Raw genomic sequence first — 72,089 nt, 5'->3', positions numbered from 1 at the left:
AGGATGAATTCCTCAAGAAAGTGATTGTTGAATTTGAGACAAGTTCGAAAGCAGAGTTTAGTATTGAGAATGAAGTGTTGAGATTTTGGAACAGAATGTGTGTCCCAGACATTCCAGAACTAAAGCAGACAGTTTTAGATGAAGCCCACAGATCTGCATTTGCTATGTATCCGGGTAACAATAAAATGTATCGGGATTTGAAACAAACCTATTGGTGGCCTAAAATGAAGAAAGAGATTGCAGAATATGTGTCCAAATGCCTTTAGTGTTAGCAAGTTAAGGTTGAACATCAGAAACCAGGCGGTCTACTTTAACCTCTCCCTATTCCTGAATGGAAGTAGGAGCATGTGACTATGGATTTCGTTGTTGGCTTACCTCGGACTTTTCGAGGTATGGATTCTGTTTGGGTTGTAGTTGATAGACTGACTAAATCTGCACATTTTCTGCCTGTTAAAACTATATTTACTGCTTATAGATTGGCTACCATTTATGTTGATGAGATTGTCCATTTACACGGAGTTCCAGTATCTATTGTATCGGATAGAGATCCGAAATTTGTATCTAGATTGTGAAAAAGTTTGCAGGAAGCTATGGGAACAGAACTGAGGTTCAGTACTGCATTTCACCCACAGACAAACGGGCAATCAGAACGAACGATACAGATGGGAGGATTATTTGCCACTTGCAGAATTTGCTTATAATAATAGCTTCCATTCTAGCATCGGTATGGCACCATACAAGGCTTTGTATGGTAGGAGGTGTAGATCACCTCTCTGTTGGACAGAGGTCGGGGATAGAGCTTTGCTTGGGCCAGAAATTATGCAAGACACTTCTGAGAAAATCAAGACTATTCGTCAAAGGCTCAAAACAGCTCAGGACTAACAAAAGAATTATGCAGACGTTCGGAGAAGACCTCTTGAGTATGAGGTTGGTGACCATGTGTTCATCCGTGTTTCTCCGATGAAAGGCCAAGTCAGATTTGGGAAAAATGGCAAGTTGTCGCCCCGTTACATTGGGCCGTTTCAGATTTTGGAAAGGCTTGGTCCAGTTGCCTACAGAGTAGCTTTGCCACCGGGATTCGAGCAAATCCATAATGTGTTTCATGTGTCGATGTTGAGGGGTTACCTCCGAGACCCGTTTCATGTGAATGATTATCACCAGGTTGCTATTGATGAAAATATGGAATATGCTGAATGGTTGGAACGAATTGTTGATTGGCAAGTGAAACAATTAAGAAGCAAGTCCATCCCAATCGTGAAAGTGGAATGGAAAGAACACTACGGAACGGATGCTACATGGGAAAAAGAGGAGGAAATGAGAAGGTAAATTAAGTTTGGAGGACCAAACTTCCTAAAGGGGGGAAGACTGTGACACCCCTGTTCTGTATTATGCTAATTGGTCCCAAATATGAATGTGATTATATGTTTTGATATGATTTTGTGTGCCATTATGCGAATATATGTGATTTTGAAGTTTTATCTGCTCACTGTAGGAATATCTGTTTGAATAATCTGCTTTGGAAATTAAATTGAGGGCCTTATCGACCACAGAACCTGGAATCGATTACGCCATTGTGATTGGCATAATTTTTAGAGCCTACGGTGAAATTTAATTAAAAAATTGATTCGAACCAGATTAAGTTGATTAAATTGGCGAATTGGTGCCCAATTATTTATTATTATTATTATGAGTTAGTGGAAATTGTTGGGTAAAGGGCACTACACTTCTCATTCTCTCATATGTATTCATTTTGGCTGATCAAACTTTGAGAAAGGGAGAGAGAGCCGGCTGTTAAAGAGAGAGAGAGGGAGAGAATTGTGTAATTTGTGACTCAAGCTTGGAGATTTGGAGTCTAGTTCAAGAATTAGCCATAGATTGGGCTTATAGGTAAGTATTGATTCTTGAATTCATGAAATTAATGTGTGATCTTGTGTGTTCATGGGTTGTTTGTGACCAAGAGCATGAGTTAAGTTGGTTTTGTTGGAATTAAAGCTTAATATATGCATGCATGTAAGAAATTGTTTTGAAATAGCATGTATAAGCTTGAAATACATGATTCATGTAGAGTTTCGGTTGAAACTCATGTTTTGAACACCATTGTGTTGTCTAAGTTGAGAATGTGGCTAATTCATCACATGCATGTACAATTTTTGAAGATATGAGCTTGAATGTATGAATTTGTTATGTTGGAGTTGAGTTCAGTGCCAATTTGGGACATGCATGTGGTTAATTCATGAAATTGAGCTCCATTGTGATGTGATTTGGTGTTTGTACCATGTTAGTACATAAATATGTGAAGTTTGAGCCAAAATCATGAATTGAGACCTTTGAACATCGAATTTGAACTCCAACAACAGTTCTGGAATTTCCAGAAAGTTTGATTACTGCTCAAGCGGGGAAACTGCCGCTCGAGTGTGAATTTCGTGCTCCCAGCACTTTTTGTAGACATGGTATCTGCTCGAGCGGGGGAGTTCACGCTCGAGCGTGGAGCCATGTAGAGAGGCCTTCCGCTCGAGTGCCATAGTTCGCGATCGAGCATAATTTTGATGCATCCAGTACTTTTGCAGGCCTAAAGGGTATGCTCGAGCGGGAAAGTCTGCGCTCGAGCATGTACCCAGTTTTCTAAAACTTTGAAAATGCATTATGTGTTCTGTTTTCCGTCCCCTTTCACTTCTAAACACTCTTAGGCATGCATTGAGCACCGTAATTGAATTAAAGAGATAAGAATGAAGCCTAAAGAGGAAAATGTGAATTTTGAACGGATTGAATTGTTAGTGACCCTTTTATGTTTATGGCATGTGTAGGGTCGAGCTCCAGGGCGAATCAATCAACCAATCACTGTGAGTAATATCTGACATATGTTATTGTCCAATTGCTACTTCTATGTAAGTTTCGTAAAGTTCATTAATTTGAATGGTGGACATAGTTTGATCTGAAAGTCTGAAAGGCCTATGCGCCAGTTTGATATGAAAGTTTGAAAGGCCTATGAGCCAGTTGATCTGAACGTTTGAAAGGCCTATGTGCTAATTTGATATGAAAGTTTGAAAGGCCTATGAGCCAGTTTGATCTGAAAGTCTGAAGGGCCTAAGAGCCAGTCTGATATAAAGGCCTAAGAGTCAGTCTGATATAAAGGCCTAAGAGCCAGTCTAATATACAGGCCTAAGAGCCAGTTTGATATGAAAGTTTGAAAAGGCCAAAGGCTAGTTGACATGAATAAAATGGGGCCCAAGGCCGTTTGTTGTATAATGTATCAATGCATTTCCTTTGCTTGGTATTATTCATTGGGCTTTCGCTCACGCTCATTCATGTGTTTGTAGGTGAGCCAAGAGAGGCCCAGACCCAGCCCCAGCAAAGCCTGAGCGAGTCAACATAGGTTTTGGAAAGTCAGCCCTCGCGTCTCACGCACGAGACCCATCTTCGCCCCTTTTGTTATGTATTTATATTTTGTCATGTTGGCGAAGTTTTGTATATGTCTGTATATAGTTCCCTGGGTTGACTTAGTTTTGGATGATCCTGTCTGAACAGAATTTTACAGCACTGTATTTCAGTTGTGAGTTGTTAATATATATATGTATGGTTTGTTTTGGTGTGCCATGTAAGCACAGCTCTATGGACAAAGTTTCGAATTGCTTCCGTTTGGCCCCCATTAACTCTATTAAAATACGTTTGGTTTGGTTTGAGGCCGTAGGTAATCTCATGATTACTAGCCGGTTATGTCCTTAACCCACGGCGGCGGGTTCGGGTCATGACATTTGAATACTTAAGTTTTTCTTAGAGAAAGTTTGAAACCATTTCACTCATTAGTCTAATTGTGCTTTTATTTATTCGTTTTGGATTGTAATAGTAATGGAACTGGTTTTGTAAATTTAAAATTTGAGACACTGTAATTATTATTTACTTTGTAATCCTATGCCCATCTCTTCATTGCTTATGGGACCTTGAGTCAATACCTTTTAAGATCTGTTAAAAGGGTAGTGCGCTACCTAAGAAAGCTGGACTTAGAAGGGAGACTAACTTGACTCCTGCGACGATCTGGGATCTTACTCGGTTATTGGCCATAGGACTCATTAGTGCCGTTTCCTAGACTCCTAACCTTAGATAAACCCTGTACTTAATTGATTATATATTCTTTGAAGTTCGTGGTTTTTGGGGCGTCACATTTCCTGTTGTTACGCCGAAGGTGCATTTTTACAAGTTCAACCTTAATCTACACTCTCTAATTCGCTGAAAGAATTTCTCTAAGGCGGTGTAGTGGCCCTCTCGATCTTTGTACTTGACAATCATATCGTTCATATACATTTCAACCTCTTTGTAGATCATGTCGTGAAGAATGGTAGTTGCAGCTCTTTGATAAATGGTCCTAACATTCTTTAACCCAAACGGCATGACTCGGTAGCAATAGATGCCCCACGAAGTAGTGAAAGTGGCCTTCTCCCTATCCTCGGGTGCCATCAGAATCTGGTTATACGCGAAAAATCCATCCATAAATGAGAGCAATGCATGGCCCGCGGTGAAGTCTACAAACTCATCAATATGCGGCAATAGAAAATCATCCTTCGGACTAGCCTTATTCAGATCCCTGAAGTCAACACAGACTCTGATTCTGCCAACCTTCTTTAGGACTGGAACAATATTGGCCAACAACGTCAGATACTCAAATACAAGTAAGAACCCTACCTCGATCTGTTTGGTAACTTCTTCCTTGATCTTCAAAGCCCAATCTGGGCGAACTCTGCGCAGCTTTTGCTTAACTAGCCGGGCCTCAGGGTCAAGAGGGATCTGGTACTGTACAATCTCAGGATCGATTCCAGGCATGTCTTCGTAGGACCATGCAAAAACATCTTTGAAATCTTTTAATAAAGTGATTAAATGCTCACGTTCCTCCGAAGACAGCGTGGACCTGATCTGGACCAAGTGAGGATCTCCCTTAGTACCCACGTTAATTGATACGATTTCATTTGTATAGGACTTAACACACCTCTTCTCCTCATGATCAATCAAATGTTTCAAAACCTGAGGAATTTCTTCCTAGTCGTTTATGTCAAAATTTTGAAAATTAAGATCAGTATAACAAACCAAAGGCACAGAGAAGTAGGCAAAGTTCACATTATTCCCATTCAAAAAGTTTGGATCTTCAGTTACAGTGGAATCAAAAGAAAAGCTAAAAGACGACCTGGATAGGACTTTGGTATCTGGGTTACCACTCCCAGAAGTTGTAGACTCAAAGGAACTCGAATCTGACTCTGACTCCACAGACTCAGTGGAATCAGATTCGGGCTCACTATTCGATTCAGAACTATTAATGACGCCTTGCTCAAACTTTCAGACCAGACGTGGAGCCTCAGATGCATCCACGATAAGATTGGAGAAATCTGCTGCTGGGTTATCCCAGATCATTGAGATAGTAAAACTATCTCCTAAGCTGGTGGTCTCAACTTCAGCAGTAGAACTTGTCAGTAAGTCAGGCAATGCTTTCGATGTCCAGGTTTGCAGTTCTGCCTTGGTCTCTACTAGGGCTTAGGTCTGTTTGTTCATCCTCCTCTTTTGGTAACTGGTGTCCGAAGAAAATCTTGAACCCCGAATACCTTGTTTTTGTTCCCCAATCATACCAGGGCTCTGGGAATCCACAAAAGGGGAAGTCTTCCCCTTGGCGGACAAAACGTCCGTTCCAGGTCCCCTGTATTGGTTTGTGGACTAACTCATACTGCTTCCCAGTCCTCTTTGCTTTCAGCCTTTCTCTCAGCTCCTCCTTTTTTCTTTGCTAATTTGCAGCAATAGGTTTGTATCCCAGCCCAAAAGTGTGGAGGTTATGACTCATCTCCTTAGCAACAACACCTCCCTATCTGCCACTTCGGCCTAGCCCCGATCTGGGCATATGCCCCTGTTTGTTCAGCATGTAAATGGATTGTGCGCTCACGTAGTCTCCATCGCCCGCTACCATGATGGTTTGGACCAACCGGGATTCTACTAGAGAGAAGCCAGAAAGGAACAGGTCTTTTTCCCCATATATGATTCCAATAATGGTGCAGTGGTTCCCTAGGGAAGATGGATCGCAGAATTACCGTACAAAGTGGCAATCCCGCATTTGAAGGGGTACTTTACTAACTGGTGAACTGTTGATGATATAGCCCTCATCTGATGTAGCTAGGGCCTTTCCAATAGTAGGTTGAACATGGCCAGTACATCCATTACATGGAATTCCACTTCATGTTCGGATGGGCCGATTAGGATATGGCTTTTGAACGTTCCCATGACATCCCGACTTGTATTGTCATAAGTCTGGACAGCTTGGGTGGTGTGTGTAAAGTCAATTGGCCTCAAACCGATGGCATAGATAGTCCTCACTGGACACACATTGATCGTCGACCCGGTATCTACTAACACCACCAGAATCTACTTTTTTCGACTTTCCAAGGTTACATATAATAGACGGTTGTGGTTGGCACCCTCAAGTGGTAACTCTTTATCTGTAAAAGATATTACCGGCGTAACGTCCCCAAATGTTACCAACGATACCAATTGGTCGGCAGTGGTATCAATAGGCAGTTTAGTCCGGCTCATTGCCTCTAACAGTGTTTGCCTATGCTCCCAAGATGCCATTATCAGCCCCCAGATTGATATGTCGGCCTGAATCCTTTTGAGCTATTTTAAGACCATGTTTTCCTCAATATCCTTATCTTTCGCTTTCTCAGCCTCCTTGTTAAAGGTCTCCGGATAGTCTAATGGTGTGGATTTGAAGCACCGACCGCTCCGGATCATATGATTGATCTCATCGGTATACCAGGTGTCATCTAGGGTATCAGCTTTCCAACCTTCGTCAGTGTATGCATGACTTAGATTGTTGTCTTCTTACCACTCTCCTACAGTCATGACCAGGCTGGCATCAAGTTCTATTTGGAGCATGTTAACATCAGGCGCCCCATCATTATACTATTCTTCTACCACTACAGCTCGAGTTTCAGCATCCCGATACCTTCTGAGTTTCCTTAACATTCTCTTTCGATCGCTGGGTTCCTAGTCGATTTTCTTCGTGTTTTGGACACTGTTGGTTCTTTCTCTTTTTCCCTTTTTCTGTTCCAGAGCTATCTTCGCCTAGATCTCCTCTATCCTCTCCCTTTCAAATTGTTCTAGTGCCTGTTCTTTTTCAGTAAGAGATGCAGTCTCAGCCTTGCCCCTAACAACAATTTCCTCTTCTATTCTAGTCTCTCCTATCTGCTCCTTCACATCTGACTCTTCCTTACTCAACCATCTGTTTCTTGTTTCTAGCTAGCTTGAGTCCTACCATCTCACCTGGACACGACTTGTATCCTCCTCTTCAAAGAAGTATAAATCCTTCAAATTTTCCTCCAGATCAGCCAAATCTTTTTCTAAATTTGCTAAGTCATTCAGGTCTTGCTCATGCCACTCATTCTGATTCTGCGCCATTTGGTCTTCCCCAATAGCATTAATGCTGAGAAAGTTCAGCAGTATGACTACTGGCTTCGGTTGATCGATGGCCACAATGTATAAACTGGGATCATACTCCTCTGCGAGCAAGACCCCCTTCTCTATGACATAGGTATTAGGCGATCCTGTCTTTAGTGCATTCTTCTCTTTCTCCTTTTCTACTTCCATGGGTCTGGATTGGGTTTGTGGTGTTAGATCTATCATGCAGGTGTCTGTGCCTTCTGGAATGACTGCCTCCGATTTTGGTAGGTGGGATGAGGTAATGTATGTGCTAGGGTTAAAGGTGGGTGGTAGTGTATGTATGTGATTAATGTTTTTGGCCGAGGGGGGGGGGACTTGGTTGTGTGCAGGAAGTGGGTTGGTTGTTATGTTGGGTTTAGCGGGCAGGGCGATGACTTTGTTGTCAATGAGATCCTAGATCTTATAACGTAGACGGTAACACATGTCCGTAGGATGGCTATGTTGTTAGTGAAAGATACAATACTGGGTAGACGAGGATCAAGAGACTTGAGATGCCCCTTTTGCATTAATAGCTTGAGGGCGTGGGTTGGGCTCATATGGAGGAGAGTAAAAATTATTTGATTTTGGAGAGGACCGGTACTTTGTGAAGGTTGTGAGGTTGTGGCAGTAGCAAAAGGATCAGCCATCTTGGCCCTTGAAACAATAGTACTGACATCCACAGACCGTGGAATAGTGCGACTGCTAGCATTGGTATTCCGAGAGAATGGTCTTCTTGTAAGTTCACTTGTTCTGTGGATAATATCCTTTTTTAATGCACTCTCGATTTGGACCCCTAGCTCATGTAAGGAAGCAAATGTGGACAACGGTGCCACTATCATTCTCTGCAACATGTTTGGCTCAAGGTTGTGGACCATTAGTTGGACTTGTTCTCTTTCGGCAGGCCTATTTGCCATTCGGGCTACCTTGGCTCTCCACCGGGTGTAGACACCCCATTTTTGACCACCCTTAAGACTTGGGCGCTACTGATGGTTTACTTGGTGATAAAAAATGTGTAGGGCAAAGGTTCGATTTCTTCGGCAAAAGGAGAGTCAAATCCTAACCTCATACCCCATTTTGGACCAAAGCTATTTTGAATGGTTTTTAGGCCTTAAAACCCTCTTTTTCAAAATATTTTTGAAAACAAGTTTCTACGATGTTCCGAGGCTCGCATTTTGTCAAATGTTGCGCTTTTCGGTAAACCGAGCAAGGACAGAGTGGAAATGAATGAAAGAGAGTTGAAATCTTTGAAAAATCTTTCAAAACACCTTTTTTAGGGGTTTGGAGTTGAAGAAAAGAGGAGAAGAGGGAAGAAACCTAGCTGAGGAAGAAGATGGGCATGAACCGTTAAGAGAGAGACAAGCAGTCCTCGCTGAATCAGGCCTATCCTTTTGAATACTTGGATTTCAGCTATGAGGCCACCACCGTTGGAAATCTTACTTCCGGGGCTTCATTTTTTACTTAAGAATCTCCTAAAGCCGAGTCCGGATGGGGGAGATATGATTGGTTGAAGTTGGGCATCAATCCGATTGGACTGAAACGGAGCAGTCTTCACTAAAAGAGGGATATCTCTTAGCACACATGGAATTTTGATGTGAGGCTGCCATATTTGGAAGAAGACTTTCGGGGCTTCAATTTAGGCACAAGAATGACCTGAAAAGGAGTCAAAATGAAGGAATTAGGCTTGCTTCAAGTCAGGGACTAGGACTGATTTTTTCCATCGGCCTCTATGGGAGTGCATCAGCCACAATTGGAGCTCAGCAGCTATAGGCCGGCCAAAAGTGAACCTTATCGGCCACAAATGTTGGCCGATCGGCCACAAATGTCCAGAAAGCCCAGAATTGGTGGATATTTCTTGTCCAGCTGTTTCTAGCTTGTGCCACCTATCCTAGCTGAAATATTTTCGACCGAGCTTGATATTTTGCTATATAATGAAGCCTTATATCTCATATTCAAGGGTTAGAACATTTGGAGAATATTTTTGGCAAAAGGTTTGAGAGCTTCTCACACTAGAACCTCTCTCTCTACAATCCTCTCTTGAGCATTTGTGTTAGAAAGCTTGCATACAACCATCTTCAACCTATCAACCCTTAAGTATACTTGATCACCATTGGGCTGAGGTCCCTTGGAACTTGGTTTGAGCTCCAAAAGGTGTTTTTTCCTCAAGAAAAGTGGTTGTTTTTGCTGCTGTGCTCCAAAGGTAATTACTCACCCCTTTTACCTTTGCTTTGCATACTTGCTTTACCACCTTTGTAAACTTTTTTTTGGAGTGGTTTTGAACTGAGAAAATCTCTATTTTTCAGTCCTAAAAGTGATGGTTTAGGCCTCTTTGTGTTAAGGGGTTGTCTCTCCCTTTTGTCCCTTAGCTTGTATAGCTTTTGAGCCATCTTCTAAGGTCTTTCAAAACATCTTTTCGTGGCCTTTTAACTACCGAAATCCAGAGAATTTTTAGTGGTAAAAATCATGTTTTGAGGGCCCAAATAGGAGAGGATGGTCCCCTCCCCTCTTGTCTTGTTTGCTAGTGTTGATGGGCAACCAAATGAGCATGTGTTTTTACTTCTTTATGGCTTTGTTTAGGCTCATTTTTGTGACTTATCAGACCTGCCATAACTCTGTTTTTGGCTGTCTTGGTCACCTCTTGCATGCTTATTGCACTTGTAGTGTAAATCCTATTTGCTAGCCTTGTTAGCCTTACAAAGTACCATGCTTTTGTGGTTTGAATTAGCTTAGTTTAAACATGTTTTTGGTGTTATTTTGACATGTTATAACTCTGATTTTGATTGATGGACTCACTATTTGCATGGTTTATACACTTGTAGTGTATTTCTCACAAACTAGTCTTGTATGCTTCATGAAGTAGCATGCCTTTCTAGCATGATTTGATTCTATTTCAGCATGTTTTTGGTGATTTTTTTCCATGTCATACCTCTTTTAAGGTTTGGTTTGGTTGGCCCTTGCATGCTCCATGCACTTGTAGTGCAATCCTCTCATTTGCCTTAACATGCATCACGCATTTGGAGCATCATTCTTGCATATTTTGGCTCAACTCAAAGGATCTTTTAGCCTTGTTTTACCATACTCTAGCTCTGATTTGCATTGTCTTGGTCATGCATGCATTGTTTTTTATAGCCATGGTTCAATCTAGCTTGTTAGCTTTGTGTATCAAGTCCACTAGCATGCATTGCTTAGACTATTCTCATGATTTGGCATCATTTGAAATGATATTTCAGTCCATATAGTGTGATCTTGCACTCACATTTGTCACCTTTTCCATGCTTTGGGAGGTTTGTGTTTTAAGTCTTGAACACGAGCCATTATGGATGCCACCATGCTTAGGCCTTTGGGATGCCATCTAAGTGGGTTTTTGGGTTTATTTTGACATGCCATAACTCTGATTTTTATTGGTTAAGTCATCCCATGTTTGGTTGTAATAGGTGTAGTGTAATACCCCTTGTTAGCCTTGCATGCCTCATGCTTTTTGGTCTTTGGTTCTAGCTTGTTTTGACTAGGTTCAAGCATGCTTTTGGTCTTGTATTGACCTGCCTTGGGACTGATTTGGTTGCCCTTGGCCCTTTGGGGCTTGCTTTGCATGGCCATGGTTTAAGTCTCTTTGCTAGTCTCAAGCTTTGAGCTCTCTTGCATGCCATACTTGCATTGTTTGGTTGATTTGGCATCATTCCGCACATCATTTCAGAGCATGTAGTGTTGTCACACTTGCATGCTTTTCACTCTTTACGTGCTCTTGAGAGTTGTCCTCTTTATGCCTTAATTCTTGGGCCAATTGGCATGCATGCTTGTCTTGCATTTCATGTCATTAATTCATCATTTTGGCCACTGATTTGGGCATGATTGAGGTCTGCCCATTTTAGTTTAAGTCCATTTTTGCATATTTTTGCATGCTTGGTACATTGTTGCATACTTGTTGCATGCCATGTTGTTTACATGTTTAGGTTGTATTGCATCATGTATGCATGCTTGAGTTACATTGCATTTGGCATGCTTATGTTGCATTGCATAACATCTCCATGTCACATGCATTGCATTGTGTTTGGCTTGGGTGTTAAGCCAAACACGAGGAACGAGGGACGTTTCATACTTGAAGTGATGAAATGTGCCTCGATTCTCGATCGCCGACCCTCTTGATCATGCATGATAGAGGTTAAGGCATTTATGTATTTTTGTGCATTTCATTCAAATTGATTTGTGCAACTCGACCTTTTTGGCCATCATACATTGAAATGCGTGATTGATGGCTCGAGGGTCGAGCACTACACTCCTTTGAGTTTCAAACATGATAAGGGGTGTAGTTGCACAACATTTTCTTGCAAATGTATTGCCATGCCTCTGTTTGTACTCTGCTGCAGCAAAAGGAGCAGTCTGCAAGAAGAGGTGGCCGATCGGCTAACAATGTTTGGCCGATAGCCTCATAAGTGGTCGATGACCCTTATCCTTTGGCCGATGACCATACCATTTGGCTGATGGCCTCTAAGAGTGTCCATGAGGTGGTTCAGAAGCATCACAGAGATTTTCACAATTTTCAGAAGTCAAAAACAGTGCAAATAGAGGCAACATGAGGCATGGCAACGGATTTTCGGGAGGACGCGACCAAACATGCATCATTTATTATTTCGAGGCAGGGCTGTGGCGGCCTATTTATTTTCTTCCTCAGTTGGTTTTGTAAATTAATTAATTTGTTTAATTAGTTAAGAGTTTTGTAATAATTAATTAGTTAAGGTAGTTAATTAGTTGGTTTGTATTATTCATTCGGACCCTCCGTCGAGAGGGCGAATTTTGTAATAAGTGTGCGTGAGTGTGTGAATGTCTTCCAACCCCATGTCTTTCTCCATTTTACTTAACCGCTTACAATGGTTAGTTCTAGGTCATGTTTTGATTAGCATCCTTATGCCTTGCATGTTTTCATTCATTCATTTGTCTTGCATGCACCGGGCTCGGCGCATCATACTAACCGCATTGTATTTCAATTCCTACTTGAATAAATGATTATCATGTTGCATCTCATATGCCATCTTAGAATAGCCAAGCCTATTTTTTTTAGTTGCATTTTGCATGTGTTTCTTAGTCATCTTAACATAAACTAGGATCATGCATGATTTCTAACTAGTTGTTGTTTTGGCTCGGAGTACTAGGTAAGTTTTTATGCTTTAGCATCTTGCATGAGTGTGAGTGCTGCCATGTTAGCATGCTTTCCATGAGGCTAACTGCTTAGGTGATTAATTGCATGAATGCTTGTGGATGAAGGTTGGATTGCTTGAATTGAGACAATTCATCGAAATGCGAGTTTTAAACCCACTTGAGAGTGGCAAAACCAAACCCACTCGAGGATGGCAAATCCACGTCTTAGCCTACTTGCGAGTAGCACCTTCAAACCATTTTCAAACAAACAAACATGAGATGTTTTGTTCCAACTTAGGTGATCTAGTCTATACTTGTATGTTGTGCGCATCACATAGTAAGTTAGCTAATAAACCAGAATAAGAACACATGTGTTTTCAAAAACAAAATATCATGCTTAGTAAAGGCCGATCTTTGATCGGGCGGGCGGGGGTGCTCATTGCATGACCTTCCCCTCTCGTACCCAAGTTCCCGAGCCGAGGTAACTTTGGTGATGACGGACACATGGCCTTAGGCACGAGTCAGGGTTTCCTAAATTTTCCAAAATAAAACATTTAGGTGGTGACTCTGTATCTGGCAAAGCAGTCCATGTTTGGCACTTCTTTATTAAAATCAGTTTTCTACAACGATTTGCCGGATTTGGACTCTTTGGTGATTTATCAGTCTTGCATTGCACATTGCGAGATTAGATTCAGAACCATGACATGAGTCCGAACTGTAGTAGCTAATGAACAAAAACGGATTTCGCGCCATTTCGCGCGCGGAGCCCGGACGTTCGGGCACATCTACACGAGCAACAAAATCAATAAATGATTCTTTGGGGTTCTGGGCAGTTGCCTCAAACTCACTGACGGTTACTTCTATTTGGGTGTTGTATGAATACTAATTGACAAATGCCTCAAATAGCTCCTCTCAATTCTGCTTTGTTGAGTCTTCCAATTTAGCGTACTAGATAGACGTCACATCAAACAGGGTTCTCCCAAATAAGGAAAGTTTTTGTTCCCTAGACAAACCCATGGGCCTCAATACATCTAAGAATAACTGGATATGCACAATCGAATCCCTACTCCTATCGAATCTGTCGATGTGGGGCATCTTAAATTTCTCCGGTAATCTGACCGAAGCCTCAATGTACCCATCTTCGATATCTGGAATGGAGTTAAAGCCTTGGGATTTCTTCAATGTTTTCTCTAATATGGCAATCTTGACTAAGGCTGGATCAATTTCATTGATATCAAAAGGAAATATTCCTACGGGGGGTTGAACTGGAGGCCTATAAGCCAGAGCTAGGGGAAACATTTCCTGAAAACTGGAACTGGGAGATTTTCAACCGGTGGAGGTGGATCAGGATTTGGCTGAGCAGCGGAGATCGGGTGCACAGTTGATGCAGATGCCCTAGATGTAGGTCATAAATCAGCAATAATTTCATCTTATGCAGCCATTCTCTAGTTTATAGTGTCCATGGTTCTTTGGAAGGTCGTCATCATGGCAGCAAATTCCTCCGTGTTCTGTGTTGTATTCTGTGCCATTGTTGTTCTAAGTGAACTAGATGCTGGTGAGCTGATTGAGTGAGAACAGATAGGTGTTTGCAGAATGCTTTGTACTAATGCTACTGACTGTCTGTTCTTTTTTCGTCGAGTGACAGGCAGAAGAGAGACTAACACGGGCTGACCACCAACAAGGTCTTGAGCTTTACAAAGCCTACCGAAACGAGTCCACACAACTTGGGAAATATCGGGTCTTTCTGAAGTTATAATGGTAAACAACCTAGTAAAAAGAAAGAAAGAACATAATCAAAATCGGATAGCACTTCGACCTCAATTCATAGCAATCATAACACATAGCTAAACTGTAATCCCCACTGAACTCTGTTCTCAAATTTATACTGATATGAACCATCCTGTACAGTCTCACTGTAAAAGCACATATCAAGTAAAAAAGAACCAAAACACCCCTATGAGGGGGGTAGGGTTACCCTGTCCTAGATTTTTGGCATGATCTAGGCTGCACTATTTCAAACAATGATTCTCACAACATCCTGCAAATGGGTGGCATCATGTCCTAAGTTGGAATAGTCACTATAGCTTTACTATATGCAAGGATACCTCAGCAAGATTACCTAATATACCTCTCACACCTAAAACTAAGAAATGAAAGGTGGATCAAGCGGTACAGTGGTAATCCAGATCCAAGGGTTGTGTTTCCAACATGGTAGAGCCCATGACCGATCAACCTATTGGGCAAGCCTCCGGCAAACCGTCCAGGAATAGCAAATGGAACATCCACATTGTTAATGTAAACATTCACGTTGTCAAATTTATTTAATATAAATGTTCAAATCATGGAACATTTGAATAGTCCAAAATAATGCACATCAAGTAACTAAGGGTTCAAAAAATATTCGTAAAAATAAAATTATCCATAAATTATCTTAAATATAATAATTAGGATTTGGTGACTCAAATACCTAAAATAATAAGACTTATTGGAATATAAAAATGTTTTATACACTAATTGGGATACAAGTACTTGAAAAATATTTTATAATAAATTCTCAAGAAAAAAAAAAAAGTGTTAGGCACTATTTGACATCTCATAGAAAAGTACATTTTTTTTTTTTATCTTTTTATCCTTTTTAGATCATATTACTTTCTTATTTTTTCATATATCTTTTATAAAAATATACTTATTGTTAATGCTGTTCGTCCCAGTGAATGGATCAGACAGGTCCAAGCTCCTCCAGCCCGTGTCCAAATGATCAAGCCCACCAGATAACCTGCAGGCAAGTTCAACGGGGAACGGGGTAGTCCCCCAACGAACTCTCCGACGAGCAAGTTAGGAAGAAAAGCAGAGTATATGGGAGAGGATTAGAGATAGAGAACTTAACCTTTTTCTTGTCTACAACATTTGCTTATATCCTTTTGCCATCATTTCGCTGTCCCTTCCGACCTGCTCTCCTTGCCGAAAGCCTATGCTGTAGCTTACCTTGCTCAGGGTAAGGGGGTCTTGTTCCGACGGAGAGGTGTTGTCGTAATAAATGTTGTGATGGACTGCATTAATGGTGATGTGTAGTGGCAATAACTTTGCAGATCTTTGTCTGCTGATGTGGCTCGTTCTCCACCCGCCGCGTGTCTGAATGCTGTTGGTTCTTGGTGCCATATTGGATTTCAGCTGTTCCGGACTCCATCGGCAGGGTTATGCATTGGGCCCCGAATGATGGGCTCGAGTTATTTATAGTGGTTCATGACCTTTGTGGGCCTGTCCATGTTAGTAGTCCCCCATTCCCGAGTGCAGCTTCAGACCAGCGAAGGGAATATGTATGAGGAAGATGAGTCCGACCGAGATGGGCGGCCGAGTTGGTGAGGCGAGCGTAGGATTGTCTAACCGTGGGGAGGGTTGATCGCGCGAAGGCCGAGCGGGGGACCTACCGGCCGAGCTAAAGGGTCGACCGTGAAGAGGGGCGATCGTGCGAGAAAGCCGACCGTTAAGGGCAGGCCGACCCAAGGGGCCGACCGTGAGGATAGGCTGACCATTGAGGACAGGCTAACCAAAGGGGGCAGACTGTGAGGACAGGCCAATAGCGTGGGAAGGCCGACCGTGAGGGCAGGCCGACCCAAGGGGCCGACCGTGAAGACAGGCCGATCGCGCGAGAAGGCCGACCGTGAGGGCAGGCCGACCCAAGGGGCCGACCGTGAGGACAGGCTGACCGATGAGGATAGGCCGACCCAAGGGGGCCGACTGTGAGGACAGGCCGATCGCGCGAGAAGGCCGACCGTTGAGGGCAAGCCGACCGTGGGGAGGGCTGATCGCACGAAGGGCGAGCGGATTGGCACGGGGCTCAAGGGGCGGCGTGGCAAGTGATGATTGGAAGTAGAAAAGACAGGGTAAGGGGGATGGACAGTGCATCGTGGCCGTACACGTGGCCACATCCCGTAAGGGGGAAGATTAGGCGTTGGATCAGAAACGAAACGTTAGGTCATTGTAGGTGTTGAAGAGACGGTTTTGGCAGATGATTTTGAAAAGTTTTCAAACTGGCGAAAATTAATTGGGACCCTTGGAATACGGGCAAACCGTGGGCTTTTGGCATTATTCGATTCACCTACCTGCGTACGAAAAATCAAAATATTCCAAGTGTGAATTCCTTTGTTGCTCACAATACACCTCTGCAACACTTTTTAAATTTCCTTGTTCCTGCCGTCGAAGCGATTCGCAAACATACCACAGAAATGGCCGAAGAAGGGAGTGCGATTGTCAGGGTGGACCCGCTTAGAGATGATGATGCTGTGGAGCTAGCGGCGCAGTATAGGACAGAGAGGGTGGGGGAGCCGGTGGTACGATTCCACAGTTCCACCATGATAGCAGCTCCAAAGCCAATCAGCCAGGCGGAACCAGATCATTGGCACACGAAGGTTGACAAATCCACGATTACTGAGGTGGAGTTGGAGGCTATCAGCGAAAAATACCAGATCCCGGGGGAAGTGGAGTTGTTGCTACCAACATCAATGGAAAGGCCGCCTGACGCCAGGCCAGGGGGGTTTTCCCTTTATGAGGAAGCTCTGAAGGGTGGATTGAGGTTGCCACTGCCGCAAGTGGTGGTGGATGTGTTTAACCGTCTGGAGGTAGCACCGGGGCAACTAATGCCTAACGCATGGAAGATCCTGCTGGCCTGTGCCAGTGCATGGCCGAAGGCAAATGGAGGGGAGGCCATGACAGTAGACGAATTCTTTGCGTGTTATAAGGCTTCGGGGCAGCAGGAGACGTGGGTCACTCTGCAGGCTGCAGTGGGGAAAGGGTTGGTGGTGGGTCTGCCGTCGTCAATCAAGGGGTGGCGGCCGCGATGGTTCTACGTGTCTGCCAATGGGGGGGCTTGGAGCGCGCACCGTGTAGAAAGTGCCCATCAGGTCTGTGGAGCTGAAACTGGGGGCAGCTGCAGAGGGGAGGGTGAGGAGGGTGAAAGAGTGGAGGGAGCGACAAAAGGCCAAATATGACGAGCTCGTTCAGCCGTCGACATTGTTTGAGGCGGGGTTGGGGCCAAAGCCAGGTATTGGGGACCTCGATCGAGCGGAGTTGGAGGCGAGGAGAAGGGTTCAAGAGGCAGAGGATCAGGCCATTCTTGCCAAAGCCCAACAATTCAAAGAGTCCCAGGCCGACTGGCCACCAAAACCGGTTGCGAGGGAGCGGATTCGACCTCTCCCCCAACAGACCCGTTGAAGGAGAGGTCGTTGAAGGAGATGGAGGCATTGGGCGTGGGAAAGAAGAAGAAAAGAGTGAGTCAAAGTGAGGAAGTGCCTGCCCAGAAGAGGAGGAGGGAGATGAGTGTGAAAGAAACCAGTGCAGCCGTGGGGTCTGAATGGGGAGAAGTGGAGGGGGCCCCAGGAAGGGTAGGTGGCCCAGAAGTGGTGGATGTTGCCTCAGAGGTCATGAAGGTGGTGCCAGTGGTGGCGGCAATCGCCGCAGGGGTCGCAAAGGCCGTCCCCGAAAGGCAAGTAGAGGATGAGGCTGTTGGCCCTAGACCAAGGAGGGAGGGACAGCCCCAGGAGGGTCTTGTACCTCAAGAAGGAGGAGTCAGTGCAACCACGGTGATCTACCATGCTCGTGCGGTGGCGGGGCGGCTGGAGGGAGAAGAAGGCCTAGCCAGGGCAGGGGCAGATCGCCTTGTAGGGATTGTAGAAGAGGCAGCCCTGCGCTCGGCCTCCAGATTCAACGAGGCTGAGCTGCTAAGGGGGTTATACTCCGCTCAAATGGAGGTAACCACCTTAGCAGGGGCCCTGCTGAGGAAGGCGGGCGCTGCCAAACTCAAGGCAGATGAGGCCAAGGCCCAACTTGCAAAGTTAAAGAAGAAGAGTGCAAGTTGGGAGAGTGCCCACATTGAGCTGCAAACGGTTAAGGCGGAGCTGGAGGACACATGCCGCCAAGTTGTGTCGCTCGAGTTCCAACTTGCTGGCGAGCAGAAGAAGTTGGACGAGGCCCAAAGAGCCTGCGCCGTCGCGGTCGAGCGACATGAAGAGGCTATGAGCAATAATGAGGAGATGGTCAGGCAAAAGGACGAGGCGGATAGCAGAGTGGGCGATCTCCAGAGGGAACTGGAGGGCAAGCGCGCCAAGGCAGGGGAGGAGAAAGGGAGGCTCCAGAGGGAGTTGGAAGCAGAGAGAGTGCAGGTGGCGGCGGAGAAGGAGAGCCTGAAGAAGGAGTTGGAGGCAGAAAAGACGAAGGCGGCGTCGGAAAGGGCGGCCCTGCAGAAAGAGCTGGACGAAGAGAGGGCAAAGGCAGCTTCTGAAAGGGCGGCTTATCCCGATCTGTGCGTCGCAGCAGTGGAGCAATTCAAAGGGTCTGCCGAATTTCAGACGGCGGTTGATGCCGCGGTCGCGAGTAGCCTGGCTAGGCAGGAATCTAGGGGGGCGGGCCCATCGAGGACGACTGCTGGAGGCAGAACTGAAGCAGAAGTTATTGAGAGCTTCCAGCAGTCGGACTTTTATAAGCACGAAATGGCTGAGTACTGGGACAGTGGCTGGAAGATGTTCAAACGTAGAGCTGAAGATCTGTTCCCAAACTTAGACCTTAGTAGTGTAACAATTGGCAAAGACGATGTGGCACAAACCCCCCTGGATGAAGGCATTGAAGAAGAAGACCTCCTCTCCAGTGAAGAGGAGTAACTCGGGAGGAAGGAGAAAACGATAGTTTGTTGGTTTGTTGTTTTTGTTTGTTTTTTTTTTGTTTTTGTTTTTGTTTTGAATTGCTGTAATGAACTTTTGTGCAAAGTTGTGAACGAATAAAATGTCAGTTATGTTTGTTATTTGAATATTTCTGCTTGTGGATTTTAGATAAATGAGGCCTGGGCAAAGTGTTTGTAAAACTCCTCGTTAATAAGAGTGAAATTGAAGCTTGTAATAAGGACTCAGTGCAGAGTGGAATTTAAAGTTTAATAAAATGATAGGCCTGAGAAAGTTAAATGTAATAAAATGATAGTGGAATTTAAAAAACTGCGCAATGCAGAGTGGAATTTAAAGTGTAATAAAATGATAAGAACGTCTATGGAATTTGGACTAAGCAAAGAGTGGTGTGAAGACTGGGACCTGGAATTGTGACTAAGTGTGTTAGTGAATTCCACAGGTATGAAGTTTTGCATGGGTGGTTTTGACCGAGCCCTATATGTTAAGTCTAGACGAGTGCTTCACGCTCAGTCTGGATGGAGCATTTAGCGCGCGGTCCGGCAGGGGGTGTGAACGGTTGGACTGCCCGAGGAGGCTCATGCTCAGTCTGGCTGAGGCTTTAAGTGCTCAGTCTAGCTGAGGCTTTAAGTGCTCAGTCTGGCAGAGGCTTTTAGGGCTCAGTCTGGCTGAGGCTTTAAGTGCTCTGTCTGGCAGAGGCTTTTGGTGCTCAGTCTGGCTGAGGCTATAAGTGCTTGGTCTGGCAGAGGCTTTTAGTGCTCAGTCTGGCTGAGGCTTTAAGTGCTCAGTCTGCTTGAGGCTTTTAGTGCTCAGTCTGGCTGAGGCTTTAAGTGCTCTGTCTGGCGGAGGCTGTTAGTGCTCAGTCTGGCTGAGGCTTTAAGTGCTTAGTCTGGCAGAGGCTTTTAGTGCTCAGTCTGGCTGAGGCTTTAAGTGCTCGGTCTGGCAGCGATTTTTAGTGCTCAGTCTGGCTGAGGCTTTAAGTGCTCAGTCTGGCTGAGGCTTTTAGTGCTCAGTCTGGCTGAGGCTTTAAGTGCTCTGTCTGGCAGAGGCTTTTAATGCTGCAAATAAGAATGTTACCGAGACAACATATAGATAACTAAGATATATAATCAAGAAGTTACATTGCGTGGGGGAATATCAAGAATGTGTGAATTTCCCGAAAAGAAAATGCAATAACTGAGCAATACAAAAGTAGGAGCTTATTGAAAAAAGCGTTTAAGGTGTTCGGCGTTCCATGGGTGGGAGAGGTCTCGACCTTCCATGTCTTGAAGTCGGTAAGTGCCTGGTCGGGGTCGGGCTTTCACAATGTAGGGTCCCTCCCACTTGGCTGCCAATTTACCCTCAGTCGGATTTTTGGTAGCGAGAGTTGCTTATCTCAAGACAAGATCCCCTACAGCGAACTCCCTTGGTCGGACCTTGCGGTTGTAGTGTGTTCTCATTTTCTGTTGGTATGAGGCCAAGCGGACAGCGGTGGTCTCTCTGAGTTTTTCAATTAGGTCGAGGTCAGCCCGACGGAGTTCTTCGGTTAGTACTGGATCCGGATGTGAAACCCTGGGAGTAGGCAAACTGACTTCTACTGGGATAACCGCCTCAGCGCCGTATGTTAAGCGGAAAGGGGTTTCCCCAGTGGGCGTCCGAGCTGTAGTTCGATAAGCCCAGAGTATATTCGGTAGCTCTTTAGCCCAAAGTCCCTTAGCAGCTTCTAGCTTAGTTTTGATGATCTTCAGGAGAGAGCGGTTGGTGACCTCGACTTGGCCATTGGTCTAGGGATGACCAGGGGATGAGAAACAAGGTTGAATCTGGAGGTTGGCGCAGAACTTCCTGTACTTGGCGTTGTCAAATTGTTTACCGTTGTCGGAGATGATGACCTGAGGAATGTCGAACCTGCAAACGATCAATTGCCAGATGAACTTGGTTGTGTTCTGCTCAGTAATGGTGGCAAGGGGTTCTGCCTCTACCAACTTGGTGAAGTAATCAATGGCGACGATCGCGAACTTGGTCTGGCCTCGGCCAGTAGGGAGTGGTCCGACCAAGTCGATCCCCCATTTGGCAAACGGATAAGGGCTGCAAAGTGTGATCAACTCTGAAGGGGGTGCATGGGGGATGTTGGCAAAACGCTGACACTTATCACATTTGAGCACGAAATCGGTCGCATCTCGATTAAGGGTGGGCCAGAAATAACCGGTACGAAGTATCTTGTGGGCTAGAGACTTACCGCCCGAGTGATTGCCGCAGATACCCTCATGAATTTCTTACATCACATAAGTTGCTTGAGTCGGATTGAGGCACCGCAGATAGGGGCGTGAGAAGCCACGTTTGTACAAGATGCCGTCGACGAGGATGTAATTGGATGATCATGCCCTGACTTTGGCGGCGTGCTGGTGGTCATCCGGAAGTTCCCCCGTTGTCAGAAATCGAAGGATGTCCGACGCCTAAGGGATGGGCTCATTTTGGAGGAATTGTACTTCATGCTGGTCGGGGAAAATGGCGGGGTGGGATAGGTATTCGAGACGGACGCCACTACTGAGGGTGGACTGGTCTGCGGAAGCCAGCTGGGCCATCTTATCTGCCTTAGAATTCTCCGCCCGAGGAATGTGCTTGATCTGGAAGGTGTTGAAAAGGCGAACCAGGGGAAGTGCAAGATCCCTGTAAGTCCGCATTGTGCCTTCCTTGGCATCAAATTCGCCCGTGATCTGTCCGACGATGAGCTGAGAGTCGCTGAGCACTCGGATGTGGCTGACACCAATGTCCCTGGCTAGGCGAAGGCCTGCTATCAGTGCCTCATATTCAGCCTCGTTGTTACTGGCCTCAAACAAGAAATGGAGCGCACATTTGAAATAACCACCGCAGGGCTGGTGAGAATGAAGCCAGCCCCGCTACCTTGCCTGCGGGATGATCCGTCGACGTTGAGAGTCCAAAAGTGAGGGTCTTCTAGCTCGATGGAAGCTGGCAGGGATAGAGGGGCAGTGGTTGGGGTAGGATTAGTGAATTCCAAGATGAAGTCGGCGATAGCCTGTCCCTTAATTGCTGTTCAAGGGCGGTAAGAGATGTCAAACTGCCTGAGTTCCACAGACCACTGCATAAGTCTGCCGAAAAGTTCTGGTTGCTGCATGACCTTCTTCAAGGGTTGGTCGGTGAGGACCACTATGGAATGGGCTTCGAAGTAAGGACGGAGTCGTCTAGAGGCGGTGACCAAGGCTAAGGATAATTTTTCTAACAGGGGGTAATTCTGCTCTGCTCCCCTGAGAGCCCGACTGATGTAGTAGACCGGTCGTTGGACAGAGTCGTCTTTCCTAATAAGAGTTGCATTGACTGCGGTGCTTGAGACGGCCAAATAGAGGAAGAGGGACTCGCCCGTGATCGCTTGTAAAAGGAGTGGTGGATTGGCCATGCACTGCTTTAACTGCTGGAAAGCCTCTTCAGATTCAGTTGTCCATTCAAAAGTTTGTCGAAGAACTTTGAAGAACGGTAGACACTTATCTGTCGCGCGGGAAATGAAACGGTTGAGGGCTGCAACTCGGCCAGTGACTCTTTGGACCTCCTTGACCGTCCTAGGAGACTGCATCTCAATCAAGGCCTTGATCTTTTCACGGTTAGCTTCAATGCCCTGCTGACTGACCATAAAACCCAGGAACTTCCCAGATCCTACGCCGAAGGCGCATTTCTCTGGGTTGAGCTTCATTTGGTACTTGCGTAGCGTGGCGAAGGTCTCCCGCAGGTCGGTCAGGTGATCAGTGGAGAGTTTGCTCTTAACTAGCATGTCGTCGACGTATACTTCCATATTCTGACCTATTTGGTGATGGAAGACGGCATTGACCAACCGTTGGTAGGTGGCCCTCGTGTTCTTCAATCCGAATGACATTACTTGGTAATGGTAGGTACCTCGGTCAGTGATGAAGGATGTATGTTCCCGATCGGACGGGTGCATGAGAATTTGGTTGTAGCCAGAAAAAGCATCCATGAAGCTGAGCATTTGATGACCGGCCGTGGCATCGACCAGCAGATCTATGCGGGGCAGAGGATAGCTGTCTTTGGGTCAAGCTCGATTCAGGTCAGAGTAATCGACACAAAGTCGCCATTTGCCATTGTTCTTGCGGACGAGGACCACGTTTGACAGCCATTTAGGGTAGTCGACATTTTTGATGAATTGGGCCTCAAGGAGTTTGTCGACCTCTGCGGCTATAAGAGTATTGCGCTCCGGATGAAAGATGCGCTGTTTTTGGCGGTACGGTCGGAAATGAGGCTCAATGCTGAGGCGATGAGTTATAAAAGAAGGGTCGATGCCTGGCATATCTGAATGAGTCCAGACGAATACATCATTGTGCTCGGTCAGAAGTGCAGTAAGGTCGGCCTTGGCTTGAGGGGATAGCTGGCTGCCAATCTTAGCAGTTTTCATTGGGTTGGTGGGATCGATGGGAATCTCAACGAGCTCCTCCACCGGTTTGCCTCTGACCAGTTCATCATCATCTCGGGCGTCAAGTCCTTCAATGATCATGGCCTCCTTCAACTTGACTTCCTTGAGTGAGGCGACATAACATTCCCTGGCGATGGTCTACTCTCCCCGTACTGTCCCGACCCCCTGGTCGGTGGGAAACTTTATGGCGAGGTGATAGGTTGAAGTGATAGCTTGGAAAGTGTTGAGGGCGGTGCGACCGAGGACGATGTTGTAGGCAGAGGGACAGTCGACCACAAGGAAGGTGAGTAACTTGGTAGTCTGCCGTGGGTATTCGCCAATAGTGATGGGGAGGTCAATGGAGCCGATGGAGGTCACCCGGTCGCCAGTGAAACCGACCAAGGGGGTTTGGAGAGGGGACATGCTTTCCTCCCCAATTCTGAGCTGGCGGAAGCAACTGAGGAATATGATGTCAGACGAACTATCGTTGTCGATGAGAACCCGCCTGACCTTATAGTTGGAGAGAAGGGCAAAAATGACGAGGGGGTCATCATGAGGATAACGGATGCCTGTACAATCGGCGTTCGTGAAGGTGATGGGCTTTGTCCACTTCTTGGGCTGCTGGGAAGGTCGGTCTACTGTGTCCACTGCTTTGTCCGAACCTTGCCTTATTTTCCTGAGCTCTGCTTTCTGAGCGGAGCGGGACGGTTCGCCGCAAGCAAGGCCACCAGAAATGACTCGGATTTCACCAACTGGCGGAGGGGGGTTACCTGGAGGCCGAGGCTGTTGTGGGAGGAGGTCATGGTCTTGGGCAGGTTGGGCTGGCTGCCGAGGTGGGGTACGTCGGTGGTTGTTTCTGAGGGGCTCGGTTCGTTGCCTCTGTTGTGGGCGGGTGTCCGTGAATCGGCTGAGATGCCCTTGACGAATGAGGGTCTCGACCTGATCCTTGAGGTTGATGCAATCATCAGTGTTGTGGCCGTGATCCTGGTGGAAGCGACAATATTTGGACTGGTCTTTCCGGTTGGAAGGGGTCCGTGAAGGCAGGGGCCATTTGAGGGGGTAATCCCGTTAGATTTGGTGGAGAACTTGTTCCATAGGAGAATTGAGGGGTGTGTACCGCTCAAACCGACCGGGGGGTCATGCTGGTGCCGACCGATCAGTGCGAGGAGGTCGGTCGGGATATTGGGGCGTTTGGCTGTTATACTGGGTGTTTCTTGGTTCCAAGTTTTTTCTCTTTTCTCTGGGGGGCAGGTTTTTGGATATTGGATCTTGGCGAGCGGCCAGTGAATCTTCCGCATTCATATATTTCTGAGCTTTGGATAATAGGGCTGCCATAGAGGTCGGGGCATTTTTGGAGAGGGAGAAGAGGAAATCGGACGATCGCAGACCGGCCATGAAAGCCGTAAGGATGACCTTATCGTCATTCTCCGCTACTTGTAGGGCTTCGGTGTTGAAGCGGGTAACGAAGCTACGTAGTGACTCCCCCTCGGTCTGACGGATGTTGAGGAGTTGGGTTACGGGACGGCGTTGGCGTTGGGCTCCAATGAAATGGCTGAGGAAGGAGTCGCTGAGATACTGGAAAGTGGAGACAGAGTCCGCTGGTAACTGACTGAACCACAGTCGGGCTAACCCCTTCAGTGTCACAGGGAAAGCCCGACACATGATCTCGTCGGGGAAGGCATGAAGGATCATGAGTGTACGATAGGTCTCCAGATGGTCGACTGGATCTGTCGTACCATCAAAGGAGTCAATGGTGGACATCTTGAATTTGGCGGGCAAAGGTTTGTCCCGAATGGAGGCAACAAATGGTGAATTTGCCGTGGTAGAGGGTTTATGCTGAATGTTCTGGATGACTCCTTGGAGTTGGAGCTTCATTGCTCGGAGCTCGGCGTCCTAGAGTGGAACGTGGTCCCCCTGGTCAGTCAATAGAGGTTGGACGCTGCTGGCCTCCCCTTCAGGGGCTGGTGCTACGACCGACGGGTGTGGGGGTGGTGGTGGCGGATTTATGTGTGGGTGGGGAGGTTGCAAACCTTCCTGGTTGGGTGGATGGAGTTGGGGGGTAGTATGGCTCGGGGTTCTTTCTTGGTTGGGGGGAATATCTGAAGGTGGTGGAGGAGGAATCGGAAGGTTCCTTCGGAGTAAGGCATTTATCAAGGCCTGGTTTTGTTCGGCCATGCGTTTGATGCTGTTGGTAAGCTCGATAAAGTACTGTGGTGGGTTGTTTGGATTGGGGGGGTCGTCTTGATGGTCGGTAACATTATTGTGAGAAGCCATGGATTTAGTCGTGACCATGCACTTTGACGGGTAGGAGAGAGAGGTTGTTGGAACGGGGCCTCCGGCGACAGTGATCACAACTGGCGCGAGGAGCAAAGCTTTCCCATAGACGACGCCAACTGTTAATGCTGTTCGCCCCTGTGAATGGATCAGAGAGGTCCAAGCTCCTCCAGCCCATGTCCAAATGATCAAGCCCACCAGATAACCTGCAGGCAAGTTCAATGGGGAACGGGGTAGTCCCCCAGCAAACTCTCCGACGAGCAAGTTAGGAAGAGAAGCAGAGTATACGGGAGAGGATTAGAGATAGAGAACTTAACCTTTTTCTTGTCTACAACATTTGCTTATATCCTTTTGCCATCATTTCGTTGTCCCTTCCGACCTGCTCTCCTTGCCGAAAGCCTATGCTGTAGCTTCCCTTGCTCAGGGTAAGGCGGTCCTGTTCCGACGGAGAGGTGTTGTCATAATAAATGCTGTGATGGACTGCATTAATGGTGATGTGTAGTGGCAATAACTTTGCAGATCTTTGTCTGCTGATGTGGCTCATCCTCCACCCGTCGCGTGTCTGAATGCTGTTGGTTCTTGGTGCCATATTGGATTCCAGCTGTTCCGGACTCCATCGGCGGGGTTATGCATTGGGCCCCGAATGATGGGCTCGGGTTATTTATAGTGGTTCATGGCCTTTGTGGGCCTGTCCATGTCACTTATTTAGATTATTCCAAACACCCACTTATAAATAGCACTATTCAAAATAAAATTTGAAAAAATAAAAAGGGAGCATAATAACATAACCCTCCTAAAAAGAAAATGGGAAAAAGTTCACGTACGTGTGAATGGTATTATGGTAAATTCAATACGCGACACGAATATTCTGATTAGCATATTTGAATGCCACGACGACACACGTGTGAGTGTCTCAACTTTGATGCGTTGATCTCTCAATTCCGATCGCGTGGCCTGTGGGTCTCCATGTACGCACGTGCGTATCATGTTGCATTTAAAATAGTGAAATTATTCAATAATTTCATAATACTGTGTGGTCATACTTTAAGTCAATCATCAATTATTTAATCCTATATTGTTCCCTGATCCCAAACATAAATCGTGAGTCCCTATTCCTCTCTATCAATCAAAACTTTATAAAGTACTACATATTCATATTTCGAGATTACTGAATAATCACCTTTTAAAATAATAAATGCCACATCATCGTGAACGACCCTAAATAGAGCACACCAATGAGTAACTTGTTTTTAGACAAGTTTCAAATTATGTTTATATTTTAATTAGTGATTGTATTTTATATTTTAATTAATATTTTTTAGATACATTTAATCAAGATGTATTTAAAAAGGAAAATAAATTAACTAAAAATATTTCAAAAATCACTAAAAGCAAAATAAAATTTGAACAAAAAATTGTGCACATTTTTATTTAGATTTTCGTTCGTTTTTAGTAAAATTCTTTTAATATTTTAATTAAAATTTGTTATTTTGTAGATGCATATAATCTTTGATGTGTTTTAAAATAAAAAAAAAAAGATTACAATATAAAAAAAAATTCAGTAAAGACAATCAGAAACCTATCTAAAAATAATTTTTGAAAATATATTTATTTTTTACTGCATATTTATGATAGTAGGCTATAGCGATCCCGGTTTTCCCTTCCTTATTTGTTGTATCCGGACTTAGGTTCCGTGGAGTTGGTTGTTGTATATGTCTTGTTGTCATTCTTTAATTCCATATATTTGAGTTTTAGGATGCATTGGGCGTGTTTCGAACAGGTTGATTGAGCTTTAGTCTCATTCCTTGTTGCCCAGATTTTTGGTAGTCCGCTCGAGCGGGTCCCTTTGCGCTCGAGCGGAGTTTACACACTTTTAGCATTTTGTGCCTCTGCAAAACTACTGTAGGTGCGTTTTTCACGCTCAGGCGGATTTCCTTACGCTCGAGCGGGCCTCTTGGCGCTCGAGCAGGTGTTCAATGTCTGTAAAAATACTGGAAGAGGGTAATCTACGCTCGAGCGGGTTTCCCTTTGCGCTCGAGCAGGTGCTTTTTGATTTTGTGTCTTGGCGCTCGAGCGGGTCTAGTTTTTGTGTTTGATGCTCGAGCGTCCTATTTTTCGCTCGAGCGGGATAGTTGTATATCAGATGGCAGCTGGGTGATTTTGAATCACTTTTCACATTTCCTTTCTCTCTCTTACTTTTCCAAACCCTCTTTTGAGAGCTCCTCTCTCTAGAATATACCTTCGCTTTAGGGATTGATCTAGCTTGAGTGATCTACTCCCTTAGTGTCTTTGCAAAGAGTGTAGAGCTTGGCTTGGGCTTCCTATCAATCCGAAAATCTTGAGTTTTGGAGCATTTTGAGATTTCTTCATCATCTCCTTTGAGTTTCATCTCTTGAGGTAGGGATTCCTACTCATATTTATGAGCTTTAACATTGATGTTGAGCTTTTTGTATAAATGGTTTGATTTGGGAAGTTAGGGTTTGAGATGGGTCATATTGGAAAGAGGGGTTTTGTTCTTTTGATTCAAACATTTGTGTTTTGGGTCTAAAAATGAGGTTATTGATGTTGTTGATAATATTTGGACCTTTGGGTCAATATTGAGAAAAAATGAGAAAATGCCATGTTTGGGTGTATTTGGGTCATTAGTGTAATTAATGACATTTATTATGGAAATATGAAATTGAGTTGAAAATAATGTAATTGGCTCAATATGAGATAGAATAGTGGAGTTGGAATTATTAATCACTCACCTTGAAAATTGTTGACAAAGTATCTGTTGATATAATTATTATGTGTTTAGAAATAATTGCTTTGGGATATCGGTGAAGGATAGTCTTGATTGTTGTAGACATTGCATGATGATTAGGTGAATTAAAACTAATCAATTGAATATGTCATTGAATATGACGGTTGGAATAATACATCAAATTTATGTATTGATTGGTTATGTCTATGATTTATACTTATATACATTGTGTTGTGTGGGAGGAGATAGGGGATGTACTCCACGGTTTAGGGGAAGATAGGGGATGGACTCCTAAACCAGATATTATTTGGGAGGAGATAGGAGATGGACTCCATTGATACTGCCAATATGTGTATCTATTGAAGTGTTGATACAACGAATGTGTATCTATTGTGAAGTATGGAAGTATTTAAATGTGTTATTGATACAGCAAATATGTGTATCTATTGTGAAGTATGGAAGTATTGTTGATATGAGCTATAGTCTCATTAAATTATTGGCCAGGTTCTGAGCCTTATTCAAAAATTGAAAACTGGATAAGTAATGAAAAATGGAATGAAACATGGACATAATTGTCATGTAATTGAGATGAATTATGAATTGATTTATGTGAGTTAAACATTTATCAAAAGTTCATGTTTTAGTTATTCCTCATATTGTGTTTAGCATATCTCTACTGGGCGTTGGCTCACCCTATATGGGACATCATTTTCAGGTGCAGGTGCTATGCCACCTCCAAGGAGGTAGGTTGGGAGGCTTGAGGTTGCTAGACCCTTTTTGTTGTTTTTGTTTTATTACATGTATATCAAGCCAAGGGCTTACTTTGTGTAGAGTTAGTACTCTCCTTTTGTAACCAAGTGTTGACTTGGAAAGTTGTAAGCCTATAGGGCACTTAGTTTTGTTGTCAACATGTAATACCTTTTGTAAGAATACTCTGATGATTGTAGTATGAAATCTCTTTTCTTTATCGTGAATGTATGATGTTATGGATTTATTTTGAGGGTGTTACAACTTGGTATTAGAGCGTACCGGGTTCGAATAGTTTGGGTACACGGGAAGTGGTTAGTATCACAATGGGTTCGTCTCGGTTGATAGAGACTTAGTTGTAGTGTTATATGCTTATGTGATAACATGTTTATGAGACTATTTGGGTATGGGATTTAGTTTCTAGGATGTTGATTGGATCCTTGGGTTTCTGTCAGTCTTGTTGGAAAAGCACTTGATTAATGCTGTTTCTAACCGGAACTCTAGTAACACTTCAGGGCTATCATTATCCAGAAATGAAATTTGTAGGTGCTTATGTGATTATGTGCTTACGTGGAATGAATTACAGTTGTCCAATGTTTTAAGACGCGAGTGTTATAGCTTCGGCATATTTGTGAATGTGCTAATGTCTTCGTTACCTTTATTAGGATGTCAAGACGAGGACGAGGTGGTAGACGTGGTAGGCATGGTAGGCAGGAGATGCCTTTTCCGGATGATGTTCCGGCGCAGCAGGAGGGTGTTGGTTAGGCCAATGTGGCCGAGCCAGTGGGTCAGCAGGCCATGGGTGCCTTAGCCCGCGAGATAGCAGGAGCTATGAGGGAATCCATAGGCATTCTCAAAGCTGAGAATCCAGTTCAGGCTCAGGTTGTTAATGCAGGGCCTTTCTTTCTGAAGAAGGAGTTCTTCCGGTCTAATCTGGATAAGTTTGTTGGGGATCCTAAGGAGCCACTTAAGGCTGATGAGTGGCTGGAGCAGATGACGAAGACGTTTGAGATGTTTGGCATCGAAGACGGGGCATTGAAGGTGGCCTTGGCATCTTTCCAGCTTAAGGGGGATGCGGGTCAGTGATGGAAGTACATGAGAGGTCGTGTTGGTGGTACATGGGAGGCTTTTGTAGACGCTTTCCAGGAGAAGTTTCTATCTCCAACTGTCAGGGAGAAGCTGAGGGACCTGTTTAGTCAGCTCAAGCAGCTGAGTTTATCAATGGCCGAGTTTGAGGCTGCATTTACTAGCTTAACTAGGTTCGCGCCAGAGCTTGTGGTGTCTGAGGAACGCCATTGTATCAAGTTTGAGAGGAAGTTGAGGCATGACCTCAAGATGAGAGTTGGGGGTTCTATGACCCGAGACTATAGGCGCCTTGTGGATGCTGCAGCCCATATGGAGATTGTGATGCAGGAGGAGGAGGAGAGACAGAGGGGCTCCAAGAGGAGTCAGGACGGTCAGGGGGACAGTAAGAGGCAGAAGGGTCCTAATCCTCAGCAGTCCCAGGGTGCTTTTGCTAGATCGACCTTTCCAGTGCCAAGTGCAGGCTTTGGGAGAGGCAGTCAGGGAGACATCACCTGTTACAAATGTGGTCAGCTGGGCCACAAGTCTCCAGCTTGCCCACAGAGGGGAGGAGGGCAGAGAGCGGCTTCATCTTCGGCTTGACCTCAAAGCCAGAGTCAGGGCAGAGGCCAGCCGCTTTCTTGCTACTAGTGTGGTCAGGCGAGGTACCTGAAGAGGTTCTGCTTGCAGTTGAGTGGCACATCTGGTGCAACTGGGCCGAGGCCGAGTTTTCAGCCAGCTCAATCAGTTCAGGCCTCAAGGGCCAATCAGGGTGCTTCATCGTCCCAGTCTGTGCAGCAGTCTTTTGCTCCAAGAGGAGAGCAGGTAGATCAGGGGCCTTCAGGGCGTGTGTATGCTGTTATCACGCAGGATCTAGTACCGGCTCTATCAGTTGTGAGAGGTACCTTTTTGTTTTGCAACTCGGTTGCCAATGTGTTGATTGATACGGGTGCATCTCATTCCTTTATATCTACTGCATTTGCATCTGTTTTGGGGCTGGAGTTGACACAGTTAGCATCTCCTATTTGTGTAGTATCACCTGTTGGGGGTGAATTGATTTTGAAACAAGGGTGTAAAGGGTGCGATATAGAGGTCGCCGACCGCCGACTCCCATTTTCATTTGTAGTTATGGCTATATCGGGTTTTGATGTTATTTTGGATATGGACTAGCTATCGTCATACCGGGCAATTATTGATTGTTACTGCCAGTGGGTCACAGTATGTACCTTGAGAGGGGATTGTTTCCATTTCTTGGGGGATCGGGTTGGTAGTATGTCGCCACCAGTGTATGATCCGCGAGGGCGGAGTGAGCTTGGTAGTCTCCTCACTAGCTTTATGAGTAGCGAGTGTGATAAGACTCAGATTGTGTTACCGAGAGTGGTTTGTGAGTACTCGGACGTTTTTCCCGAGGATCTTGTGAGTTTGCCACCACATCGAGAGATCGAGTTCTCTATTGACTTAGTGCCTGGCACGGCGCCGATTTCCATGGCACCTTACCGTTTTGCCCCAACCGAGTTGAGTGAGTTGAAGGTTCAACTCCAGGAGTTGCTGCATAAGGGCTTCATTCGCCCTAGTGTTTCGCCGTGGGGAGCACCGGCCCTCTTTGCTAAAAAGAAAGATGGTGCCTTGAGACTTTGTATCGATTACCGAAAATTGAATCAGGCTACGGTTAAGAACAAGTACCCTATGCCTCGTATAGATGATCTGTTTGACCAGTTGAAGAGGTCTCGTTGTTTCTCTAAGATAGATTTAAGATCAAGTTACCACCAACTGAGGGTCAAGGAGGAGGATATTTCGAAGACGACATTTCATACGCGGTATGGCCATTATGAGTTTCTGGTGATGCTATTTGGACTCACCAATGCACCGACAGTGTTTATGGACTTGATAAATCGGATATTCCGGAAATCCTTAGATTGTTTTGTGGTCATTTTTGTGGACGACATTCTGATTTATTCGCCTTCGGAGGAGGAGCACGAGGAACACTTGAGAGTGATGCTTGAGTTACTTAGAGCCCATAGGCTGTATGCCAAGTTTGGGAAGTGTGAGTTCTGGCTAAAAGAGGTTAAGGTCTTAGGTCATGTGGTTTCCGGGGAAGGGGTTTCTGTTGATACATCCAAGATTGAGGCAGTGCAAGATTGGGCACAGCCTAAGAGTGTTTTTGAGATCCGTAATTTTCTGGGATTAGCTGGGTATTACCGCCGGTTTGTGAAAGATTTCTCCAGGCTAGCTTCACCGTTGACTAGATTGACGTGGAAAGGGGTCAAATTTGTATGGAGTGAGACTTGTGAAAAGTCATTCCAAGAGTTGAAAATCAGATTGACCACCACTCCGGTTTTGATTATCCCGGAGAGAGGGTTGGGTTATGCGGTTTATTGTGATGCCTCACGAGAGGGTTTGGGTTGTGTGTTGATGCAAGAGGGGAAAGTGGTAGCCTATGGCTCACGTCAGTTAAAGATTCACGAGAGGAATTACCCTACACACGATCTAGAACTAGCAGCAGTAATTTTTGCCTTGAAAATTTGGAGGCACTACCTTTGTGGTGAGAGATTCGAGGTATTCTCGGATCATAAGAGTTTGAAATACCTGTTTACACAGAGAGACTTGAATTTGAGGCAGAGGAGATGGATGGAGTTCATGGAGGACTACGACTTCGAGTTGCACTATCACCCAGGAAAGGTCAATGTTGTGGCCGATGCCCTTAGTAGGAAATCCATTAGTGATGTAGCTTGTATAGCCATCCGGGAGTGGGAGATGTTAGGTGCACTTGGCGAGTTTGATTTGCTTCTGAGCAAATCCGTTGATGTTGCGGCCTTGTTTTCCGTTGTTGCGCAACCTATACTTGTGACCCGAGTGCTAGAGGCACAGGGAGGTGACCTTGAGGTAGAATCCCTCCGAGAGAAGATCTCTAGTGGGAAGGTTAAGAAGGGTTTGTTTGTGTATCCCGACCAGAGTGTGAGATACCGAGACCGTTTGTTCATACCAGAGTCTTGCCGAGAGGAGGTACTTCGAGAGTTTCACCATTCATGCCTTGCGGCGCATCTGGGAGGCACCAAAATGTATCGTGATTTGGGTCGCCAGTTTTGGTGGCGGGGTATGAAGAAGGATGTGGAAGTCTTCGTATCGAAGTGCCTTACTTGTCAACAAGTGCAGGCTGAGCATTAAAGGCCAGCGGGTTTGTTACAACCCTTGCCTATTGCTGAGTGGAAGTGGGAGCATGTCACTATGGACTTCGTTGTAGGTCTTCCGAGGACTCAGCGGGGTAGTGATGCTATTTGGGTGGTTATAGACCGGTTGACTAAGTCGGCGCACTTTATCCCTATGCGCGTGAGAGATTCGGTAGATCATCTTGCTGACTCGTATATTCGGGACATAGTGAGGTTGCACGGGGTCCCAGTGTCGATCGTCTCAGATAGAGATCCACGTTTTACTGCTAGGTTGTGGCAGAGTTTGCAAAGTGCCTTGGGTACTAGATTGACCTTTAGCACGGCTTATCATCCTCAGACTGACGGGCAGTCCGAGCGTACTATTCAGATCCTTGAGGATATGCTTCGAGGTTGTGTCCTTGACTTTAGTGGGTCATGGGAGAGGCACTTGCCCTTGGTGGAGTTTGCCTACAATAACAGTTTTCAGTCGAGTATCGGTATGGCACCGTTTGAGGCCTTGTATGGCCGACCGTGTAGGTCTTCAGTTTGTTGGGCCGAGGTGGGTGATGCACCTTTGTTGGGCCCGGAGTTGGTGAGGGAAACGACGGAGAAAGTTGAGCTTATCCGTAGGAGGCTTGTTACAGCCCAGAGTCGCCAAAAGAGTTATGTCGACCGCAGGAGGAGGCCTTTGGCATTTGAGGCGGGTGATCATGTTTTTATGAAAATATCACCTAGGCGGGGTTTGATGCGGTTTGGGAAGAGTGGGAAGTTGTCCCCTCGGTTTATTGGCCCTTTTGAGATCCTTAAGAGGATTGGCGAGGTTGCCTATCGCTTGACTTTGCCGCCATAGTTGTCCGGAGTGCATGACGTGTTTCATATTAGTATGCTTCGGAAGTACGAGCCGGATCCGTCCCATGTGTTGGATTGGATCGACTTGGAGGTTGGCGAGGATATCTCGTATGAGGAGAGATCGGTTCGGGTCTTGGATAGGCGGGACCAAGTCTTGTGAGGCAAGACCATTCCCTTGGTGAAAATTTTATGGAAATATCACGGAGTGAAATAAGCCACTTGGGAACGTGAGTTGGAGGTCTGTGAAAAATATCCTGATATGTTTGTTGATGTGTAATTTTGTATTGGAAATTTTGTAATATTGATGCACTTTAAGAGCATGGGATATGTCTTAAGTTGTAAAACATTGTATATATTTTGATTTATGGAAATATTTTGGAACTTACCTTGAAATAGAAGTTTATTTTAACATTGCATATGTTAATTGTGTTTAGAAATGCAAATATATTATTGGCACTGAATGTGAAATTGAAATGTGGATTATGTATTGAAATTTGTTGAATTTCAAGGAAAGCATGTTAAAAATGCATATTGGGTTATATACTGTGATTTGCCTTTTGAAAAGAGATGGGATAACCGGTAATGGGTCAGGTTTTGGAATGTTGGTTGGTAATGTTATTGAGAATTGAGAAAAACTTGTTTTTTTGAAAACTTGTACTTAATTTCGGGGGCGAAATTCCTTAAGGGGGGGAGGTTATAATGATCTCGGTTTTCCCTTCCATATTTGTTGTATCCGGACTTAGGTTCTGTGGAGTTGGTTGTTGTATATGTCTTGTTGTCATTCTTTAATTCCATATATTTTAGTTTTAGGATGCATTAGGCCTGTTTCAAATAGGTTGATTGAGCTTTAGTTCCATTCCTTGTCGCCCAGATTTTTGATGATCCGCTCGAGCGGGTCCCTTTGCACTCGAGCAGAGTTTACACAATTTCAGCATTTTGTGTCTTTGCAAAACTACTGCAGGTGCATTTTTCACGCTCGAGCGGATTTCCTTATGCTCAAGCGGGTCGCGCTCGAGCGGGCCTCTTGGTGCTCGAGTGGGTGTTCGATGTCTGTAAAAATACTGGAAGAGGGTAATCTACGCTCGAGCGGATTTCCCTTTGCGCTCGAGCGGTTGCTTTTTGATTTTATGTCTTGGCGCTTGAGCGGGTCTAGTTTTTGTGTTTGATGCTCGAGCGTCCTATTCTCCGCTCGAGCGGGATAGTCGTATATCAGATGGCAGCTGGGTGATTTTGAATCACTTTTCACATTTCCTTTCTCTCTCTTACTTTTCTAAACCCTCTTTTGATAGCTCCTCTCTCTAGAATATACCTTCTCTCTACGGATTTATCTAGCTTGAGTGATCTACTCCCTTAGTGTCTTTGCAAAGAGTGTAGAGCTTGGCTTAGGCTTCCTATCAATCCGAAAATCTTGAGTTTTGGAGCATTTCAAGATTTCTTCATCATCTCCTTTGAGTTTGATTTCTTGAGGTAAGGATTCCTACTCATCTTTATGAGCTTTAACATAGATGTTAAGTTTTTTGTATAAATGGTTTGATTTAGGAAGTTAGGGTTTGAGATGGGTTATATTGGAAAGAGGGGTTTTGTTCTTTTGATCCAAACATTTGTGTTTTGGGTCTAAAAAGGAGGTTATTGATGTTGTTGATAATATTTGGACCTTTGGTTCAATATTGAGAAAAAATGAAAAAATGCCATGTTTGGGCGTATTTGGGTCATTAGTGTAATTAATGACATTTAGTATGGAAATACGAAATTGAGTTGAAAATAATGTAATTGGTTCAATATGAGATAGAATGGTGGAGTTGGAATTATTAATCACTCACTTTGGAAATTGTTGACAAATTATCTGTTGATATAATTATTATCTGTTTAGAAATAATTGTTTTGGGCTATCGGTGAAGGATAGTCTTAATTGTTGTAGACATTGCATGATGATTAGGTGAACTAAAACTAATCAATTGAATATGTCATTGAATATGACTGTTGGAATAATACATCAAATTTATGTATTGATTGGTTATGTATATGATTTATATTTATATACATTGTGTTGTGTGGGAGGAGATAGGGGATGTACTTCACGATTTAAGGGAAGATAGGTGATGGACTCCTAAACCAAATATTATTTGGGAGGAGATAGGAGATGGACTCCATTGATACAACAAATATGTGTATCTATTGAAGTGTTGATACAGCAAATATGTGTATCTATTGTGAAGTATGAAAGTGTTTAAATGTGTTATTGATACAGCAAATATGTGTATCTATTGTGAAGTATGGAAGTATTGTTGATATGAGCTATAGTCTCATTAAATTATTAGCCAAGTTCTGAGCCTTATTCATAAATTCAAAACTGGATAAGTAATGGAAAATGGAATGAAACATGGACATAATTGTCATGTAATTGAGATGAATTGTGAATTGATTTATGTGAGTTAAACATTTATCAAATGTTCATGTTTTAGTTATTGCTCATATTATGTTTAACATATCTTTACTGGGCGTTGGCTCACCCTATATGGGACATCATTTTCAGGTGCAGGTGTTATGCCACCTCCAATGACGTAGCTTGGGAGGCTTGAGGCTGCTAGACCCTTTTTGTTATTTTTGTTGTATTACATGTATATCAAGCCAAGGGCTTACTTTGTGTAGAGTTAGTACTCTCCTTTTGTAACCAAGTGTTGACTTGGAAAGTTGTAAGCCTATAGGACATTTACTTTTGTTGTCAACATGTAATACCTTTTGTAAGAATACTCTGATGATTGTAATATGAAATCTCTTTTCTTCATCGTGAATGTATGATGTTATGGATTTATTTTGAGGGCGTTACAGTAGGCAGTAGAAAATGTGATAATTTTATTCTTTTAATATTATCTGTGTAGTTATATATTCAAAATAAATTCAAATAAGAAAATTATAATAAAAGAATTTTATAATTGTTATAATAATTAATGCAAGTTATTGAACTTATTTAATAAAAAAAATTAATTTATTTGCTTTTTAGTATTAGATTTTAAAGCATCTCCTACATTATTAAGGGCCTGTTTGGTAACACTTACGTTTTCAGTTTATATTTACAAAAATTTTATAACCTGATTTTTGTTTATTTTTAGAAAAACATAAACTATAAACGCGTTTGGTTTGGACAAAATATTTGAAAATTTTAAAAATATAAACTAAAAGAGTGAGAAATGGCGAGTGGTGGCGTGGCAGGTGGTGGGTGTTGACGAGTGGTCACTACAAGAAATCAGCTTTTTAGGGACAAATTTATTTCGTTCCTAAAAGTGTAATATTTGTTGGAAAAAACTTTAGCCAACAAATTTCCTTCGTCACGAAGTTTGTCCCAAATGGCCCGTCCGGAAAAGTCAAAAAATGACTTTTAGAGACAAAATTTTGCATTTGTCACTATAAATAGACTTTTAGAGACAAAAATAGGTGGTTGCAAAAAGTTTTGATTTTGAGACAACCAAAATTTGTCTCTAAAAGTCTATTTATAGTCCAAGGCAACGGTGGTAGTTATGGAGACAAAGAAACTAATTTTTGCGACAACACAAATTGGTGTCTAAAAGTTTTAATTTTTTGGAACAAATGGTAGTGGTCCGTAAAAGTTTTAGTTTTTTAAGACAAAGGGAAATGGTGGTCAAAAGTTTTAATTTTTGGGACAAATAAAAGTAGCGGCTAAAAGCTTATTAAATATTTTTTGAGACAACTAAAATTGGTCTCTAAAAGTTTGATAATTTTTTTTTTTTTTTTTTTTTGATTTTGTAACAATTATTCTAAAAATACTAATTTGAACATCAACTTATATTCCTTTCTTGATTTCTCAACAACCAAACAGAAAATATATATCACCAAACCATCCACTCATCTCCAAATTAAAATTCAACTACACAAAAAAAAAAAAAAAAAAAAATGCTCATCGCATTCAATAACAAACAAATACCATGCTCTAATTCATTAGTACGTAATATCTTGATTGTATATATGACAGAGATTTCAAAAGTATCATTTCCAATTTATAAGGCTAGTGTTATAAGCATTGTTTATAGCATTCAACTGTTCAATGAACAGATTGTTATTAGAATTATATCTACCTACATAACAAAACAACTCAACTCAACTCATCGCATCTTCTTCTCAATGGTTTCGTTAAAATGACATTCAAAATCTAGCAGAGAGCTCCCAAGCTTTAAATCAACGCAAGCTTGCAGGACCTGCATAGAATAGGCCAAACTCTCAAATAGATTACTAATTAAAAATTATCCAATAATAGATTAATTTAATAAATTGCAATTTAATGTGCCGATTGTAGTATCTGAAGTTCAATTACAAACATTACTCCAGTGAAAACAATTCCTTGTAGAACAGTAAGTAAAAGGAATAACTCCTATAAAAAGTGTAATTATGCCGAGTAAGTAAAAGGATATCGGGAAAGATCCTTCTTCAATAGCTTTCTCTTGCCGCTTTTCAAGCTTGTACTACAATATTCATTAGTTGAGATAAAATTAAGTATCCATCCACATTTTATTAAGGATATAAGGAATGAAAGTACATAAAGATTGATGTCTTACATGTCTAATCTCAGCATCAGCATGCACCCATGCCTCTTTTTTCTCACTGAAATGCGTCTTTTTGTACAACTCAACAAGTCCAAGTTCCTCTCCAGTGGCACGGTCTCGCTGTGCCATTTATAGCACACATTAAACCTCAATATAGATTATGTTGCTCAATTACAATTACAAAACATAAATTATAGATTCTATAATTAATACCTCATCATATTGCACTTTTCTGAAGGCCTTTGAGCCAGCAGTGTGGAGGACTTTCAACTTCTCCCGATTCAACTTATTCTTGCCACATCTCACCTATTATTAAATGCATAAGTCAGAGTACAAAGTGTTTCTTTTATTATTAAACATTTCTCATCTACAAGAAATATAGAATTGGAGATATACCACATACCAGTTTGGTGTATCTCATTTAAGAGGTCATTCTCCCTATGCGAGGCTTTACCCTCACTGCTAAATTTCCCAGCATTAATTTAGTTAGATTTTTCATTTATTCAAAATTATATTTATGAGATGGGCCATTGCTTTTGGTGCAATGCTAAAAGCTTGTGCCACCAAGAATTTGCATGAATGCAACTAGTGGCATATAATAGCAGAAGCTGCAAATAACGTAAAGGATAACATAGGCACAGCAAAAAAAAGCCACTCATACCAGAGATCTCAAAGCATTTGTAACTGTAGGTGATGGCTCTGGAGGTTCAGAATCTAGAATGGGTCTCTCAAAAGTTGCAGCATTGTTTACAAAAGGGTGCTCCAAAAGCTTAGCGGCTGTAGGACGGTGCAAAGGATTGCGCTGTAAACACAGCCTCACAAAGTCCTTGCCCTCATCTGAGAGATTTTCCGGGATTGCAGGAAGTTCCTTGCTGTTTCCAATCTTAAACAAAGCGGCAACCTTCACCAGAAATAATAAGAGAAGAAAGGTCAAGCAATCACATATTTTTTAGCATGAAAGAGCACTCAGCAAGATATATTGTTAGCTAATACGAGACTCAGCATTGCTTATGTGCGACAAAAAAAAAAAAAAAAAAAAAAAAAAAGGAAAGAAATTTAGCCTGTTGCATTCAAATCCACTAACCCCTTCATATTGGCTCCAGGGTGGTTTCCCTGTAGCCATCTCCAAAACTGTGCACCCAAGGCTCCATATATCTACAGCAAGATTGCAACCGGTTGGATTCTTTATAACCTGAACAAGCAATGCAATCTAGAAATATCACTTGAAAGCTTTGTCAAGAAAAGCGAGACAAATGATGACTATATAACCATGCTAACCTCAGGTGCCATCCAGTAAGGGCTTCCCTTGAATGATAATGGACAGGACTGTCCTGTAATCTGCAAATTAAATTGGTTAAATTTGATAAACGAAGGAATGCAGTTTCATTAAAGATGTAGATGTGCACAAAATATTGAGATTTGATACAGATAGGAACAAGTGGGTCCTTAAACCAATTATTCCCAAACATCCCCATCCCCCACTTCCCTTTCTTTCTGTTCCCCAGGAAGCTTATCTCCATGCTTCCTCAATTGGCTACGTATACATGACATTCACAGTAAAGCTTTCCAAAGATTATATTCACATCAATGTTGGCATACAATCTGCAACTGTCATATCAACAAAAAAAAAATAAATAGAGTGGCCACCTATGCAGCATATAATCCCCATTTTGCAAACACTAAGTTCAAGCAGCATTGGTTGATCACATACCTAATACTCCACATTTACTTCTTAAAGCAAGGAAGTTTGCTAGGGAGTAGGGATTTTATTCAAAGTGTATTTTATTCGAAGTGTATAATAAATAAAAGTAACTTGTCTATAAAAGTAACCAATGGAGCTGATAGTAGCAGTGAGTTTGTTATATGCATATCATGAAAGGTAAGACTAGTTTTCATATTACATTTTGCCTCGAGCAATGTAGTTGCCAATTTTCCATCTCTGAAAGTGAAAAACATTAATATTTTTAACCCGCAATTTTTGTTCTTTTAAACCTTTTGTGAATGAGTTTTGATCCAAAGAGGCAAATATGAGATGCTCATAGTTGAAGCAAATGCTTAAAAAGCATATTACATAAATGTGACTTACTAAATTCCATTAGGTGTTCATCTAAGCTAATTGGAGTCAATAAACACTGTCGTTTTTCACTCGTTGACATAAGCTTTAAGCCAGACCACATAAATGTGTGCTCCTGTATTTGCCCTGTTTTACCTTAAGTTCTAGTTCCCTCCTAAACTATAAACCTTCATCATCATGACTGTTATATTTTAAGGCAATTGATGGGCATTCTCAATTCTTTTATTCAGTTTACTTCCAAACTACTTATCAAAGCCTTTGCACACATGAAAAGAAATATTTGAAAATTACAACTCTTTTTTTTTTTTTTTTTTTTTTTTTTTTTGAGGAATCATGAAAATTACTACTTAAAATGTTACTTTTCTCTTTCAGCACCATAACTATATGAGCTCACTAAAAAGCATTCTCTTGGAAACTCCCAGGTTTAAAAACAAACCTTGGAACAGTTTAGATTATGATCTTATTATATTCGTGGAACAACAAATTTCAGAGCATATTCATCATAGCAAATACTAGATTATGATCTTAAACACTAGTTATGATCTCATTCGCAATTACGAGCCAAAATTGTTTCATAAAATTTCATAACGCAATAAAAAGAGCCAAATTAAAAGCCTTTGTGTGCATAAGGGGAATTAACACAGGTAGTTGAAATAAGCAATATAGTAATATTACTATATTACTATATTAACACAGGTGGTTGAAATAAGCCTTTGTTGAGTTTTTGCTTTGTTTCAATTCCAACCCATCCAAAGTGATATTTTCATTCTAAAAAAAAAAAAAGTTTATAGTTACTTTCTCAAGTCAAGTGTAACTGTATAAAACATCTACATGCTATTAGTATCTTCAAATTTTAAGGAGGATAATGGACAATCTTAATATTTTAGAAACATCCTTACTCTCAAAAGCTTAAACCATGATGACTAGGGGGCTGGCGGCATACTTTATTCCACATGATTTTTCTAACGATGATTCTTATAAAAATCAATTGAAACGCTTGTGGCACGAAATGTACTTCTATAATAATAGTATAAGAAACGTAAAAAATAATAGTGTGACAGATGCAACTTTTACATAAAGCATAATTTATTCAATAACTCTTTACTTTGTTTTTTTAACAAAATAACTAACTGATGATTTTACTAAGTTCTTTCTTGGGAAAATGGTATCCCAACTCTAACCCATCAGGCAAAAAATTATATTATTATTATTAATATTGAATCCACAGGTTATATAACCAAACCAACTACATATATTTATAGAGATGACAATGAGTTTGGTATTGCCGCCTCAGATTTGACGTGGAAAATCTGGGGCGCTCAGAATAAGAGAACATTCATTTGTAGGAAGAGCCTATTTAGAGAATTAAAAGTTTTGGCTTTTGAAGACATCGGATCAGGTTTTGATGTATAATTTGTTTTCGGCCTTCTTGTAAATGAAATTATATCATTACTTATCAAAACATGTGTTAGGGTATAGATAATAGAACTATAGTACACACATAGTGTTCCTTCATAGATAAAATTTTGTTGTTTTCCATAATCAAAATTATTTGGTCAACAATACAGTTTTTGTAAAGCTTTAACAAACACTAAAGTAAATCAATTAGATGTGGGTAGAGATGTGACTAAACACTATGAATCAAACTTAGGTTGCTTACAAAAGTAATATTAAACAAGTCTCTAGTATATTTGATCCCACATTAATGATGCTCTCAAGTCCCATATATGTACCCTTGCTCTGTTAACAGAAACTGACTTACACCTAAAAGATGTAGTTTTAGCGGATTACTAGGTGTGTAGAGCTGTGTATCAAGGGGAAACATGTGAGATTTCCCAATCCACACAATGAATATAGTTCCTGAAATTTTCATTCTCTACTCTTCTTAGTAACCAAAATTTGTGTTTCAACCTTCCTCAAAATTTGCTTAAATCTGTGGTAACCAAACCAATGACATGAAATCATATAGCAAATTTAAAGGACAGAGGGGGTGCAAAAAGATTTCATCCAGCAAATTCAGAGGATTTCAAGAATGAATGAAATGATTTCATCCGGCAAAATCAGGTAGTTTCTATTTTCCACTTTATTATGTCACAATTCATTGAACCAATACACTTGATTACAAATCACTGAACACAAGGAGCTCTGAGTTATCTATTCAACACCAATACAGAACTAATTTAACTTGAGACTAGTCCTGCACGCTACTGTTAAAGATCAAACACGAAAATGTTTTTAGGTAGATTTAGATGCAATTTTGAGTCCACAATAATGTAAACCTCTTTGCTCGCTTACTTTCTGGTATTCTTACCTACCAGAAGATGAAGTATGGAAAATCATTACTTAGATCTGCATATTTCAATTTGGTAAATTTGATTGAACAAACACATGAATCTATACATGGCTAAAATTGAGATATCAAATCGATTATACGGATACATACATGTATGTATATACATATATAATGGTACCTGATCGGAATCGCTACCGGAGAGTCGCCGGGAAATCGGAGAATCGAGAGAGATGAGGCGGCAACGGAGAGAGATGCTATGAGACAATGATGAACCACAGATCAGAATATCGAATCCGTAGACAGTGATGAAAAGAAATTAGGGATTTGAAACCTGATATATGAAAAGAATTTAGGGATTTGAGAGAGAGGGAGAGAGTGAGTGATGAACCTGGCTTTTTTGTTTTTTTGATAGTCCCGATTATTAAGTTCAAAAATTAATATATAAAATACAATAATATATGATTTGGGTTTATTAGCAACCAATTAAAATGGTAGGGAATAGTGATTGATCTTTCTATAACCAAGTAAATTTGTCTAGAAAATGTAACAATATGATTAAATATATTTTTTTTTAAATTCTTTCATTTTGTCCTTAAAAGTATAATTTTTGCAGACAAATTATTTTTGTCCCTAAAAATTTGTCTTTAAAACCTTAATTTCTTGTAGTGGGTGGCGGATGGTGGCAACAGAAGACGGTGGTGGCGGGTGGGTGGCGACGGAAGACGGTAGTGTTGGGTGGTGGCGAGTGGTGGTGACGGAAGATGATGATAGCGGGTGGCGGGTGATGGGTAATAGCGGCAGGTGGTGGGTGGTGGTGGCAGAAGACAGTGATGAAGGGTGGTGGCGGAAGACGGTGGTGGAAAGTGGTGACAGGTGGTGGTGGCGGAAGACAGTCGTAGAAAGTGGTGACAGGTGGTGATGATGGGTGGTGGCGAGTGGCGGCGGCGGAAGATAGTGGTGGAAAGTGATGGGTGGTGGTGGCGAAAAACGATGGTGGAAAGTGGTGGCAGGTAGTGGATTAATAATATCCGATCAAGTGTCAATTGATATCCGATTAAAGTAATTTTTTATAAGGATAAAGTACTCGACGAGCCCTATATAATGAACAATACGGATTATCGATGCAGACTCTGTGGTCGGTCCACAAAGACTCAACAATACCTTCTAATTGGAAAATCCAACTGGAGAGGAGCTTACTCCTAATTTTTTTAAAAAAAATTAAGGCGACTTACATATAGGTCCTAATAGATGGACTTATTGTCCAATAGATTTTATGACAATTAATGGCATTTTTCATCAAACGCTATTAAAAAACGTTACTAATTATTAATTTTCAGAGACAGTTTGAAAATTATCACAAAAAATGTCACTTATTATAAGTTTTAGTGACGGCTTAAAAAAATAGTCACAAATTTTTTTTATTAATTTTCAAATATTAGCGACAGTTTAAAAATTTGTCACAGAAAAATATCACGAAAAAAAATTTTTTTAGAGATAATTAATAAAAACCATAACAAAAAAAAAAAACATTAATTGTCAATTTTTAGCGACATATGAAAAAAATCTTCACAAAAAATTATTTTTAATAACGATTTTATTAGAACTTTTTTTCAATAGGACCTAATAAGAATTAAGTCAAACTATTAAGACCTATTGATAATTTACTCAAAAAATTAAAATCAAACTTTGATTATGAATTAATTATTATATTTGAAAAACGGGAAATTAAAATGAAATTTGGCATAAAGTGTATGAGTGTAAAATATAATTTACTTTTTATTTTAAAAGATAAATATTAAATTTTTTTTTTTAAATTTAATGAAAAGCATTTTGGATTAGGAAAAAGTGTCTTGTTTTTCATTTTTATCTTTTTGGGGACCCATTTTATTGAAAAAATTATTCAAATAAGGGTAAGAGAATTTTGTAAAGGAACACAGATTGTCTCCTATCTACATTTTACAAATTTATTTTGAAAATAAGTGAGGGGTGATTGTCAACTAACGATAATGACCGGAGTTGGTTACTAAGGGCTTAGAAATGGCGGCAAAAGGTGATTTCTGACCATCAGAAGTGTTGGCTGAAGATGGTTGTTGATAAAAGGTAGTAGTTGAAAGGGGTTGCTAGTAGGAGGAGGTGATTTTTGGCCCGCTGGAAGTGGTGGCTAATAGGAGGTGGTGGCTAGAGAAGTCATTGCAAGTGGTAAGAGATGGCATGAATGTAATGACTAGTAGTGGTGGTGGACAGTTGATAGCACTTAAAGGAAGTAGGAGAGTAAGAAACAAATGAATTTTTTTTTTATTACATAAATTTAGTAAATTCTATAAATATTTGAAAATGAATTGGACACAAAAAATATTTATTTACAATTTTCAAAGCTTTTGTAAAGATAAACAAAAGCTATAAATAAAGACATTACCAAACCTAAGGGTGACTTTGGTCATGGCCTAGCTAGAGTCTCTTTTTAATTATTCTTAATTTGGGAAATCATAAACAAAGTGAAGTTATATCTGACTTTGGTTCATGAAATATTAAGATTTGCAAATGACATGGTTAATCAAATATTAAATTAAATAGATGTTTTCCATTCTTTAATTAGTTTCAACGGCAAAAAATTCTCTCATTCAAACCTAAAGTGGGTGTAGGCCTTTTTGGCAAAGCCCATATTTTGTTTGGGCCGATCCAGTCACAGCCCAGCTCAGAAGGCCCATCCACTAGAAGTGTGCCCTTGACAGATTGAGAATTTGGGAGGAGTTCAGACCGAAATTAAAAAAAAAAAAAAAAAAAGTTTTATAACTTTGCATTTTTTTAATATATTTTTTACAAACCAATATAAATCTTACAATTTTTTTTTTTTTAACTTAGAGAAGTGTGCCCTTGAGGGATTTAGAAATTGTGTATGTATATGTTAAAGAGTAGTCCAACGACTTTTGTTAAATAGAAAGAGGGAAAAATTATCCACAAAAAAATGTTTATAACTTGAATTTATAGTAGGGGTGCAACTCGGGCGGGTTCGGGCGGGTTGGGGGTCTGCCCAAGCCCGACCCGAATTGTATTTGGCACTGCCCAAGCCCGCCCAAGCCCGACCATGAACCCGAACATTGTTGCCCAAGCCCGGCCCAAGCTTTGTATTTTGAACTCGGGTTGCCCGAATTGCCCGAATTGCCCGAGTTCAGAAACCTGTAGGTAGATCTAAGGGTAGACATAAAAGATGCTAATCTAATGGTAGAAAACTAACCAAAAAAAAATAAAAAATAAAAATTAAGACTAACTCTTTTACTTAATAGAAGACTAACCAAAAAAAAAATAAAAATAAAAATTAAGACTAACTCTTTTACTTAATTTATATATATTACATAATTTATTAAATTATATATATATTATATATTATATATTATATAATTTATATAATATATTAAATTGAATTCGGGTTCGGGTTGCTCGGGTTGGCCATTGGTTCTGCCCAAGCCCGGCCCGAATTGCAATTCGGGCATCAAAAATCTGCCCAAGCCCGTCCAGATTACAAGATATAGTTGCCCAAGCCCTAAAAAAACTCGGGCTGGACTCGGGTTGCTCGGGTTGAGCCCGCCCGAGTTGCACCCCTAATTTATAGTGTAGATTTGAACTTGGTGTGGTGTTGGAAACACTCGTAATATTTCATCGATTCATTTTAAATTTTAAACATTTTTTTGAATATGTATCATTATTATAAATTGAATTATGACATAAATACCTAATGTGTAAGATGCCAACTATGAAATTAATTGTTGATACCAATGTGGTTGTGGTCTTGAATTCGACTTCCCTAATAGTGGATAATATTTTGTGATTATTGTGATTGATAGAATGGTTATATACTTGTGACTAATTCAATGACGTTTTATATATAATTATTTTTACCCATTAACCAAAAAAAAAAAAAAAATCAATTGTAGGAGGCAAATTTAGCTATGATATATCAACTTCCTATTTGGATGAATACTATAAAGTTTCTTAAGAAGTTCTCAATGTCAAAATTGGAGGTGTATGACGGGAAATCAGATCTCTACAAAGAATCGTATGTTTGGTTTTGAAGTATAATATAAGGAAAGCCAAAAATTAAAAATAATATGACATTAACTAACACAATAAAAATAGTGATACTATTAAATAAAGCATTTCAGTAGTAGAAAATGAGACAATGTTTATAATATTAACTACATTAGCTGTTCAACAAAAATATTATCGACATTAATTGAGGAAGTCTTACCTTGGGTTGGTAGATGTAAGGTGAGAGTATTTGTATCTAGAAGATTGCACAGGTGAATTGACGGGCAAATCTCCTTTGGCAAAGACATTACATTTCTGCCTTACGAAATTAATCACGCATAGTCAAGTGGCCGCCTGCCAAAAGCGTAGTTCCCCGGTAATGCAACTATGCACTTGACTGATCATTTGGTCGATGACGCTGAACACTCCTTTAGCTTGAGAATCTATTTATAGGCCATGAAAGAAGTCTAGTGTTTTTCATGAAAAATACCATATTCTCAACACATCCTCCATACTGTTGTACGTAGAAAAAGAACTAGTGGTGCACTTTGACCCACACAACGTTAGGTCAATTTACGTACGTATGTGCAATGTTTTATCTCAGCACAACAATAGTGTGTATGTGCAATGTATTAACTGAAACAAATGTTGAATCAATTCAATCAATATTATTACAGCCCTATATCTGCTGTGTTGTGTATATATATACAAGCCCTAACCTCTCCTAACCAACTAACAGTTAGGCTAATCTAAATTGTTACTAATTATGTAATGACCCCAAAATGCGTATAGAAAGTCATCCTTATTTAATTAGGGTTTAATGTGTTTTAATTCAACTATATCTATCGGAATTAAAGAATTATCTGCTGAGTTATGGCGACCTTTATTGTATCGGCTTGAAATTTTTTTTTTTACCCTCCGCTCGAGCATGGGCTCATTTTTGACATTCTTAATAGTGTATTTGGAATGTTCTTACCTTATTTTGGGTTATTGTTTGAGGTGGTGGTATGATGGTAAAGTAAGATTGGACCAACGAATTTAATTCGAATAGTTAATCTACGATCAGCCGTCATTCATTTGTCCTTTTCTTTTTCCACACTTTGAATTTGAATGTGAGGTTAGAACCATTGGAAATCTTATTTCCGGGGCTTCGATTTGGACACAAGAACGACCTAGAACGGAGTCCCGATGAGAGAGTTATACCCATTTGAAATTTTCACATCTGTGCTGGAAGCAGAGCTGCACGTGCGGGGAATAGCGCCGCACGTGCGGCCTGTGCGGGACAGCAGCTCTAAAAACGGGATTTTGGGGCCATTTCTTGCAATTTCTTTTCCTCTCTTCTTCTCCCCTCTTCCATATCCGAAACCGTAGCCCCAAATCCTTGAATTCCATTACTTTGCTCATGATCCACCATGGTTTTTGGCATCAAGGATGGAGAACAAGGAAGGATCAATGTTTTTACCCGATTAGAACTTGGATTTGTGAAGGCTTCTTCTCAAGCTCACTTCTTTGCTTGATTATTGAGGTAATGGTTTGAATACTCTTCAATACTTATATCCATAGATAGATTTGTGACATTTTATTATCTAAATACATAATTTCCATGTTTAGAGCTTGTAGTGTATAGTATGAGATTTGGGGTTTTATGGTTTGAAGATGTTGGGAGTTAAATTGGTGGGTTAAAATGATGAATTGTGAATCCTAGATGTAGAATCATTGGGAAAATTGGAATTAAAAGTGGTAATTTAAGAAGTGTGAATTTTTGTTAAAAATCCTCATTTTTCTTGAAACCCTAGGTTGAGTAATGATGATACCCAATGATTTGGCCCAAATTGAAAGTAGCATAATGAAATTAAGGTATTGAATTATATGTGTTCAAGTTTAATTAGAATTTGGAAATGTTTGAAAATTATGTTTAAAATTTGCGAATGAACTTTATTATGAATATTGGAATTCATGCTAGCATGTGAAGGGAAAATTGGGGAAATAATCTATTAATGGTATGAATGATATGAACTTGGTTTTGGAATGTTGAAATGGAATTTAAGAATTTCTCTTGAATTATGTTGAATTATATCTAATGATGTTGAGTTGAATCATGTTGCTTATGTTGAATTGTAGTGATTATGTGAGATGGTATTGACTATGTTGACTTTGATTTTTGTGACCTAAAATATAGAGTTTTCCAAAATGGGTTAATCCCAAATTATTTTGCTAAATACTTGTGGGCTTGCTTAGTTATTAAAATCAAGAGAATGATTTATTTTTGGAAAAATATGGAAGATGTCCATACAATTCCTTTCTATCTTGAAATCGAAGTGATTGATTAAAAATTCCATATTGTGTTTGTAAGAATGGTAATCTTCTATTCTATATATAGATATATTGAGATGGAGGAAATTGTGGTATAATGGATGGATAATGGTAGGCTTGTGAAGAATAATAAAGGAAGGAAAGAGAACTAATGACTAAGTTATATATGTGTACAGGGCATACTTCAGGAGGGCCAAGCACTTCGTTGTAGCACTGTGAGTAGTAGTACTTCGATGTATCTTTAACCATTAATGATTATTGTTATCGACGTTATGATCTTCGTCATAAGAATTATGTTGACATGTATGTTATGTATGCTACGTAAATATTGTGAAATTATGGAAACACCAAAGGTGTATGCTATATGAGGAACATTGTGAAATTATGGAAACATCAAAAAGGATTTGTGAAATATGCATCTCGAATTTGTGAAGTATGGATCACCAACTTGTGAAATATGAAACGATGTGGCCGAGGGCCATTTGTGAAGTATGAATTTCCGAGTTGTGAATTGTAAAACTATGAAGCCAAGAGCCGAATTGTGAACCTATGAAACCCAAAAGCTAATTTATGTATATGTGAATTTATGTGGCCAGGGGCCATTTGTGAACTATGAACCTATGTGGCCAGGGGCCATTTGTGAAGTATGAACCTATGTGGCCAGGGGCCATTTGTGAAATTATGAAGCTATGAGGCCAAGGGCCAAACTTGTGAACTTGTGAATTTATGAGGCCAAGGGCCGACTTGTGAATTTATGTGGCCAGGGGCCATTTGTGAACTATGAACCTATGTGGCCAGGGGCCATTTGTGAAATTATGAAGCTATGAGGCCAAGGGCCAAACTTGTGAACTTGTGAGTCCAAAGGGCCGAAGGCCGATGTGCTAAGTTGTGAATCTATGAAACCTAAAGGCTATTGTGAATGTGTGAACCCCTCAGCCAAAGGGCCGAACTGTGGAATTGTGAAACCGATAAAGTCATCTGTAATCTAATGAAAATGTGCTTACTTTGTCCTGCTAACTTTATGTTAATTATGTCGACTCGTGGGAATGATGTAACGGTTACCATTAGGACTCTATTAATTACAAGGCAAGGCAACTATGTTAACATATAAGAACGATTGAACAACGGTGTATACTATTGATTAATAGAGCACGTGAATTAAGTCATTTACCCAAAAGAATTTATGTTCATTCTTGAAGAATAGATTCTGAGTAAATATAAGAGTAGCTATGTGTATCCATATGAATTTGAAGTTATGTTGCTATGTTGCTTATGAATTGGAAGTTATTCGGAATCTACGATATAAGTGCCAAGTTTAGCATTATTATGTGACTCTTATGAGAATGTGAATTAGTCTCTTATTGTTAAGCGTATGATAATGACATGACACAACAAGAAACGCTCCAGTTATAATATGTTCCATTTGACTTAATGAATGATGTTCAAGTATGTTTTAGGTATGTTTCCAGTATGTTACAAGTTCAAGTATGCTGAGGTATGTTTCAAGTATATGTTACAAGTTTGAATATACTACAAGGTCAAACAAGTTTCAAGGGCTTATAGCCATCAAGTTTATGTTGCAAGATTGGGCCTAAGGCCGTTATGTACTTAGCACAGAATCAGACTATTACATTGACATGTATTATGTTTCAAGTTAAGCATCATTTTATTTATGTATTACTATTCACTGAGCCCGGCTCACTCTCTATTATGTCTGTTTCTGTAGGTCAGCAACCAGGTGGTCAGTCCTAGCCAAGACGTCCGTTTTCTTTTGTCAACCTTCGTATGTCCAGGCACTGTATAAGCCATTCATTTTGTCAAGTTGTTAAGATGTTGACTTGCTTATGGGTGTCCCTCTAAGGTTGTTGTATATACTTTCATGTTCATTTTTTTTTTTATACGCCCAATCATGGGGCTGGCATTGTAAATGTGTATGTATATGCTCTGGGTTATAGTTGGAACTTTATCTATCCACTATAATGCATGTGATGAATGAGATCCTGGCATGTAGAAGTAGCTCAATGGAGTTTATTTGTTTCATTATTTCCATTTTTTCGTGCTTCCGATAAGGCCCCGTATGTTATGTTACCAGGTTACATGTCCGTTTCGGAATAGGTCATGCCCAAACTTTTAGGGGCGGGTTTGGGGCGTGACAAATTAGTTACAAACAAATAGACTTCTCTGGTACAGCAGTCCATGGACTTATGATGAACCCTCAGATATATCAGATGAAGTCTTCTCCTTATCAGGCCCTCGCAAGTTGATGGGTGAAGCAGCAACCATCCACTTGGAAGTAAGGAAAGAAAATCTAGCAGTAGACAAAGGTTTGGTGAATATGTCCGCGAGTTGATGGGAGGTGGGAACATGCTTGAGGAACAACTTATGAGCAGTAACCTTCTCACGAACGAAATGGCAATCAACTTCTAGATGCTTGGAGCGGTGATGAAAAACTGGATTGGTAGCAAGAGCAAGAGCAGACATGTTGTCACACCAAAGAACGGGAACAGAGGACTGAGGAATGCAAAACTCTACAAGAAGCATTTGCAGCCATGTGAGTTCTGCAGTGGTGTGGGCAAGAGATCGGTACTCAACCTCAGTAGAAGACCAAGACACAGTGGACTGCTTCTTGGAGGACCAAGAGATAAGATTGTCACCGAGAAAGATGCAATACCCGGAGGTAGACCGTCGGTCGACGAGATCGCCAGCCCAATTAGAATCAGTATAAGCATTGAGCTGAAAAGAACTGGAAGTGAAGACAAGACCATGAGAGAGAGTACCCTTTATATAGCGTAAGATTTGCTTAACAATAGCAAAATGGCCCGTAGTGGGTGCGTGCATAAACTGACAAGCCTGGTTAACAGCATATCATAATTCAGGCCTTGTGATGGTAAGATATTGGAGAGCATCGACAATACTCTGATATAGAAAAGGATTAGAGAAAGTAAGGGAATCAGACTCAGAGATGGAGACTTTGAGAGAAACTGGAGTAGCACACGGCTTACAATCCACCATGCCAGCCTTGCGGAGAAGGTTAGTAGCATATTTGTGTTGATTGAGAAAGAAACCAGGAGAAGTGGGCTGAACAGAAATGCCTAGAAAATATGACACATCCCCAAGCTCTTTCATAGAAAAGGCATGAAACATATGAGTCAAAAGAGATTCAATAAAGGACTCACTAGTGCCAGTAAATAAAATGTCATCCACATAGATCCGAATATAGGTGAGAGAAGAGCCAGCATTGTGGACAAACAAAGAGGTGTCACAGGTGCTGTTGATGAAGCCTTAAGAGAGAAGAAATGAGGAAAAGGTGGAATACCAAGCCCTTGGGGCCTGTTTCAGTCCATAGAGAGCTTTGTGAAGCTTACAGACAAGAGATGGCTGAGAGGGATTGACAAAACCAGGGGGTTGTTCCATATAACTTCCTCTTCTAATTTGCCATGCAAAAAGGCATTCGAGATATCGAGCTGCTTGATAGGCCAATCATAATGCAAAGCCAAGCATAGAAGAATCTGAATAGTAGGTTGTTTGGCCACAGGACTAAAGATATCTTGAAAATCAACACCATATTGTTGAAGAAAACCTTTAGCGACAAGTCGAGCTTTGTGTCTGGCAATTGTCCATTCAGAATTGCGTTTGAGTTTGAAAACCCATTTGCAACCAATAGCTTGCTTAGAAGGTACCTTGATGTTGGAGGGCACAATATTCATCCAACATGGCTTTAAACCAAACAGGAGAATATAAGGATGCTTTAGTGGAACAAGGCTCAGTAGAAGCATTTGGAGAAGAACTAGAAGAAGTAGTAGGGCAGAGAGGTTTGGTTTTAGACCTGGTCTACATGGGATGTGTGTTAAGAGAATGAGGGAGAGGAAGAGGTAAAACAACTGACAAGGAGTTAATAAGGATAGGAGAAGGCTAAGACATAAAAGTAGAAGGCCTAGGCTGCACTGGAGAAGAAGAGAGAGGCTGCACAGGTGGTACTGACAGAGGGTGCTGAACTGAAGAAGGCATAAGCTGCAGTGGTGGAGAGGACATAGACTGCCTAGGCAATAGCTGAGATGAGAGTGCACTGGGCTAGAAGAAAGTCTGCAACTGAGAACAAGAAGAGGCAGAAGGACCAGAAAAAATAAAAAAATAAAATACATATGGAAAAACAGTTTCTTGAAATGTGACATGCCTAGAAAGCACAATTTTACCTGTAAGGGGATTCAGACACCAATAACCTTTAACACTGGGATGATAACCCAAAAATACACAAGCAATAGATTTGGGTGGTAATTTATGAGGAGAATATGGTTTGAGCCAAGGATCACAAAGGCAACCAAATAACTTCAAATGAGAATAATCATGTGGTTTTTGAAATAATTTTTCAAAAAGAGAACAGTTGGAAAGTGCAGTACTAGGCAACCGATTAATCAAATAGGTGGCAGCAGCCACAACATCAAACCAATAGGTAAGAGAAAGAGAAGACTGATGGAGTAAAGCAATGGCTGTTTTTGTGATGTGGAAATGCTTCCTTTCGGCAACACCATTTGAGATGGTGTATGGGGACAGGAGTGTTGATGATGAATGCCATGAGATTGCATAAAATTGTCCATGGAAGAGTTAACAAATTCACCACCTCCATCAGTCCGTAAGATTTTAAGAGGATATCCAAACTGTTTTTCCACAAAAACCTTGAATTCCAAAAATTTAGCATAAACCTCATTTTTAAAGCATAGAGGATAGATCCAAGTAAATCGACTAAAATCATCTATAAATACAACATAGTATTTGAAAGTAGAAGCAACATGCGTAAAAGGACCCCAAATGTCACTATGAATTAAAGCCAATGGAGTGTTTACAGAGGAATTAGACAACTTAAAAGGAAGGCGATGACATTTAGACATGGCACAATCAACACATTAAAGTGATGTTTTATTAGAGGACAAAGGTAAAATGCTCTTAAGCAAATGAAACTTAAAAGTAGAGGGATGCCCCAATCTTTTATGCCAAATATCAGCAGATGCGGTGGAAGAAGATGTGAGGCTGTGCAAAGCATGATGAGGAGCATGGGATGAATGATTAAAAAACTGGTAAAGACCGTTAGCATGAAAACCTTTACGGAGAATGGCCTTGGAACTATTGTCCTGAATAGAAAAAGAATTATGATCAAAGATAATGGAACAATTATTATCTTGAGCCAATTTTTGTACAGAAACAAGATTAGTAGAAATGTGAGGAACGTGTAAAACCTTGTTCAAACGAAAAGAATGATGGGGAGTAGGAAGAATACCTTGGCCAGTATTATGAATGGGAAGAGAAGTGTCATTACCAATAGTTACATGATCATTGCCATGATATGGTTGATAAGAGTTGAGGTGATGTAGATCATAAGTGATATGGTCTGATGCTGCAGAATTGAGAAACCAAGGAGTAGAACTATGAAAAACACCATCATCAGACATGGAGGCAAGAAAAGCCCTAGATTGATGAGGAACGGATGAGGTAGGTGACTATTGTGAGGATGAGGATTGGTGAGGGATGGAAGGTTAAAATTGCAGATCCATTCGATGCCAACAATCAATAGCAGAATGATTATTCTTTCCACAAATCTGACAGCTAACTCCATAACTGGATTTGCCTCTTCCTTGTGATCTGCCTCGAAAAGTGGAGGATCGACCTTGAGAAAATCGATTTCCTCTATTAGAAACCCTAGACTCATATCGAGAACCTCTACTATGTTAATAAGCTTGAAATCCCTTTGAAGAGTTAGAATCTTTCATTGTTGCATAGGCAACAGTTAAGTCTGCTACTTGCTTTAGTTTCCCCTCAATGTGAATAGCCTCTGAGCAAAGTATAGCAGATAAATCTTCCATAGAAATTGTAGGTGATACTTACAAATAAAACACCAGAAAATATACAAAATAAAAGTTACAACAATTAATATAAGGGCTGAGGCGCGGGAAATTCGCTCTCTTTAAGGAGATTCAAACCCTCTGCGATTAGGCAAAGCCTCACACCGGTGCAGCAGAAAAAACCTTGACTTGTCCCTCCCAGGATACAACAGCCCGACTAAGTCGTATAGTTAACCAATACTGCACGATTGGTTGAACCCAAAGCTTTATCACACACACCCTTTTTATTTGCCTGATAATCTCACATTAGACATAACAAAAGCAACCCAAAACTTCTTCACCTCTCGTGTATATATCTCTAGATAGGACATAAGTTCACTATATATATAAGAGCCTATCTTGGTGGATAAGAAAATGAATGAAGACTTGGATAAGATTAGAGACTAAGACCAAGACCTTAGGAAGTTTACCTTGGAAGGATGAAGACTTTGATGGATAAGCATGGTGGACCAAGACCAAGACTTGGCCAAGACCTTGGATAACTTAGAGGGAAAGAAAAGGAAAGCCATCTTATAACAAATTATAATATTAAAATACCTGCTAACATTTCTCCACCTATTTTAATATTATAGGTAACAAAAACTGAGATTATTAGGCAAATAAGGATATTATGCATCATGGTAGGTGTGCTCTGCATTGAACCTCCATTAGTGAAACAATAATATCTACTCCAGAGCCAATAGTATGCTCAACATTGAACTATGACTACTTAAGGGAAATAAATAATTATTGCACACACATAATATTCCAAGCGTTCACAAAAGCTTTAAAAGCTAGCACATTACGGCCTTGTGCGATCCTAGGATTCATGAGTGTGTTTAAGAATTAGCCCAAATCTCATAGGTAGCGACCCCACTACCACACTCACATAGGTGAATTCTGTCAAGGGTGCTCCTGTAACTATGACACCCCACTCAATAAGATCTACAAAAATTCATTAAGAGTTTTTAAATAACTCAACCTCTACAACGTTACAGGATAAATGCACTTACATCATAGGGATAGGAAAAAAGTAATTTAATGCATTTCTCATGGCCATCATATGATCGTTTTTCTCATTGAACCCAATTACAGGATCTCTGGTTCTTGGGTTGAGTATCCTCATACATGGCTCCTGCTATATTCAATGGGCTTTAACCCCATCCCCCTCGATGTATTCCAGACTCTATCTCTTGCTAAGGCCTTAGTTAATGGATCTGCAAGATTATCACCAGATTTAATATAATCCACATTTATAATGTCATTATTCATATAAGATCTCACAGTACTGTATTTTCTTCTGATAGGTCTGGATTTACCGTTATAATAACGGTTATTAACTCAACCAATTGCTGCGGTGCTATCACAATGAATTAATATAGGTGGAATCGGTTTTTCCCAACAAGAGATTTCATTTAACAAATCTCTTAACCAATTTGCTTCTTCACTAGCTGTAGCTAAAGCAATAAGCTCAGCCTCCATTGTTGAATTAGCAATAATGGTTTGTTTTTTTGATTTCCAACTTATAGCACCGCCTCCCAATGTAAATAAGTAACCAGTGATTGATAATGAATCACCTGACAAGGTATTCCAATCGGCATCACTGTAACCTTCAAGTACTGCAGGATACTTATTATAAAACAAGCCATATTTTATGGTACCAGATAAATATTTCATAATACGCTCAATGGCTAGCCAGTGATCACTGTCAGGCTTGCTAGTAAACTTGCTAAGTACTCCACCTGCATAGGCAATGTCAGGTCTAGTACAATCAGTCGCATAACGCAAGCTACCAATCATACTAGCATATTCCTTTTGATTAATTACATCCTTATCATTTTCAACAGGAAATAAATGCACATGAGGATCAAAAGGAGTAAGAACATGCTTGCAGTTATAAAAGTTATATTTTCTCAAAATTTTCTCAACGTAATGCAACTGATCAAGAAATATACTATCACAGGTTTTGGTAATTTTCATTCCCAAAATATAATTAGCCTCACCAAGATCTTTCATATCAAAATGACTACTAAGCATATTTTTAGTTTCCACGATGATATGCAAATTAGAGCCAAATATAAGTAGATCATCCACATAGAAGCTAATAATGACATGTGAATTTTTTTCAGATTTATAGTAAATGCATTTATCACATTCATTCGTTTTATTGTCATTCTCAATCATGCAGGAATCAAATTTCTCATGCCACTGTTTAGGGACCTGTTTTAAGCCATATAGGGATTTAACTAGCTTGCACACTTTGCTTTCTTGACTGGGTTCCACAAAACCCTTAAGTTGATCCATATAGATTTTTTCACCCAGGTCTCCATTTAAAAAAGCTGTTTTAACATTCATTTGATGAATTTTTAGATCATAAATTGCAGCCACTGCAATTAATAATCTAATGGATGTAACTCTAGTAACAGGAGAAAATGTATCAAAAAAGTGAAGATCTGCTTGTTGTTTAAAACATTTTACAACAAGCCTTGCTTAATATTTATCAATAGTTCCATCTGATTTAAGTTTTTTTCTCAAATCCATTTACAGCCAATAGTTTTACAACCTGGTGGTAAATCTACTAATACCCAAGTTTTATTGGATAATAATGATTCCATCTCATCATTTACAGCCTCATTCTAAAAAACAGAGTCAGGAGATGCCAAAGCTTCTTGTAAAGTTAATGGAGTTTTCTCCACATTAAAAACATGATAATCAGGGCCAAAATCTTTTTCTAATCTGGCTCTTTTACTCCTTCTTGGTTCAAAAACTATAGTAACTTGGTTTTGTAAAAGAGGAGTAGAGGAACCGATTTTAGATAAAATATTTTCTTGATAATTTTGACCCCCACCATTTTTAGATTTAAAAGGAAATTTTTCTTCATGAAAAATTGCATCACTTGATTCAAAAATTATTTTGTTTTCAATATCAAAAAATCTATAGGCTGTACTATTTGTTGCATATCCAAGAAAAGCACAAGTGTCAGCTTTCACACCTAATTTAGGTCTTTTAGGGTCCACAAGTCTAACAAAAGCTAGACAATCCCAAACCCTCAAATATCTCAAATTTGACTTATGCCTTTTTCACAACTCAAAGGTGTAACTTTTATTTTTTTATGTGGCACTCTATTCATAACATAACATGCAGTTAAGATTGCTTCTTCTCACAAATTTGAAAGAGCACCTGCTTCAATTAGCATAGCATTTGTTAAATCAGTTAAAGTTCTATTTTTTCTTTCTGCTACACCATTAGATGCAGGTGAATATGGTAGAGTAGTTTCATGGATTATTCCCAAAGACTGAGCAAACGAGTTGAATCCAAAAGATTCATACTCCCGGCCTCTATCACTCCTATATCTTTTAGCCTTTTTACCGAATTGATTTTCAACTCAAGAAGGAATTCTTTAAATTTTTCAAAAGTATCACTTTTATTTTTCAACAAGTATACATAAGTGTATTTTGAAAAATCATCAATGAAAGTGATAAAATATCTATTTCCACCACGTGTTAAAATTCCTTCAAATTCACATAAATCAGTGTGAATTAATTCTAACAATTTAGTATTTCTCACCACACTTTTATGAGGCCTTTTAGTTATTTTTGCTTGACTGCAAACTTCACATTTCTCAAACTTATTTGTTAGTCTGAGAATTAATCCTAAACTACTCATGACTCCCATATATCGGCTATTAATATGACACAGACGAGCATACAAAAATTCATAGAAGACATCATGTAAACAGAAACATGTGCTTTCTTATTCTCAACATTTAATTTAAACATTCCAACACAGGCATACCCTTTCCCCACAAATATGTCTTTTTTAGTGATTACATATTGGTCAGATTCAATAGTCTGCTTGAAACCAGCTTTTTTGAGCAAATAACTTGACGTCAAATTTTTCCTCATGGACGGTGTGTACAACACATCTTTTAAAACAAGCACACGTCCAGAGGTAAAATTCATCTCAACATCCCCATACCCGAGCACCTTGGTTACACTGGAGTCACCAAGCATAACAATCCTCTCCTCATTAAAAGGAGTGAAATCTTTGAACCAATCTTTATCATAGCAGACATGCCTATTGGCACCAGAGTCTGCCCACCACCCTTCCACAGATTGAACCATAAAAATATCTGTGATCATAGCCACAAATGGCTCCTCGGTAACATTAGCCTGTGGTCGAGACTATTGTTTCCGAAATTTGCAAGTTCGAGCAATATGCCCACTTTTGCCACACAGAAAACATGTCACATTTGTCAGATCTTGTGAAGGGGGTTCTTGGTTCCATTTCTTTTGCCTCGGGTAATTTTTATTTTGTCGCCTTCCAGTATTTTTCCAAATTTTCTTAGCTGGCTTCAAGTGACTATTTTTATGAAATCGACCTTTAAGTAAAGTATTTCCAGAAGTTCAATTTACCTTTGTAATGGAATGCTCTTGTGTCATAAGCGCATCTTGTCCTCGTGCTTCCTCCTCCACCCGAATCCGTGTGATTAGTCTCCAAAGACGTCTCTTTTTGCTTGTGACGCATTGACTTCTGGAACTCCCTCCAAGATGATGGAAGTTTGTCAACAATACCTGCTACAACAAGATTGTCTCCAATTTTGATGCCTTCAGATCTAACTTCAGCTACTAACATCTGAAAATCTTGAACTTGCTCCACCACTGATTTTCCATCTATCATCTGATAGCGGAAAAAACAGCTTGCAGCATATTTTTTAGCACCTGCCTCTTCAATGTCATATTTGTTCTACAAGGCTTTCCAAATTTTCTTGGCAGTGGTGTAAGTAGTATCATAATAATCATAAAATTGATCTGAAAGACAATTCAAAAGATAGTATCGACATTTATACTCATCTGTGTTGTATTTTTTGATTTTTTCAAGATGAGCAGCATACTCCTCGTCGGTCATCTCTTCAGTGGGGACTTTGTTCGGATTTTTCTCGGTCAGGATATAAGCCACCTTGAGGAGACTGAGGTAGAAAAGCACCTTGCCTTTCCATCTCTTGAAATGGGCTCCCTTGAACCGAAAGGGCTTGTTGAGATCGCCGGTATTCTCGTTGGGCTTCTCTAGTACTGGCTCCATGAACTTTTACTAATTGAATCTCCTTAAAATTGTAGGTGATACTTACAAATAAAACACCAGAAAATATAAAAAATAAAAGTTATAACAATTAATATGAGGGCTGAGGCGCGGGAAATTCGCTCTCTTTAAGGAGATTCAAACCCTCTGCAATTAGGCAAAGCCTCACACCGGTGCAGCAGAAAAAACCTTGACTTGTCCCTCCCAAGATACAACAGCCCGACTAAGTCGTATAGTTAACCAATATTGCACGATTGGTTGAATCCAAAGCTTTATCACACACACCATTTTTATTTGCCTGATAATCTCACATTAGACATAACAAAAGCAACCCAAAACTTCTTCACCTCTCTTGTATATATCTCTAGATAGGACATAAGTTCACTATATATATAAGAGCCTATCTTGGTGGATAAGAAAACGAATGAAGACTTGGATAAGATTAGAGACTGAGACCAAGACCTTAGGAAGCTTACCTTGGAAGGATGAAGACTTGGATGGATAAGCATGGTGGACCAAGGCCAAGACTTGGCCAAGACCTTGGATAACTTAGAGGGAAAGAAAAGGAAAGCCAACCTATAACACATTATAATATTAAAATAACTGCTAACAGAAATTCGTTTAGAATGAGCACGAATAGCAATTTTCACAGAATCATATTCACTTGGTAAGCCATTCAACGTGATAAGAACCACATATTCATCATCCACAAATGAGGAGGCAACACTCAATTGATCAACAAGACTCTTAATGTTACTCAAATAGACTTCCATTGAATCTGATTTCTTTGAGATTGAATTCAATTTGTTCTTGAGTTGATGTATATGAGACCTTAACAATGATGTGAAACGTTTGTTAAGAAATTTCCATACCTGAGAACTCGTTCGAAGGTGAAGAACAGAGGCAAAAATTGCAGGAGAAAGTGTAGCTGTAATGCAGCTAAGAAGATGTGCATCCAACATCTTCCATAGAGTTGCTTCAGGAGTTTGAATATCAGTTCCAGATGATGAATCGCGAATCGTCTTGCTAGGACAACACGGAGAACCATCTATGATCTTCATCAAGTCGGTTACTCGAAGAATGTTTTGCATCTGGTTCTTCCAAGTGATAAAATTCGTATTGTCTAACTTTACTGTGACAAAGGAATTGATATTAGAGATCAACATACTCAGGTTGGATGGAATCGGTGATGTTGAAGACGACACAGAAGACGCCATTGAAGAGGTCTCTATTGAAGGATCGCTCGTTCGAGCTTGGCGAGGCTCTGATACCATGAAACAAATGCTGAATCAATTCAATCAATATTATTACAGCCCTATATCTACTGTGTTGTGTATATATATACAAGCCCTAACCTCTCCTAACTAACTAACAGTTAGGCTAATCTAAACTGTTACTAATTAGTTACAAACAGACAGACTTCTCTGGTACAGCAGTCCATGGACTTATGATGAACCCTCAGATATATCAGATGAAGTCTTCTCCTTATCATTAACAACATTTGGCTTATGAAGCTTCTTTTTAAACAAGAATAAAACATGTTGATTTTTTATAATGTATTTAGTTTTAATGATGTTGTCCAGAAAATGTAATACTTTTCACTAAAAAGATAGTAAACAAGATTATCTTTATAAAGTTTTTCTCATATATGTGCAAGATTCTTTAGATTAGTTTATGTTGGACAAAACCTTTTGCCAAATATATGCTTATTTTCACTGGGAGGGACACACATAGGGGAAGTTTTTCAGATGAGACAATGTAGAACCACCTTTGTAGCTAGATAGTTAATTGTGAGACAATGGATGATTAATCTAATGTATTTTGAGATTTCTCATTTATTGAGAATACCACATAGACAATAATTTTTCAGTAACGAAGTTAAAACTTAACTCCCACCATGCACCATTGTTACTCATTTAGCTTATTAATACGATGACAAAAATCAATCATAATATAAAGGAGGGTCTTGTTATTAAGAAATGTTAAAATTTTTATACATTTTTTATTACACGTACTTTGATGAAGAGTGTACACTTTTTTGAAGTTTCTTAATGCGTACCATTACATATTAACAAAATTCAATAAAGAAAACTGAAAATAAAGCCAACATGTACAATTTTCTTATTTACTCTTTACTCAACCTATGTTTTTCTGCTCTTCTTCTTCTTCTTTTATTTATTTTTTCAATCTTGATATTTCATATTAATAGCCAGTTCCATAGGAATAAAGCTTTCTTTCATTTCTGTAAATCGAGTAAAGCTTCGATTAGAGTTGATTCTTTACTCTTCAATGAAAAGTGTAAAAATGATTGAAAGAGAAGCATCTAAATTAGTGTCTCACTTTCACCTCTAGTGGATAAATAGGGAAAGGAAATAAAAAAGAAAATAAGAGAAGAAGTAAAAATAGAAAATAAAAATAAAGAGCACCTTGATAAGATCCAATGGCATGTTCTCTCATTGTCCTTCACGCCTTACTCCTATCTTCTTTGGTACCCTTCAATTCAAATCCGTTTCAGTCCAGTGAATGTGAATGTTTTTATACTTCTCTCTCTCTCTCTCTCTCTCTCTCTCTCTCTCTCTCTCTCTCTCTCTCTCTCTCTCTCTATATATATATATATATATATATATGATTTATGAATTTAATAATATTCATATTGAATACAACTAAGATATATTATTGCAAGAGTTGAGTCTAGTACATTTTTCTAGAGGAAGGCTTTGTTGGGTTGCCTTAATATGTTTGGTGAATTCTCTCTCTCTCTCTCTCTCTCTCTCATTATTAGTTACACACATACTCTCGTGGACGTGGCTTAATTAATTCGAGAAAGTTACATGTCTCTTCGGAATTAGGGAACTCACAAAAACTAATTTGACAAGTTACTTAAAAATAAAAACGTTTAATGTAAGTTTAAACTTAGTGTTAATCACACCCATATTGAATATAGTCCGCACACTTTCATTTTTATGAAATTTTTTTTCATGTAATAGGTTCTTCAAATGCCTTTATTTGACAACATCATTAGCTAAACTTTCATTGACTATTTGAAAAATAATTTTGGATAAATTATGCAAATAGTCTCTGTAGTTTTAATTTGTTCGATTTTGCCTCTTAATTTAACGGATTGTGTCATTTTAGTCCAATAAATAACGGTTGTTAAGTTAATTTATCGAAAAGTCAAACAATGTGTCAATTTGATCCCTGTATTTTACACGATGTGTCAATTTGGTCCTTGTAGTTTCAATTTTTTTGATTTTGACATGGACTAAATTGACACATTGTGAAAAATACAGGGACTAAATTGACACATTGTTTGACTTTCCGTTAAATTAACTTAACAGTCATTATTTATTGGACTAAAATGACACAATCCGTTAAATTAAGGGACAAAATCGAGCAAATCGAAACTACAAGGACCAAATTGACAAATCGTGTAAACTACAGGGACTATTTGCATAATTTTTCCAATAATTTTTGTTAAATATTAAGAGGCTTAAAAGGTTGTATATTTTGTATGAACATGAGTGCAATAAAAAATGTTTAATATTTTTAAATTACTTGACATGTATTCTAAAAACAAACGTTAACAAGATTTTTAAAAAATGCAGCCATTTGTATAAACAAAATTTTGCTTATAGTTTTCAAGGATGGTTTGTGTGTGACATTATGTGCTTAGGTTATACATTACTTATTTATTCATATTGTTTTGTATCATTAAATTACACGATAAGATATTATTTACATTTAATTTCATTAATTTTTTAACACCAACAAGTATCATTTTTAAAACAAAAAAACTGCATATTTTTACGTTATATTTGATTGAGAGATTTATAAACGAAAAGGGAAAAAAGTAAAATTAGACGAAATATAAATATAATTTATTCACATTTTACCTAACTTTTTTTTCTCTCTTTCTAAATCTCTTTTTAATTTTTTTAACCAAACAGAACATTTAAGAATCTTTCGTCTTCATGCTCTGCCGACCTCCCACAGCAAGAAAGAGCCCTTCCTTTTGCTTTGGACTATGTCTTTTTATTATTATTATTATTTATTTATAATGTGAATGTTTGATCTACACATTTTCTAATCACACTTGTATTTTGGGGACGATGGCACAAACTTGAAATATCATAAAGACAAAAATAATACAACACAAAATCAGATTTCCAAACAACATAATCAATCACAGATATCAGCCCCGTTTGGTAGAGCTGTGGGAAAGTACTTATAGCTTATGCCTAAACAGCTTATAGCTTATAACTTTCAGCTTAAGCTGATTTCTAGCTTATTCTTAAAGCATATCCTGCCCCACTCAAAGAATAAGCTGTTTTCTGACTTCCACAAAGCTATAAGCTATAAGTTATAAGCTAAACCAAACACATCAAAATAGCTTAAATTAAACTGAAAGCTGAAATAAACTGAAATTAAGCTGTACCAAACAGGGCCATCATATAGAAGGTGATTAATTAAACGGTGACAAAGAATTGATGACATATAATAATATTTTTGTTTTGAGTGTTTCTTTTTTAAAATTTTAATTTTAAATGTTAACAGTGCTCCAATGCACTTGTTAAAATGTAATTATTAACATAGTTTATATATAATAATAATAATAAAAAGTGTTAGACAACAAACATCTAGGTGTATTTCATGATCAAATTTATATCAAAAGGTTAGTGAATATTTCTAATGAGGAGTTAATAAATTCTAAGTTTTCTCAACCACTTCCATTAATTGTAGCAACAATCAAATTTTATAATATTAAAATTACTCTTGAAAGGGAATATTTAAAGGAGCAAAAATGTTAGAGATCCCAAAAGTTTTATTAAAATTTTCACCAAATGTCTTACATGGGTATGAGACCCACATTTTGGTAAAACTTTTAAAATCTCTAACATTACTCTTTAAATATTGTGATTGTCATTAATTATAATATAATTAATAGTATAAAATTTGATAAACGCAGTTATATTACATTAATTGCAACTAAACTGTTAATGGACAAGGATGTGTTGTCTCATAAATATGACTGCAAGTGAACTGAACTGTTTATGAACAAGCTTGACTCAGCTCGTTAAAGGCTCGGCTCAGCTCGGTTCAGCTCGGTTTGTTTATCTATATTTAAATTATATAATAAATATATTATTTATATATTAAATAATATATAAATATATAAATAATAGTATAAATACATTATTTATATATTAAATAATATAAATAACATTTTTTATTCAAATATTTTTATTTAAAGAATATAAATAATATTAAAAAAATTATCGAGCCGAACAGAGCCAAGCCGAACTCGAATTTCATTAATATTAACAAGTCGAGCGGAGATCGAGCCCAGTTTCTTATCGAGTCGAACTTAAGCTCAATAAACGAACTCGATAAATAAACGAGTCAAGCTCAAACTCAACAAAATTCAACTCGGCTCGTTTACCGCCCTACTCATAAATGATGTGGAATGGTCATAATAAAATTTTATGACAAAAGAGTGATAACCTTTTAGGCTTGACATATTATGTGCCTTTGTCAAAGAATTAATTAAATAGCTATATACTCACATTATCCTTATAATAACATTTAAATTATAAAATTGTCAACAATAGTTCCATTCCAATACAACCCCCTCTCTCTCTCTCTCTCTCTCTCTCTCTCTCTCTCTCTCTCTCTCTCTCTCTCTCTCTCTCTCTCATGCAGGGGTCAAAAGGTACATTTTGTAAGAAGTTTAGGCATCGTTTGGGAACAGGTTAATTTAGTAACTTTTTGACTATTTGACTAAAATATAAGTTAAAAAAAATTAGTATGTTTGGGATGATTTTTTGATTTTTTACGAAAAGATGTGTAAAAAGTAGAGAGAAAAGAGAATCTTTGACTTTTTAGTATGAGTTGTTGGTTTTTTGACTAATTTAGTAACTTTTTGACTTTTTAACTAAAAAGGAGGATTCCCAAACGAGGTCCTTGGTTTTTATTGGTTGTGGAAAATATCAAATTCCATTTTCACTATAAAACAATGACAAGGTTATATATCTAAAAAATATATATATATACAAAAATAAATAAATAAATAAATAAAATTTAGAAAATAAAATATGTCAATCAAATTCATTTTAAGTAGAATATAATTATAAAAAAAATTTAAATCTACGTTATGCACTTTATTTTACAAATACTTTTTAAAATATTCCGCACAACATACTCATGAAACAAAACCATTATATTAAGTCCTTGCACTACTCATCAAACAAAACCATTATTGATGGGAAACATTTTATTTACAATTATAAAGGTGAACAAGATTAACGCATTTATAGATTCGAATAAAATGTGAGAGATCAGTGATTTAAGTATAATCTTTTTTTAGTGTGCGTATTCTTTTTTATTCACAATTATAAAGGTGAACAAGATTAACGCATTTATAGATTCGAATAAAATGTGAGAAATAAGTGATTTAAGTATAATCTATTTTTAGTGTGCGTATTCTTTTCCAACATATGAGATTATCTAAATCACCACAAAAAAAAAAAAAAAAAAAAGGTGAAGATGTTCTTGGCCTTTGGAGAGAGTGAGATTTTTAGTGAGAGAATCAGGACCATGCATGCATGGCCCCCATGAATAACACAAAAGAACCTTCCCACAGGAATTGTGCCAAGCATATGCTTCTTCCTTCCTTTAGCATATCCAAAACCAATGTGCGAACTGAGTAGTATAACAATGGCTTGCTACTTCATGTGGAAGATGGAGCTCGATCTCAGGTGCTCAAAGAAAAGGCAAATATGAGGGGTTAGAGAATAACAGGGCGGTCCTCCTCTGGCAAGGAGATCACCATGCAAACACATGCATACATTCTGCTTTGCCAAAGGAGAATTGCCCTGCCATTCTCTCTCACAGTAATTCGGTTTCTTGTGCTTCAAGTTTCTACAAGAACCATAACCCGGTTTCAACTTTGCAAAAGGTTCTAATTTTCTTGAACTTTTCTCTATTGTTGTTGTCTTCATTGTTATTTTTCTGTATTACTTTTCGGTTTTACGTCTTTATTTCTTGGCAGGTAAATGTATAAGTTCTTTTAGTAGTTGTTTGGTTGGAGGGTCCTGAGAACCAACAGTTCTGAAAGTAGGCAACTAGCCCATCATCACTTCATCAAAGATTGACATTTTTCTTTAACTTATGAGCGTTTATAGAAGGAAAATTATTTGAAGAAAAAATTGAATGCCAGAAATTGCTATGCTTGTGGTTTTATGTTGACTTGTACAGAAGTTTTGGGAGTTTAAAAAATTGGTACTTATTTCCACCACTACCAAGATTGTGGAGGAAACATGTTCCTGGCACCTAAGGGTCTTTTTTCTTACTCTTGTCTGTCTCTATGAACCAAAAGCCCTCTATTTAGGGGTGTAAATTCGGCTCAGTTTGGCTCGACCTAACCACCAGGCCAGGCTTGGGCCAGCCAACATCGGGTCTTGCGGGCTCCCACCAAATTTTGGGGCGGGGCAAGTTGACCCACGTGGAAAAATTCTCAGCCCAAGCTTGCTCAAAATCGAGCCGCAGGCCTGTGCTTAGTCTCGAACTTGGGGCGGGCCTAGGCCAAGCCTAACTATTTTTTTATTTTTTTTCCACAAAATAGCTTGAAAATAACATTAGGCCTCGGGCCGGTCAAGCAAGCCTTGGAGAGGGCTTTGAGTGGGTCTCTGGACTGGGCTTCAGACCGGGTCTCAAAACACACAGCCCAGGGTCATGGGCTGGGCTCATGCTCAGGCTTGGCCGAACCATGGGTGGGTTTTGAGTGGGTCGTGGGCAAATGAATCAATTTTACACCCCTACCCCTCTATTATGGGATTATGGTCGCCCATATTCTATGATTGGAGTTTAGGAGAGAACGAGACAGGAGATTAGATTTCTTCCAGATATATTATATTTGCATAATTAATTTGTTGACTTTTATATGGAGGATTTATAACATATAAATAACGCTAAGCCAGTTAATGTTGGCCAAGCAACTTTAAATTATCAACCTCTTAACAAGAATAAGGGTTCTTGAAAGTTTGCTAAGCTAGTGAATATAATATAGACCACAAAATTCAATCTCTATTTCTCTCTCAGTTTGCTCAGCTTTGATGAACAATAAGGGAGATACATCATAAAAGAAAAGAAAAGAAAAATTTAGAGATAACAAAAAGGTCTCGAAAGTGTCACAAATTTACATTTGGCCATTTTTTTTTAACACTAAAAAAGTGATGTTGGCCCTACTAAAGTTGTTTGTCTAGCAGGACTTGGTGACAAATTTCGTGACCATTTTTTCGTGGTGGTACGTAGAAGAATTCTAAACTTAAATTTTTCTTAGACACATACACAGATTACTAAGATTTAATGAGGAATAATGGATATATCATAAACTACAATTTTTTTTTTTTAATTTAGAAATCTATATCAAACTGTTTGATATAATTTCCGTTTATAGCTTATCAGGGAGAAATAGCTTAAATAAGTTGAAAAAAAACTGATTATTTAAAAATTGAGAAATAGATGCTTTTAATTTCTATTTTCAGATTATTAATTTTTAATTTAAGAAACACTCCGCCAAATAAGGCCTCTCTTAGCATTAGGTGCATCCTGCCTGCATTTGTATTTAATCTAGACAGCCTATGATTTGGAGGTGCACTCTCTCAGCCAGGAAAAATTACCGATTAGTGATATTTTGAAAAAGTTATTACATATTTATGAAATTTTTTATAATTTTAATTTCTAATATTTACAAATTTTATCACTTATTTATAGTTATTTTTTAAGTTTTACACTGATAAAAAAATTTCATTTTCTAATCCTACGTTTCAATATACCACCCTCTCTATCTTCTTTTTTTTTTTTTTTTTTCTTTTTTTTAAAAACAGCAACGGGAATTTATTGATGATACATAGCAAGGAAATTAGACCAGTGATACATCGGTGACAACCAAGGTCAAGAACCACATGAAGATTCTCTATTGAAACCAACGTAGTTTTGGGAAGTGGCAAAACTACATTCACCCTTATTGGGAGAATATAAACTGCACTATTACAATTTATCATTTATACTATTATTAAAAGCTAACAGCTACTTTGGAGGTCTGAAGTCATATTTTCAGAATTTTTTTTACTAATTTTCCTAAAGCAGTCTTAACTTCTTCAATAATTATACTATTTTTAAACTCATATCAATTTATCATTAAGGCTAAAATCATAAATTACTAACTCACAAAATATAACTATCTGCCTAACTTCCCACATTGAATAACTTCCCAAGTTCAACAACTCCCACCTTTCACAAACACTCACCATTATGGACTTCCAGCGTGCTTAGCCCATCCAAATTCAGCAAAAATAGAGGCTATCCCATCCAAATTCAGCATCCCATTCAGCAAAAATAACATTTCTTTGGAGCTTTTTTGTTTTTTTGTTTTTAATTGGGCCAAAGGTCACTACACTGAGGGCGCGCTGAGTTGAGCGATTATGTTCTCGATGTTGTTCGCAAAGAGGCCGAGAATTGTGATTGTTTGCAAGGTAGCTTTTATATATAATCTGACTCTGTTCTTGGTGTGTTACCAAAATTGGTAGCCATGTGCATGTATAGCAGCATATAAGTTGTAGAAGTAAAGAAATTTGATTAGAAAATTTAACTACTTACCATTGCCTACTTATGGAGTAAGATAAGAGATATGCTAAATTTTTATAAGAATCCAAAAGGAAGAGAAAATAAAATAGACTTAAATCCCACAATCAACACACAACCCGCTCATTGTTATGATATATTAACTGAAAACCCACCAAATCCGAATCCAAGTAATCTGAACTACAAAGTTAAAAGGTGCCCCTTGATAGGCAAGAAACCCACTTACTCATTGGCTGATCAAAAAAATCCATCAGATCACTGCTTGTAAACCCCTGGTCACATCACATTAATCCTCTTTCACTATCTTGATTTAGCCGACTATAGTATAGATGTGTATGTTCTATACATTCCATTGAATCTGGAATTGGAATTTTTTGTTTCCTTTAGTAGTTGTGTGACCAAGGTTTTTGGAGCGTTGAAGCTTCAATCTTCGAGTAGTACGCTCATGCTTCTCAACATTACGTTCACCTTTTCTTTTTTGACTTTAATTTTGATGTCTTATAAATCTTTGTATTTTCATCAAATTGTTGGCAGGTTAGTTTGGCATTGCAAAACTTAACTTGATTGTTGAATTCCATAATAAAGTTCACAAGAGCATCCAATCCAGGTATTTGATATCTGGGTTTTCCTTCTCTTCTCGTAAATTTTTGTTTTGTTTTTTTTTTTTTTTTTTGGTATTGAATTGTTCTAAAATTAAATTTGTATAAGTTTAATTCATTGCAATACCCCAAAATCTATCATTGAATTTATTGGTATGAAGACAAATGTACAATTTATCATTCACAGAATTTATTGTAGTTCTATTTTGTGGTTGAAAAATGGAAACTTTTGCAAGTGTATTTGATTAAACACTAAAAATGCTTAATTTTCATGTTTTTGATGGGTTTGACTCAAATTTTTCTATATCGAGATGCACAAACACAAATGACCTGGCAAATAAGTTGTTAAACACGATAGAGTTTGGGAGCAAGAAACTATGGTATTGCGGAGTCTAAGGGGAATGGGACAACAATTTGAATTGTGTATAAGTAGTGAAAAGAACTATTGCTGAATAATAGTTTGTTGTGAAATAATCTTGATTGAGGCTGCATTCAATGCGTTGGTTGCTGCATTCAATGTGGTGGTTGATAGTCGTATACGCATTAAATGCATTCACACTGATAACTGTATCTGCAATAAATATGTTCACACTGCTAGCTTATCTATATATATAGCTATGTGTGGTGTATCAAATATAGATGAGAGTGTCGGAGAAAGAAGAGCAAGAGTGCTCTGTTTGTTTTTCAGAATTTATTTTGAGTGAAATTAATTTCGGTTTGGTTCAGTTTTTAAACCTCTCATTCTGAATCACCAATAGTGGTTTGCATCCCACTCTCACCAACAATGGTATTAGAGCCGAAGGTAGCTTGAATTTGTAGACATTCTGCAAAATTTTCAAGAACAGAGTGTTTTCAAAAATTGTTTAGAAGTCAAAGTAGTCGAAATCCATTTTTGATCACATCAGCTTAAAGCTCTCGACGAGACGAGCACAACCGTGAAAATCACGTCAAAAACGTAGATTGGACAGCCCCGCACACACCCTACGTGCCTTTTGACGTCGCTCTCACGCACCACCATGCACCTACGCGCCACACGCGCTGCCAGAAGAAGAAGACGCATCATCCAACGTACAAGCACGGGCCACACGCGCGCGCACCAGAGCCTGAAGTCATCTGAGCCGCTGACCAGTTTTGACCAAGCTGAGCCACGCCGCCGTTGACCAGAGCTGCTGA

General features: G+C 39.8%; 1 protein-coding gene and 1 long non-coding RNA gene across 4 annotated transcripts; both read right to left on the bottom strand.

The window, feature by feature from the left end:
• Window positions 1–38,452: 38,452 nt before the first annotated feature.
• LOC145798547 (mitogen-activated protein kinase kinase kinase YODA-like) lies at window positions 38,453–43,783 on the bottom strand. Of its 3 annotated transcripts, XM_082886544.1 has the most exons (7): window positions 43,563–43,783; window positions 40,296–40,355; window positions 40,102–40,209; window positions 39,679–39,918; window positions 39,231–39,323; window positions 39,030–39,137; window positions 38,453–38,936 (listed from the first exon to the last, which is right to left on the bottom strand). In XM_082886544.1, exons 2-7 carry the CDS (start codon window positions 40,305–40,307, stop codon window positions 38,781–38,783), a joined length of 717 nt encoding a protein of 238 aa, XP_082742670.1. In that variant the 5' UTR covers window positions 40,308–40,355; window positions 43,563–43,783; the 3' UTR covers window positions 38,453–38,780. The 3 variants fall into 3 exon arrangements, with proteins under 3 accessions (XP_082742670.1, XP_082742668.1, XP_082742671.1); XM_082886542.1 differs by lacking the exon at window positions 43,563–43,783 and having other exon boundaries at window positions 40,296–40,817; XM_082886545.1 differs by lacking the exon at window positions 43,563–43,783 and having other exon boundaries at window positions 38,453–38,672; window positions 40,296–40,814.
• Window positions 43,784–54,511: 10,728 nt separating this feature from the next.
• LOC145798546 (uncharacterized) lies at window positions 54,512–55,502 on the bottom strand. The gene is made up of 2 exons (XR_014339542.1): window positions 54,996–55,502; window positions 54,512–54,849 (listed from the first exon to the last, which is right to left on the bottom strand). It is a non-coding gene; the product is annotated as an uncharacterized LOC145798546 (long non-coding RNA).
• Window positions 55,503–72,089: the final 16,587 nt, after the last annotated feature.

Source organism: Camellia sinensis, chromosome 9 (assembly GCF_055761805.1).
Source record: "Camellia sinensis isolate YWXY chromosome 9, ASM5576180v1, whole genome shotgun sequence".
NCBI classification, from domain to species: Eukaryota; Viridiplantae; Streptophyta; class Magnoliopsida; order Ericales; family Theaceae; genus Camellia; species Camellia sinensis.
The sequence above is the reverse complement of the archived record's forward strand: the minus strand, read 5'-3'. Positions and strand labels throughout refer to the sequence as shown.

Coding starts and splice junctions, on each gene's coding strand:
- LOC145798547 (XM_082886544.1), bottom strand. Junction 39,138..39,230: donor GAAAAGTGCAATATGATGAG/GTATTAATTATA, acceptor TAAATGGCACAG/CGAGACCGTGCCACTGGAGA. Junction 38,937..39,029: donor CTGATGCTGAGATTAGACAT/GTAAGACATCAA, acceptor TGAATATTGTAG/TACAAGCTTGAAAAGCGGCA.